Raw genomic sequence first — 72,089 nt, 5'->3', positions numbered from 1 at the left:
ATCAATGACCACCTTGTAACATTTTCCATTCAGCTTATATCTAGTCTTGAAAAGACTTCTTCTAAGGACACGTTCCTCATCACCTTCCTTATTACATAAGGTTCTTCTCACCATCAGATTTTCTCTAGCCTCAACTCCGCTTGGTGAACTCTCAATGTCTCCTTGAATCACAACATTTCTATTATTCTACACACTTTAGAAGATCTACATTCAAAATATCTATGCCCTTCTTTACCACATCTAAAAAAATTACCATAGAAACCAGCTCTAGGATAAGAATTACGTCTTCCTTTGTAAGATCCAGTACCTCCACGATATGAGCTACCACCTTTCCACTTGGTCTTGTCTTTGTCATCATTCTTCCATTTAGATTTTCCTTTATCCTACACAAAATTGTTAGATCTACCACCTTCACCATAAGATCTACCTCTGCCACTATGAAATCTACCACTTCTAACTCTTTGTCTTTGTTCATTCTTCTTTGTCAAGATCTCCTTAGCTTTCAAGGCATATTGATATGATTCTTCCACACTTTCCAATTTCAAAAATAATATTTCATATTGAATTCTAGATCTCAATCCATTTATGTACCTTGTAATTTTCTCAAAATCATCATCCACATGTCCAGATCTGATGTCCAATCTATAGAATTTCTCAATATACTCTTTCACAGTCATGTCCTTTTATTTCAAATTTTGTATCTTTCTCAAAAAGATAACTTGGTAATCAGCAGGAAGAAATTTGTTCTTTACCTTGTTCACCATCTTTGGCCAAGTTTTGATCTTCTCCTTTCCTCTCCTTTGTCTATCAGTTTGCAAATGCTCCCACCATAGCAAAGCATGACCTTTCAGCCCAGTAACTGCAATCTTCACCTTCTAATTATTAGGAGTGTTTTCATACTCAAAGAACTTCTCCATATCAGAGATCCAATGCAATACAACATTGGTATCCAATTTTCCATCATAAGGAACAACTTCTCAGCAGCCTTTGAATTTTCCCTAGACAACACTCTCAACAATCTTTCCTCATCTTGATCTTCTTCAGGTTATGGATTATGGTTTGGTGCTACTGCTTCATCATCACTTACATCATCAAGATGTGCTCCTCTCCTTTGGGTTGTCTCCACAACATCTAATTTGGCTGCAATTTGTCTCAACTAATCCAATATAGCATTATCAACGTTTTCTCTACCATGAACCATCTTTACAAATCAGGTTCCTGTAAAATCGTAACCCTTTGCAAGTTATAGGTCAAATCCGTAGATCTACTACCCTACAACCAAATTTAAATCAAGGTTCTACATAGTCCAATCTCCACAAGAATGAACCTCAAGCTCTAATACCAGCTAACACAAGGAAGGATAGGGAAAACTAGGGCCAATGACACACCCAACTCTTTGAACCACCCTGCAAGAGTTAACATAGTAGAAATCTAACACAAGAATCAACAAACAAAGGAGGAAGAGAAAACACTTTCATTGATTGTTCAAATATTCAACATACATGCCCAGTATAAGTCCTTCTAGGTTATAGAAAGATACAAAATACATGCAAATCCAAGATCCAACAGTAAATTTTCACTTTCCAGTTCTGCTCTCAAATCATCTCTTAAAACTATCCTATCTCTAAGCCTAAACACTCTATTTATACAAGCCAAAATGACTTAAAAATCATTCTAGAACATAGAGAATCCACAAGTTGACTCTCAAAAAATATAAAATGTAAATAAACCTAACATTAAATTCTTGAAGAGCCATAAGTTGGCCTACATCAGAAATTAAATTCTAGAAATTGATGTTCAAGCAAAATCATGATATCTCCTAGTTCTGATTGAGTTAGAACTTACGCTTCAAAGTGTGGGTATTATTGTAGGTCCTATACAATCCCTTAAGTTCACAAAGGCTGATTCACCAAGGAAAGGTGTGTATCCAACCTAAAATTCAAGCACAAAAAAATGTCACACAAAACTGCCAAAAATCAATGCTTTGAAAGAATTGCCATATCTCCCTACTTATAAGGAGTTAGAACGTGTGCCTCGAACCATAGATAGTAATCTAGGTGCTCTTCAATCCTTTATGTGTGAAGTCTCTCATTAATTATGTAAAATTAGTTACATAGTTTTCAATAGCAACCCATAAACTAGAAAACACAGTTTCAGCAGAACAAGGTTTCACTAGCAAGATAAAAAAATAAAAACATGCAAGATAGCAGTGCAACCCCTAATGCTCCTACATCAACATCAGATCCCCAAGAACACCTTAGACAATTTTATACTCTAAGTATGGAGTTTTTTCATGATACAACATGCCTCATGCCTCTGTTTCCTAGTAGCCTTGGAGGGCAAGCCATTGAGTGGTTCTACAAGCTACCCTCTAACATTAAGACCTTTGATCAATTGGATTTTGTATCCATTTCCCAATGCTAAAATAATATTGACAGGAAAGTTACAATAATTGATTTTTGTAACATGAAACAACTTCCTAAAGAATCATTTAAATTCTTCCTACAAAAGTGGAGACACATGTTTGCCAAATATCAAAGACATTCTGAACAAAGAGAAGACTAACATCTTCATCAATAGTTTCTCAAAACCCATGAACTACTGACTCCAACTCCAAGGGCCTAAAGAATTTAAGACTACCCTAGAGAATTCTTCCAAAGTAGAAGAAATCACAATAAACAATGATATCTTCAAGTTGTCAAATGATGGTAAGGGTTTCTTAAACAACTTTGCATAGACTCACCATTCCTCTGATGTGTCCACTAATAAATAGAAGTTGTGGTGGAGAAATAACAACAAAAACACTGTCAATGATGGGGTGGTTGAAGCTAACCATTTCAAACCTCAAACTTAACCTCATCCAAATTAGTAGTATCCTATCATCAACAACACCAATCCAAACACACCTTGAAAAGATAATGATCGTCCATTTTACTGACATAACACTGAAACTCCCTTGATGTCTGACCAAGAAGTTTCTTATAATCAAGCTCCTCCTCCAAGAATATATCAATCTTTTGACATACCCAAGGAGTATACACCTATTGGGGTGTCTTATGAGAATACTTTATAGACCCTCTTGGCTGATGAACTCATTGTACTACTTGAAGCCAAACCCTATGAACCTCAAGTTAAACCAAAGTGGTGGAATGACAAGCACATTTGTTCCTACCACCAAAACAAGGGGCACTTAACAACTAATAGTTTCTCCCTTAAGGGGACCATAAAAAAATTAATAAATGATGGAACTATCAAAGTGAATAATTTTAACAACAATGAAGACCATACGACCTTCAAGAACCCTTTCATAAGCCATGACAAGGGTGAATCCTCTAGAGCTAATTAGAGTGCACCTCCTCATGATAAGGTTAATTATGCTCATCACTATGATAACACCATCAACATGATCTCTAGATTTGATAATGTTGTAAAATTCATCATAATTAAGGATAAAACAAGAAATAATCATCTAATGTTGTTACCCAAGGCCAAGCCTCTAAAGTCATTATACCAAGGCCTGTGAAAATTTTTGATCATGCAACTACAAGTTCCTCCATATCCAAATATAACTTAGTCAACTAGTTAATCATGACTCCCACCCATATCTTTATTTTCGAGTTATTGCAAATTTCCCATAAGCATAAAGAAATCCTCACCAAAGCCTTAGTGCCAAACAACCTTGGCATTAGTAGATTTCAAAACATGGTCAGTAATCTTGTTGCCCCTCATTATGTATCCTTTTCCACTCAAGATGACATGTCAACCATTCATCCCAAAAACTCCCCATTTTACATTGAAGTTTTCATTCATAGAAACAAAGTTAAAAGAGCTTTGGTTGATGGTGGAGTAGGATTGAACATTTGCACTCTAAATTTGGTAAAGCCTTAGGGTATACAAAGGATGTTGTTGATCCAAATAAGAAAATCACCATTAACGCTTATGATGATGAGGAGAGATCCTCCAAGGGCATGGTCCTTTTTCCAATTAGGGTAGGTCCAGTGGTAAAAGAAACTATTGTCAAGTCTTAGACTTGAATTTAACTTACAATATATTGTTAGGAAGGTTGTGGATTCACGACATGCAAGTTGTTCCCTCCACTTATCATCAATGCCTCAAATTTTTATACATGGGTAAAGAGCTAACTACACCTAGAGATCAAAACCTTGCCCAATATTGTAACTTCCTTGTCCCTCATAATAGGAAAGAAGCTGACACCCTGACAGATGACATCAGTCGGTCCACATCAATGGACACTTCATGTTCTACTAGCTGAAATAACAACCACTCGTCTACATTGACTAAAGGAAATGAGAAAGTTGGTTGTTAAAATTCTTCCCTTCCTTCACCATCATCATCAAAGGACCCCAAATAGTCACACTATGATGAAATGGATAGATTAATGAAGGAATTTGATAGAAAGTGTAAAGTGCAATGCAAAGGGGTAGGTGAGTACTCCATCTCCTTATTTGATCCTGCACTTTCTCCAAGATCTGATGGAAAACCATCATCTACTAATAAAACTTACCATGCACTTTTTTTCAAAGCAAGTAGTGTACCTCCAAGCTCTATAGTAGAAATTAGTGAACAAAATTTTGACATCTCCCCTCATCTACATGGAAAAGGTTTTGATCTAATGAAAAAGATGGGATATATGGGAGATGGTCCCTTAGGGAAAGGGAAAGGCATCGTTGAACCCCTAGTAGAATATTTTAGGTCCAATAGATCCAAAATAGGGGTGGGGTATAGTGAACAAGACAATGCACACATCACTCTCAAGTCTCATCCCAAGCACAGTGATTCCTCCTCTTCCACCTTGGTGTGGGTGCCTAAAGAAAGGGATGGTAGTAACTAGCAAAAAACTAACATTATAAATGTAAATCTATCCCTCCCAGGTTCACATCACACAAGGGAAACACTTAGAAAAAACCCTAATAACAAAGATGATGATGATTCTAATATGTGGAAATTTGAATAATTATTCAAAGAGTCCCTTCATGAAAAAAGAATATGATGTTGTTCACATTCTCGTATCTGATGGTTTCACTACACAAGGATCAACCTCTCCTCCAAGTTTTACTTCACCAAGAGTCAAAGTATAATAGAAAAACTTAGAGGCTACTACAAAATATACATGTCAACCTGCATCATATGAGGATGATGAACCTATTGAAGGGTTTCAATTTCAAACCCTATTTTTTGACTTATTTCTAACATAAGCCAAAGATAACTACTACGAGCCACTCACAAGCTCTACTTTTCCTATTACTTTAGAGGAAGAACATGTCATAGACCTAACTAATACAATGTATGAGCCATCTAACAAGATCATGTCTTTAAACTTGACATAACCCTTTCCATATTATGAATTACTTTCCCTAGTCCATCCCAAGCTCATTAGTTGGGATAAAACTAAGCCTCACCATATTTCCCATTTTGATACTAACCATGATTTTTTCATCTAAGTTAATGTGGTTAAATCATCTCATCCATAAAGAATAGAGGAAATGCACATGGCTAGGTTTGATATCAATCATCTCAGTCATACTAGAATAGGTCAAGCATTTCATAGCCTTAATGACTACTACCATGTTGTAACTGATCTTGAGAAATATATAGAAATAAATAGAAGTGATGCATCCAAAGGTGAAAACCCAACTATGGCACCCATAGATGAGATGATTAATACATTACCTAAGTACTTTGAGGAAAGATAATCTATTTGAATTGAATCAACTAAAAAATTCAACATTAGTACAAAGCAAGAACCAAGGATAATCTATTTGGCACAATCTTTGAGCACAAAAGAAAGAAGCACATTCATTCGCTTCTTCAAAGAGAGGCAAATAAACTTTGCAAGGTCTTACACAGACATGCCAGGAATAGACCCAACTTTAATCCTCCACCACCTCAGCATTTCTCCAAAGGTCAGGTTGGTTAAGGAAAAGCTCAGGAAAATGCATCCCCACATAGCTCTACTAGTCAAAGAAGAATTAGAGAAATTGATCAGCAGCAACTTCATCTAGCCCTTAGTGTATGCATCATGGATATCAAACATTGTGCTTATATCAAAGAAAGATGGTAGCATACACATCTACATTGATTTTCAAGATGTAAACAAATAATTTCCTAAAGATGATTTCCCCCTTCCCAACATTGACACTACTGTAGATCTAACAATAGGCCATTCCATGTTTTCACTCATAGATGGATTTTTAGGGTATAATCAGATTTGGATAGCACCAAAGGACCAAGAGAAAACAAGCTTTACTTGTTCTTGGGGCATGTTTTTTTGGAATGTGATGCCCTTTGAGCTAAAGAACACAGGGCCCACCTATCAACATGCCATGACCACTATCTTTCATGACATGATGCACATATTTATGGAAGATTGTGTAGATGATATCCTTGCCAAATCTCATACTCAAGAAGAACATATCCCCATCTTTGACAAGATATTTACCCACCTAGAAGCATTCAAAGTTAGGCTAAATCCAAAGAAATGTGCTTTTGGCATCGAATCTGGCAAGATTCTAAGATACATTGTCTCAGCCAAAGGGATAGAAGTTGATCCTAAAAAGGTATAGGCCATAGTCAAGATGAAAACTCTAAAGAACCTGAGTTAGCTATGTTGGTATGAATTTTTGACTAATATTTTCTGTTGTCCAAGTGAAAAAAAATTTAGACTTAAATCCGTTAATGGTGAATAGGGTTCCTAGATAAATCTTATTGTTTTTAACTTTTGAAAATTTTGTTAAAACCCTATGTCCCATTCATCTTAAATTTTTCCCTAGCGCAAAATTTGTAAAAGTAGGAGGATATGCAATTTTTTTCCCGCCTATGTAAAGTCTATTGTGCAAACCCTGTGAAAGTAGTTGTACCCCACTATCAAATCCTTTTGAATCCACGATCATTGTTAACTCGCTATGGAAAAATGCTTGATGGTTACATATAGCGAGCTAGCGAGGCAATGACACATGTCTGGTTACTGAAAGGTGGAATCTGGCACCAAGAATCATGATGAAATGAGGTAAAACTTTGCACATGTTGTATCCCAGGTTTTTCATTTTTAAGCATAAACGCATGTGAAGAAAGTGGTGAATCTAGTCATCGGCATCCAATTTTCCCACCCATTCGCTAAGTCACTATCAGAGAAATCAATGCAACTTGTAGGTGGCGACATAACAAATGCCAAATTTTGTAGAAGGACAATGCTCTTTTAAAGGGTAGATATGACCATGGCGGTTCCCATGCAATGTTATAAATATGCATGGCCACCTTTTATGATGTCAGCATTAATTGATAGGATTTTCAATCAATGTGCATTTTGTTTTGTCACCGAAAATAAGAATCCATCAAAGGTCGCTATAATCACTAGCCAAAATAAAATACCACTTTCCCGGTAGCGATTTAGTGAGGACCTGATCTTTGGAAAACACGATGCTCTTTTATAACAAGAAGTGATTTTATGAATCTCGAAGAAAATCTTGTGCAGATTTTACTTCTATTGCTGCTCAAGTGGAGTTTTTTTTTCCAGCATCTGTCTACCAGGAGGTCGCTAGCCAGATATTTGGTGTTTTTTTTGGTAGTGATATGGCGACCCGCCTAAAGATCACAAACTTGACAAGGCCAAGAACCTGTGATGTCATTAATAGATAAAAAGGAGTACATGTGTGTGCCAGCCTATTCAGCCATCCCAGTGACAACAATATATGGACCCACTCCCTATGTATGAAGCACACAATGAATTTTGATTATCAGATCAAACCATGATCAAAGGCCATTATTGATTTGCTATAGGAAAACACATGAGAGATAGTCATAGCGAGTTAGCGAATGATGGCCCACCACTGTTGCAGTAAGTTGCTATCCACAAGATCAAGTGTTAATCGATGGTGCTCATTAACTAGCTATGAACAGATGTGCGAAAGATAAGTATAGCAAGTTAACAAGCAAGGTACCCACCATTATTTTCTTAAAAAGTCATTTCGAATATCTACCATACAATCAAAGCAAGATCAATGGTTATTGTTAGCTCGCTATGGAAAGGTGCTCAAAAGATAATTATAGCGAGTTAACAAATCGATGATACGTGTCCTTGGTCATCTATGGGCCCAGTTTCAAATGCCAGCTTTGAAGGAAAGATATAGATGGAGATAGTTTATTGGGTTGACTGCCAGCATGCTAAAAGGAACATTGAGTCAACCTAGTTTTCATTCTTGGATCGTAGGATTTTTCAAGAATCAATGGCACAAATTTAAAAAAAAAGGAACTGTGATGCTACTCTATTTTCCTATTATGTGCATTTATGATGAATAAAAGCTTCACGTGTGAAAAAATAGAGTATAATATAGATGATTTTTCATTCATTCCAGTCCCACTCCAATGAAGATTTCATGTTCTCTAAGCATAAGAACCTGTCGATCACATAGTGCTAAGTTTGGTAAAGACATGAAGCAATCCCACATCTATTCGAGAGGAACTATAGAAGTTCAAAGAAGGATAATTCTAGCAAATCAAGTAAGTACTCACACATAACTTCTATGACATTCTAGTTCCCATTATTACAATCAAGATGCCTCCTAAGAAAGCATTTTCTAGGCAAGTTAATTATATGGACAGGAATGTCCATGATGATTTGTTAGAATTACTCCCAGGATCCACTATAGAGCCTGTGCAGGTTAAAAGATTAATTTCATTAAACCCTAGGCTTAAAATTGCTAATGTCTTATATGACAAGGGGTACTAGGTTAGGGATGCAGTAACTACTCAAATTGGCCTTGTTTTGTTTAAGAAGTGGTTTTTAGAAAGAAAGTTGTTTTCCCCTCACGCTAATATTTGGAATTTTGATTTGGGAAAGCTAATAGTTCTGAGTGTTTTCATGGATTATGATTTGCAAGAAGATATTGCCAAAAATTATGATCAAGCCATTAGGATTGTGAGAAGAAATGATGGTGTGCCTCTGGTCTCAATTAGCGCTGAAGAAATTAGAGATGTTTTTCACTTAGAACCATTATCAGATTACCATGTGCCCATCAATTTTCTAGAATTAGAAAAAGAATACAAAGCAAAGAGAGATTTAATTAGGGGAGGTGCACTAAGGGCACACATTGGTACTATCAAAACTTTGCCAGTAATTACTGCAGCCTCTAGAGATCCTTTTAAGAAGAGTATTTTCACTTCCTAGGCTGTAGAAATATACAAGACCCTTTGTCGTGTTTTTGGTGAGGATGAGTAGGATTTCATGCCCATTGACCTTATGTATATGATGGTTCAAATTGCTTCTTTTGGTGTAGATGTTATCTTTGACTTTGCCTCCTTTTAAGCTGAAGAAATTTAGATTGGTTTGGTTGGAATTGCAAAAGGCAAAGTGGAAAAAACTTTTGGTCATTACTCTCTATTGATGCACATGTTCTTGTTTAAGGGGGTGACATTTTTCAATAATGAGATGGAATTGAACAGAGAAGAAAATGGGGAAACACTACCAGTCCAATTGTGGAGCACAGATATGACCTAGGATGCAAATAATGCTAGTTTTATTAGATTTGATAGATATTTTGCTTCTAAATTAAGATGTCTCATATTGAATGACAATCCCAGAATCCCTAAGGTAATAATGAGTCTCATCAGGCCTATGGATAGCCCCCATAATTTGAAAGTCTCACATAATTCAGGAGATGTTATTTCTTACCCTATTTCTACTATTTTTAGAATCTATGGTATTAAAGGGAGTCCTCATGTCTTTCCTTACCAAGTAACCCTAAAGGTAGGAATGGCAGAAGTTTTGTGGCAACTAGGAGGAGTAGAAGAAATGCTTTTGTCAAAAAGGAAACTAGGGTCAATTTTTCCTAGCTGCAAATGGCCCATCAACTTGTAATTACAAAAGGGGGTTGGCTCTTTCTGTATAAATTTTTTGATCAGTATATGATGGCTACCTCCCATCCCCATTTTTGTGATTCTGAAGGGATTTTCAATCAGACTTTGAGGCATAGAATTAAGCTGGGTCCGGTCAAACATGATTCATATTATCCAAAGTACATCATAAGAAATGAATTCTCATTACAAGAGCAAGAAACTAAAAAAGAAAAAAGGAGAGTTTACTCCCGGGTCCTAGAATTCATTCATTGTTTTGATTAAAATTATAGTCCGTTAGATAGTGCTAATACAGAGGCTGACAGAATGAATAAACTCATGAGTAACTTCCTTGCAATAATGGAAGTCATAAATGAGAAGAAAAAATTGTTACTTTATTCTCATCCTGATAAGGCCAGAGACTTCATGAGGAGGTTGGTTTTCACTCCTAATATAGGAGCTAGTCAAATAATTGTACAAAGGAAGCCTAGTTACACTATAATTTAAAACAAAAGGGCTCCTGTAGATAAGGGCAAACAAATAATGGGATCCACCAGTACAACCCTAGAGGAGAGACTTGATGAGCCTATTCCCAAGAGACAGAAGGTAATAAGAGAAGAGAGTCCTCAAGTTGAGGAACGTTCACCCACTCAATCTCCTTTGAGGATTGGAGAAGAACAGCTCATAGGTGAGCAAGTTGAGGAGATGGGATCACAAGGAGGTATTTTTATTACTCAAATAGAATTGGATGAAGGTAACCCTCTAGAGCCTCCTCTACTGAGTCTGGACCTAACAATAGCTGATTATAGAGGAAGGGAATTGGACCCTGTATTAGAATAGGCAAGTCATCAATTTTTGGCTGATGATAGTTTTGTGGAATCTAGGGCTTTTCAACAGTTTTCTTGGAGAGAAAACATGAATATGTTTGAGGAAAAGTGCAAAAATTTGAAAACAAAGAATTCAAAAATGGATGAAGCCTCCATCCAAGAACAAATAAAGGAACAAATGATGCAAGAGTTCCAGAACATTACCCCTGAAGAGGGAAGGAAAATGGTAAAGACTTCTAACATATTATTGTTGCCTAATTGGGATATTGTGGATGCATTAATTTTCTATTCTGTTTCAAATAGACAGGAGTTGCAAAACCCAAATAAAAAGGATTTTCAAGGCATCGCATTTATTGAAGATCAAGCTGCATTGGTCAGTTGGTCATTGAAGAGAGAATCTAGAACCACATCATCGCAACCAAATGAGTCTAGATTAATGGGGAATATACTTGTGAGAAGGGTTGGTGACACCTCCCATGTACAGGCAGCATACTGGAATGTGAATTCTTCCAAGTTTCTTTTAGCCACTGCTAAGAAGGAGGAACAAACCATGTTTGAATTGCAAAGCAAGTATGAGACAGTGGTGGATGCTTATAATAAAGAGGTATAAAGGAGAATTGAGCTTAAGAAAAAATTATTAGGAAAATCCATCAGGCCTAGAATAACATACCCTTGCCCCCCGGTTGAACCTTTCAAATCTACCCCTCTCATAGAATTCCCAGATACACCTAAAGGCCACAATACTACACTGCTGAGGATTTTGAAGAAGAAAAGAGTAAATTATGGGCCTTACATGTGGAGATGGAATCTAAATATGAAGATAAACTAAGAAAAGCTCTCACATATCTAGGGGATAGAGTTGAATGACCACTAATCTATGATCAATTGGCCAACAGGATTAATATTTGGGAGGAGTTAAAAGAAAATGATGAGGCTCTAAAGCCTATTGTAAATAAATGGGTAAGAAGGGAGAAAGCAATAACATTTTTGTGTTTCTCTGTTATAGATGATTCTTTCGATCAAATTGAAAAAACATTTGATATTGTTTTTGATCTTGCTGATTTTGACAATAAAAGAATTCATTTTTAAAAAGTAATAGTAGGCTACTTAAACAAGTACAAGAGCCAAAAATTTAGTTTGTTTCCTTGTGCCCTTGACAAAAGAAATAACTTGAAGAAAAGAGGAATGGGCAAAAGAACTTGATGATTTATTTTGTCTAAGGATGAATCAAGTCTTAAATGAAACAGGGCATGCATGGTGGGCTAGCACAACAGAAGAAATGGTGAAGGCCCAAATATTCTTTGATTCTTTAAAACAAGAATTTGTTGCCATTAATAATGAAGCTAAATATGTGCTGAAAAGATAGAGGGATATTTTGTAGTTCAATTGGCCAGATGACACATTATTTGACAAGTGGATGGCAAACATGGCTCCTGGTGAACAGTTTGATGAAGATGAAAATGATAGTGATGAGGTACAAGATGAGGAGGTCCAAATCATTGACCCCGTCACCACTTAGACCCAACTAAAAGAAAATGTCAAGGATAATCTGTTACCTTCAACTGCAAACCTGGGACCACAGGATGCCGATACAACTAAAAAATGGGAAAAGGCAAAAGTTACTCCCACAATACAAGATAAAGATGGTGAAAGTCTACAGGTGGAGGTTGATGTGCCATCATCAGAACAAACTTCATCATTGGTTGATTTGGCTATTGCATACAAGGAAGGATCAAAATAGCAGCCAGCTCAGTGACATTAGAGCATGTGACAAAGACTGACCCACCAAAAAGAATGTTTTGATTTGGACCTCTTCTGTTACCAACATTTTTGTCATTTTGTGATAGGTGTATGTAAATTTTCCTTGTAAAAGACACTTGTCAGTCACATTTTCCCTTGGCTTGTTGCAACTCATACCTATATAAGTGAGTTTTCAAGGCAATGTAAAGGTCCAAATTCTATTCTTTCTAAGTGATATACTTAGTCTATCTTCGGTCCATTATTTTTGAAGCAAGTTTGTGATGTATTTTCTCTATCATTTCTTTGAGAATACATGAATATAGAATGAGTTGTGTTTCTTTCTGAAGGTCATTCTGAGTCTATTTTAAATTGTATACAATTTTTAAGGAAAATGAATACGAATTATGAACTATCCCCATATCAGTTCTTTCTCAACTTTGTCTCCTTTTGATTACTTGGTTATCTTGATGTTGTATAAGTAAAGGCTTGTGCAATTGAATGCAATCCAGTTAGATTGTATATCTATTTATCACTGCTATTAGTTCAATGGATTGAGTAAAAGCTCTGATGAATTTTGATAAGGTTACTGTAGTAGTGAAAAGGATTTTGAATGATGAATTCTAAAAAGAATTGCTGATAATATTTGTTGTAAGGCAAAAAATTAGATCTAAGGATTTGTTGTAGACTCTGAACCCCAATGGATTAGTCACTGATCAAATTGATTCAGCTGAAGGAGAAATATGTCACAAATGGTTGTCAAAATGCAACATCAAATCAATTTTTACTTTTATTTCCTGTAGATCTTAAAAGTTGGCCTGTACTTGTTTGCATGGAATGTTTTAAGTTTAGTTAGTCACTATTGTTGAGAATGTCTTCAGATCTATAGAAGAAATTTTGGCCATATCTGTTGTATGGGATGTGTTTATCAAGTTATCAAGAATTGTGTATATATTTGAGGATTTGAGATGAGAATCATAATGAAACAAAAATAATCCTCATACAGTTTTCCCAGTCTTGATTCATCCCTGGGTATACCCACCCTGGTTTTGTAGAGCTAGAAGAGTAGAAAACCAGGCTTGGTTTTCTATTTTAAATATGAACATACGAAACTTTGTGTGGGTATGAAGATGTTGGGTTCAACAAAACTAGCCTTGGTTTTGTTGAAGTTGGGCCCAAATGCTTTGCACATGCAATTATTAACAAGAATTGGCTAGTCTTTAGATTGTATGAGTACTGTTATTTTTGTATTAAGCATTTTGTTGCTTAGTAGTTTTAGTTCATTTTAAAACACCAACAAGCTATATTCTCTCTAAGGAAGACTTCAATCAGTCTGTCATTTCATTTCCCAATTAGCAGAGGAGTGTGTGCCTTTCAACCACTTATTACACAAAGACATCATTTTTAAATGGGATGATCAGTGTCAAAAGGCTTTTGATTTACTCAAAAACTACTTGATGAATCTGCCTATATTGGTACCTCCAATATTACACAAACCATTGTTGCTATATATTTTTGTAATAGATAAATCAATCAGAGCCCTCTTAGCACAAGAAAATGACCAAGGAAAAGAAAGGGCCATTTATTACATTAGTCGTACCCTGGTCAACTATGAGCTTAATTATACCTTTATTGAAAAGGCTTGTTTAGCTATAATTTTTTCTTCCCAAAAGCTATGCCATTATATTTTGATACATAAAGTTAAGGTCATATCCAAGATTGATCCCCTCAAATATATTTTCAACAAAACAACATTAACAGGAAAATTGGCCACGTGGGTGATGATCCTAAGTGTGTTTGGTATTGAGTATGTCGATAGGAAAGCAATAAAAGGACAAGTCATTGCCAATCAATTGGTAGATGTGCCTATAGAGAGCTCAAATACTATCTTAGCTGATTTTCTAGATATACAGATTCTTCAAATAGAGCTAGTAAATTAGAATTTCTATTTTAATGGTTCTTATACACACCATGATTTAGGCACTGATATTTTTTTCATCATGCCGCTAGGTGTTACCGTTCGTAAATCCTACAAACTATTTTTCTCCTACACCAACAACATGATAGAATATGAAGCCTTGGTCTTAGGCCTCAAACTAGTTTTAGAATGGAAACTAAGAACAATAGAAGTCTATGGAGATTCCCAGCTGATCATCAATCAAGTCACTGCCACATATCAGACTAAGGATGAAAAGTTATTTCCTTACACACATATGGTCGACACACTTAAGGCATGTTTTGTTCATATTACTTTTGAAAAAAATCCCAGAGATAAGAATAGAGCAGTAGATGCCATGGCCACCTTAGCCTCCTTGCTTCAATTACTAGAGAAGCACACACGGTATGAGTTCTTAGTAGAAGAGGTGGTTCGACTCATGTTTACTCAACTCGATTCCCTTATTTTTTTTCATTTAGACACTCTTGATTCCCTCTAGTATAACTCCATCATCCCCTACCTCTATGATAACACCATCCCCTCTAATCTCTCATGCAACCAAAGACGTAATTTCATTCGATAGACCTCTCACTCCACTTTGGTGGCTGATACATTGTATAGGAAGGGTCTTGACAGTACTTTATTTAGATATCTTGAAAAGGATGACTCGAGAGTCACTCTATAAGAAGTCCATGTAGGGATTTTTGGGTCACATTCTAGTGGGTTTACACTAGCAAAGAAGATTCTTACAATGGGTTATTTTTGGCCAACCATGGAAAAGTATTCTATCAACTATGTTAAGACTTGCAAAAAATGTCAAATCCATGGTAACCATGTTCATGTGTCAACCCAAGAGCTCAACCCTTTGGCCATGCCATGGCCTTTTTATTAGTGGGGTTTTGATTTAATTGGAGCCATCCACCCATCTTCCTCCAGTGGACATAAATGGATTATCACCACAAAAAAATACTTCACCAAGTGGGTTGAAATGACACCACTTGCCAACTCTACAAGAAAACAAATCTCTTCCTTCATTCTAAACCATATCATTTGTCAATTTGGCATACCTCATGCCATTTTCATGGATAATGCCTTGTACTTTAAAAATCAAATAATTGATGAATTATGTGATAAATTTCACATTATACACCGCTTCTCGTCAATTTATTATCCCCAAGGTAATGGCCAAGTAGAAGCCACCAACAAGACCATTATCGACATTCTCAAAAGAACTATAAATGATATCAGTAGAGATTGGAATTTATAGCTAAACCCCACCCTTTGGGCCAATAGGATGAGTGTTAGGACACCTACAGGTGCAACACCCTTCTTCTTGATTTATGGTTGTAAAGCCATTCTTCCTCTAGGAGGTTGAAATCCTATCCTTGAGAGTTACTCTTTGTGACATCCTATCAGATGAGGGATATAGAGTAGCCCATCTAGAACAACTAAAATTATTAGAAGAACATCAGCATGTAGTGCATGCACACCTCAAATTGTATAAGAATAGGTTGTCAAGACATTACAACAAAAAGGAAAAACCCTATCTTTTTTAGATTGGTGACCTAGTCCTTGAGGGAACCCCAAGAATTAAGTTGCTAGGAAAAAGAAAGGAAAATGGGAGACCATTTGGATCAGTCCTTACATTATCATAGAGTCTTTTGGGACTGGTACTTATAAACTTTCCAATTGTGATGGCGAAGACCTAGCAAAAGCCATCAACAACATCCATCTCAAAAGATATCATGTCTAGAGCTCCAAGAAACCACCTCATCATTGAAAATACCAAAAAAAATGATACGAAAGAGATGAGAAATGCTACCTTTGGTTTAAAAAAGGAGTGAGAGATAGAACCTTTGGACTTCCCTAAATAACACAAATCCTTCAATGCAAAAACACAATCAAGACAAAACTCAAGCAACTTCCTTAGAGACAAATTTTGCTTGTTTGTGGCTTACCTAGCATAGTTGAGTTAATTTCACACATACCCAATTGAGAAACACTTATGGGTTATAGTTTAGTGGTTTCTTGGCATCAGACACAATTGATAGTAGTAGAGACAGTTATTATAATAGAAACAATGGGAAAAACAACATATCAAAAGAAACATGGAGTCAAATTATGTATTGAGATATCACAGAGATGAATTGTAGGAAAATCAGAGCACATCTTAGCCATCCATCATGACCAATGATTCCCATTGTCCATTTTAGCCCTCATTCAAATCCATTTGACATCCCACATTTCCTCTTTTTCCTCCATCGTCTCAAATGTAGCTATCCAATCCCACCTTTTGCCTTTGGACCCACTTTTGGTCTCCTTGACTTTTTAGGTGCCTCTTAAAGTCTTGGTTATCTCCATATTCCAAAAAATTTCACTCACATCTTCGTTTCATTCCCACTAGTTTGAAATTTGTCAAAAATTTTCAAAAACACTCAAAAATTGTCAAAAATTATCAAAACCATTCAAAAATTGTCAAAAATTATCAAAAACATTCAAAAATTATCAACAATTATCAAAACATTCAAAAAATTGTCAAAAGTCATCAAAAACATCCAAATTTTGTCCAAAATTACCAAAAGATTAACAACACCCCAAAGTTCTAGTCAAATATGGCTCATTTCAACTCAAATAAGCTATTTAACTTTGCATAAATTATTGATGTATTTTTTGAACCGATGATCCATTGATTTCATGTCAAACTAGTGTCTGTCTATAATTACTGCTCCTTTACGACAAGTTTGCATACCTTGAGTAGTTTTATTTAAAATTAATGGTGAGGCGCACTATATTGAAAAATATTTAAATATTTTAGGGCATGTTTTATAGCTCCATTACCTCTGGCAAAAAAGTCAAGAGCACCCCAACAACATTAAGAAGTAGTGTAGTTATGTCTTGAAACATCTGGCTAGGATTTGAAAATTTTGGCACAATGCAAATAGTGTAAGAAGCTCTAGTAGAGTCCCCTCTTCCTTCCTCTTGTCAAGCACAATGATTCCTAATGGATCATTCATCTTATTTATGTTGTAGTGGCCATGATTGATCTAGATCCCTTCAACAAATATATCACTATTATCGCAAAAAGCCTAGATATCTGTTAGACTCTTTCATCATCACCTAATAGGGGCATAGAATAAGTAAGTGTAAGTTTGAGAGATTGTTGTGGTTTTCTTTCCTTTTAAGCCCTCCAAGTGCCTTTTTAGGCCATCAAATGCCTTTTTTAGGCCCAAATGCCTTTTTCAAGGCCTTGTTTTGCCTGTTCCAAGGCCCAAGTGTCCTTTTTGGGGCCCCCAAATGCCTTTTAGGCTAAAGTGACCTTTTCAAGGCCCTGTTTCACCATTTTCAAGGTCCACATGTCCTTTTTGGGGCCGCAAACACCTTTTTAGGCCAAAGCACCTTTTCCAAGGCTATATTTCACCTTTTTCAAGGCCCAAGTGTCCTTTTTGGACCCCCAAATGCCTTTTTAGGCCAAAATTCCTTTTTCAAGGACTTATAGCACCTTTTTAGGCCCCCAAACATCTTTTAGGCCAAAATTCCTTTTTTAAGGCCCTATAACACCTTTTTATGCCCCCAAACACCTTTTAGGCCAAAATGCCTTTTTCAAGGCCTTGTAACACCTTTTTAGGTCCCCAAATGCCTTTTTAGGCCAAAACATCTTTTTCAAGGCCCTATTTCACCCCTCATAAGCCCTAACACCTTTTCATAGGCCTTGTGAGTGTCCCTCTTGACATATACCTAGATATGAATCCCAACTTTGGTCTTGAGCATGTCTGTAAAGGCTATCAACATATACAAAATTGTGCCTCACAATTCATGGTTTAGCACTTCCTACTTTTTCCACCTTAAACGCCATGGATCTCCAAATGTTACACAAGTTTGTACCCATCTTTCATTAAGAGCCCACACTAACATTCAGTACCCCACATATACATAATAGTCTTTCTTCCTCTATAGATCATATTGTTCCCACTTTTATGGAGATTGACACATTTTCCAAATATTTTCCAAAATCCCAAAAACATTCAAATAAATGTCAAAAATCTCAAACCCATTCAAATATCTATCAAAAATTCCAAAAACATCCACATATTCCTCAAAATGATAAAAACATCCAAATACATTCTAGAAATATCAAAAACAAACATGACAATGTTTATCCAACACATTAACATCAACACCAATTGTCCTTTTTCTTGCCATGAAAATGAACACAACTTTTATTCTATTACAATAGCAACAACAACATTACATTCAAATAGCATCTGGTGGATTATTTATTCTGGCCTCCCTAGGGGAGGTGGTAGGATAGGATGTCCAATCAATGGCATTTGTTTAGACCTAGCTCTAGAAGATGAAGCCCCTGTTGTCAATCCTCTATGTACCCACACCGCATCTATGAGAATCAGAAACCTACCACCATGTAATTGTGCATTCAATAGTTGTGTAAATTCCCTATCTACAAACTGTGTCTCCCGCCTGTTCTCATGAGGGAATGCGTGATCATAAAGTCCCATATAATAAGTCGCTTCTCAGTGTATCTTCGTTGTCCGCTACATGTCCATGAACACATTCTCCACCAGCTTGTTTATTCCTAGTATAGTGATCGCTCATTGGGCCACATGTTGCTCTTGTTACATTTGATCAGTCACCATTTGCTAATGCTCCATGTCCATTTTTGTCTTGCCCAATTGCTACTACAATTCTCTCACCTTTGACTCACTCAATGCTAACCACTCCTACAACTTCAATGACTGGGTGTTTAATTTTGTAATCACCTCCATAAATGATTTAGACTATGACTATAGTAACACAAGCTCATTTTGTGTGCTCTCCAAACCCACTTGCACCATCTTTAGAGATTCCTACAACCTCTAAGCTCGTGACAACTCTACTCACATCTGTACATCATTTCCCTCTGCTCGTGATTGCTCCACCTACAATTTTTCTTCTAATGATTACATGCACACCCACTCTATATTCATTATTGCTTAGAGCCATCTTACCTCCATTTGTGCTCTATCTTCCCACACCTTCTCCATCAACCCAAGCAAAAATGTTACTTCATGTTCTGCATTTTTTGCTCAGACTCTCTCTATGGCCAACATTCTCTATAACTCTTCCACATCACTTGATGATTGATGTACACCCCTCACCTCTAGTTGTGGCTCCTCTACATTCACACTACTTCCTTCTCCTTCCATTGACCCTTGGCCTGGAATCCCAAGATTGATCAACCAATGTGCTCCACTCATCACCTCACCCACATTAACATCTTTCACCTCCCTCAATGCTTTTCCCATAGAATTTTTAGGAGATTTTATCTCCCCCACCTCCTTCACTACTATTGACATGCTCTTCATCATCCTGAGTAGACTATTCTCTGCCTACATCATTAGCTCATCATCCAATACCACTTGCAATGCCTATTGCACTACAACCCCTAAAAACATCATTAACACTAACAAGGGTGTTTCTTCGGCCCTGACTCCCACATCTGTAGGTTGTGTTGACCCCCATTCTACATGACTTGATTCACCCTACTCCTAAACTAATGCTTGAAGTTTAGACTGATACACTAGTTCCCTTGAGGTATGTTGACTGCACTTTACCCTTTGCCCTTGCCTAATTAACCTTCCTTGGCTAGCATCATCCTCCTATTGTGAGTGATCTAGTGAGCCTGACATGCTTTCACTTAAACACTTTGTTAGACTTCTCAATCGTTTCATCTCCATGCTATTCACCTATTTATTTCCATGACTTTCCTGGACTCATTCTTACTAGCCTCACCATGCATCCCCTCTTTGCATCCTGCCACACTAGTACCAAGTGCACTTGACACTCAGACACCCTAATTCACACTGATGCATATCACCAAATAGAATCCACTATTAAATTTCCACTAAAACATCTCATGCTTTATTATCAAACTTGTACAATAGTTTCTTCTAGGAAGAATTGAACAAACTTGACACTATTGCACACCACTGTCAGCACTCCTAGTCCACAAATAATGGGTTTTTCTACTATTATGAAATTCTAGTGCCTCAATGATGTACTTGACTAGAGGTATTGAGATGGAGTCATGTACTTGACTATTCAACTCCAGTGATCCTCTGATTTCATGCATTATTGGTGTCCACTTGTAAGCATCTCCTGTCATTTGGAAGGCCATGTGTACCTCGACCAATTTTGTATGATATCTTAGGTGAGGTTTTTTATTTGATATGTGATTATTGGCATGCCTAATTTTATTTACTATGGCTATAATATTTATTTTTCAATAGTTGTCATATGATATTTTCATGTACATTGTCTATTTTTGGTGGTACTTTCCAGCATGACACAATATTCATATCACCATAGTTGAGCTAGTGGTGGTTGTACTTGGTCATTTTTTATTAAACACTCTATGATGATAGTTAATTTGCATCTCTTTACAAAAAAGTGATCGATAACTGCATTCATTTAGTTTTCATTTTCACCTTGGGTCCCTTAAAAACACACGGTTGGCACATAAATTGGGATAGCACATGCACAAGTCTCATCAACAGTGATCAACAAAAAGGCTAAATAATTTGAGTAAGGCTATCCAACAACAAATCACAAACCAACATACTCGTGCATGGTTAACACTCTACTATTGTTGACTCAGTCTCATCACAACACTACTACCTTGCATCACACATCATTCTTGCCTATCATTTATTCCACCTATGGAATTATGTGGCTTTTGAATCTCAAACAATTATGCTCACTAATTGATCATCCCATTCATCATATTTTATGGATTCATCTCTTCATTTATTCTTGCTAAGGTCTCAAATTTCATTCTATCACTTTTGAATCTCAAAGGTTGAGTCTCATCCCATGTCTTTTTATCTCTAGCACATTCATTTCCTTCCATTTTTCACTTTCATTTTCCCCACTTTCCTTCTCCTATTTTTATCTCATTATGACATTGTCATTCATTTACAAATTTCATTTCATTCCATTCCATTTTATCACATTTCATTTCATTACCATTCATTTACTAATTCCATTCCATTTTATTTATTACATTCTATTTTATCATATCTCATTCCATTACATTCTATCACAAATTTCATTGCATACCCACTTCATTTATTACATCTCATTCCATTACATTTTGTCATATTTCCATTCATCTATAAATTTCATTACAGTTCATTTCATTATATTCCATTTTCTCACATTCCATTCCATTCCATTACATGACATTTCCATTCCTTAACACATTTCCCTTCATTACATCCCATTTTATTTATCACATTTCTTGCATTACATTTCTTTTATCACAATTCATTACATCAACTTTCATTTCATTACATTTCATATTATTGCATCACATTGCATTGCATCAAATCTCATTTCACCACATTTCATATTATTATGTCACATTGCATTACATCAAATTTCATTTCATTTCATTACATAATATTACATCAGATTGCATTTCATCAAATTTTATTTCACCACATTTCATTTACACCTATTTCATTACATTCATACTATTACATTAAATTTTGTTTATTACATGTTAATTAATGCATCTCATTACTTAACATTTCCTTTTTCCATTTCGTTAACACATTTCACTCATACATGCCATTTAAATACTTCATTCACTACCCACATATCATGCTATTGATACACTACACTAATCATTCACACATATCTTGATATCTACTACTATCATATACATCAATTCATACCATTGCATGCATACATGAGTACATGATATAACAAGTGCACATGTTTGAACATCAACATGCTCAAATATCTCATAAATAAAAAGATCAAACAAAATACCAAAATGATTGCATCAACATGAATATAAGATGGACTGCATCAACATAAACATCCCAATGATCACATCACATGAACATAACAAGATTGGAAAGTATATCCACATGAACATCAAAAGGTCACCAAGTACATCTACACGAATATCCAACAGACCTCATCAATCATGAAACATATGATAAGTAGTGAATGAAAAATGATATGCAATCATCCATGTGCCTCATCTCCTACATCATCTATATGTGGTTGATCTAAAGGTCCTTGCTTGCTAGGGGCACTCCTATCCTCTTGTGGAGCCTGTTTAGTTGCATCTTTCATCATTGTACTATTTATGGTTGTGGTCATCTAACTAGTCATTGTCCCATCTATCCTCAGCAGTAATGGTGGCATTGGTGGCCTCGATTTCATTGATTCTATAAATCCTACAAAATACTGATCAAATCACCCATCCAAGCCTCCATAGCACTCATCTAAGCCTCTATATATGTGGATCCCCCTGGCCTCTATGGTAGTGGTTGCAAATCCATTGGTACCTGTAGTTGTGAGCCCTATGAACCTCTAATAGGAACTTGTACCCATAGCCTCTATCACAAAATAAACTATACATCATCAGGTAACCTAGCCCTAACATGCTCTGTCCTACCCTATCCAACACCACTATCTTGCTAACTAGATCCTACACCACTACCCATACCTCCTCTCACCCTTGCACCTCTATAGCCATGGATCCCTCCAAACCTCCTTGCACTTGCATCTACTAGCCTCTACACTAGACCTCATGCAATAACCCTCTATGGTAGTACCACTGCTACTCAGCCTTAGCCTCCATATCTCCCTCATGCTCTAACAACACTTCTAGCTCTCCCTCTAGTCTAACACATCCCTCTACCTCTCCCCCAACTACCATCCCCATCCCCATCCTCTCCTCCACCTAACTAGTCATCAATACCAAGAATAGGCTCTGCTGGATCCATGTATCTTGGGAATGGATGCTCACAGAACCATCATGCATAGTCTCCCTCTATTTCCATATCTGCCTGTCCATCTCTCAATGCCCATGGTTGTGGAGTATCTATCATTTGGAAAAATTCCTCAAGGCAAGCCTCATACTCCAAGGTCGACCCCCATACTGCCCTCTTTGCCTAAACCTAGACATAATGCGTTGATCCCTGTAGCATGCCCTGCCACCACCCAAATTATCTCATAACCAACCTGAAGCAAAATCTCTCTATCATTGTGGGAACCCAGCCAAGAAAATATCTTGGGGAAAATAATATACCACCTCATCATCATCCTCAGCCCATGGATCAATAAACTTGTATGGTCTCCATATGACCTCATCAATGTCATCCAATATCTATCACCAATACTCCATCTTGCCTAGATGGGGTTGCCTAAACATGCCTATATACATGTATATGTATGGAATCTCCTATGGACATTGTTGCACACAATCTGAGTGACTAATGGGTAGATGCTCCCATGTCCATAGCTATAACAATATTACCCTTGCTAATAGTGATGAGGCCCTAGAATATATAACCTGATGCAAATCATGATATAAGTGGGCCAATATGTAGCTACCCCATGAAAATCTTCATGGCTGATCAATCATATCCTGTATCAAATGACCCCATCCAACCGAACATCCCCACCCTAATCTATCTAGCAAAAAAACTCCTCCTATCAACCCAACCAACATTGTGGGCAATGAATCACACTACAACATCTAGAACCATGATACACTATCATCACCAATGTTGTCATCTCCAAATAAATCTCTAAATGTAGTGCCATCTGTAGTCTGATCATAGTACACCAGGTCTCCTACTCTCAGGATCTATAATAGTTGATACACATCCTTAGGAGTTACAATCATCTCACCCATGGGAAGGTGAAAGGTGTTGTGGTCTAAGTTCCATCGTTTGACCACAACTATCAATAGCCCTCTGTTCACTCAGAATTGGGGCATCTATAACAAATATATCAAACCACATCTATCAAAAACTTGTAGCTCCCTAACCAAAAATCTTCCTATAGACTCTAAGGGCCATGGGTACAAACCTTGCACCATGAGCTTTCACCCACATACCTATTCATCAAACAATCAAACAATAACATTCGTTTTCATCCCAAGTGATCATCATATATCAACCTACTATCAATATCTAGCCAAGTCAACTAACAGTCTTGCCTTGGACCTATTATTTATCCTACTCTGCATCTTGAGCTAGACATGTTTGTTCCCTACTCTATATCTTGAGCGGGAGCATCAGTCTTTATCTATCTATTGTCAAATTGATCCTAAGACAACACTTTATGACCACCTGATTGTTATTGTTTACTTGTTCTGACAAACCACTACTTGACAAACCTAGAATGTCACCTTTTGCATTATCTTAAGTTACATCAAGGTTTCACAATATAAATTTTCTCTTTTAGTCCCCATTAGCACCATTTTCATAGGTACATGCACTTCAAAATTAATTTGTGCTACTTCTTGGAACGTATGTGCTACTAGTTGAAGTGGATGTGCTAAAATAGATATATGCACTATTCAAACACTTAAAAGTGTTATTCCATATATCAAATGCATTATGGGATGACCAAGCACTATCACAATGATCATATGTGCTATTTCAAAATGAGTAAGCACTACCAAAATTGGAAATGTTAAAATATAATTCATATGCGCTACCAGATCAATCAAATGCATCTAAACATTAGGATGTGCTATTTAAAGGTGTATATGCACTATTATTCTAATGCATGTGGATTTTTTCTCCTAAGGTAGGGTTTCATATGCACTAAATCATCCTACGTATGCACTAAACTATTGTTCAAAAGCACTATAACATTTAAAATACACTAAAAGAATAGGAAAATGTGCTAAAACATCTAAACTACTATATTTACAAAAAAAAATTGCGTAAAAGTCAAAAAATTCGCTTATAAATTCAAAAATCTTTAAAATAGAAGATCTTGATGACCTACCAAGGCACCGTAGTCAGATGGACACTCATACTTGTGACCCTCTCAAATTTGTGCTCTCATAAAGGGACCATCATCCTCACTAGCTCCAAGCTCCAAATCGCCAAATGTAAAAGGGGAATGTGAAAATGACAAGGGTAAAAGGTCTTTTGACCTATTTAACCCTCCTTAGGGAAATTTATATCACATTTTTCCTCTATTTTCCCAACATTGAAACCTTTTTCTCACTTTCACAAATTGGGTATTGTCTTAAACCAACTTGATCATCTTCATCTATGAATTATCAATCATTTCAAAAATAAAACTGGAACCTCCATATATTGTGCTCATTCATTTTTTTTCCAATTTCATTTTTGAGGGGGCATTATATCCATATCAAACTGGGGCATCCAAATTTTCTAAAAAATCAAAAACATTCTACCCTAGGCAAAATTTTAAACATTGAATCAAACAAAACTGGGGCATCCAAGCAAGACATCACAATATCAAAACATTGAATCAACAAAATCAATGATGATCAAACATTAAGTTATTAACAATCAAACATCATATCAACCTCAAAACATCATCAATCAAAAATTCAATCGTTAGAATTTGACCTAAAATCAAAGAATCAAGACAGTCTTTAAACTAATATGCTTTGCATATTAGCTCAAAGAGGTACATTTGTAGACACCCAGAAGTTGGCAAAGACCTAAACTACACAATTTCAATCAATCAATGCAAATTAAGGATTAAATTAGAGGAACAAAATAGAGTTTCAAATCAATGATCACATTAGATCATTAATCATCTATCAAATCAGTAAGACCTAAATCAACTTCAAAAAGCAAAGAAAAAAATTCAAAATCATAAAATGAAATTCAAAAAGGAAGAAGAAAAAAGACAAACTTTTGAAAATAAATAGAATATTTATCAAATCAATAAAGTCATTTATCCTAACAAAATTGAAAATCCCCCTTTTACATTTAAAAGAATTGGAAAAATCTCCATTTATCCTCAAAACTAAGTCTATTGGACTCTTCCTCGTGGTCCCTTATGAGATATTTTCAATTTCACCCCCATCCTTTAGTCAAAGGTAAAATCTTGATTCTTACCACAACCCCTTCCAAAATCCGATAAAGAGGAAGGAAATTGAAGAGCTAAGGGACCCAAGTTTTAGGTATCTACACTATATGTACATTTAGAGTTATTATGCTAGCATGTTTATCTTAGCAATTTCATATCATTTTGATAGAATTTTAGATTTCTTTTCATGTCATCTAGTATCATCTTAGCACATATTTAGCTCATTGCATATCTACTTAATAGCACTCTAGAGTTGTTACCTACATATAATCTACATTTTAAGCGCACTTCCATTCTACAACTATCACTAAGATGCTAGTTTGAGAACTTTCTTAGCGGTTGTAGTTAGGAAAACATGGGACATTCATAGAGTTTACATTTTGACAATGATTTCTTGGGTTTAGTTTAGTTTGTTGTCATTTTATCTACACTCTACATTAAAGTCTCATGAATATGTGAATATACCATGTATAGTAACTTTAGTAATGATGGGACCCTTTGGTGTTGGAAGAAAATCTCATGATTGTAAGTTAATGTCATTAAAAGTAATGGAATATATTTGTGATTGATTGGGTTTCTTACTATTAGAATTGGGATTGGGTTGAAAAAGAATTTGGGTTTTCTTTACCTGAATTGTATTGGTTATGGGACGAAGAGGCAATATATCCTTTTGCTGAGGTGGTGGAAATATTGCTTATTGGTTAGGTTGGTTTCTTCCCCACTGAGGTGATTGTGTCTAGTTACCTTATGGAGGCTATCATTGATTAGATTGTTGCCAAGATTTTTGAGGTTATTACCATTGGTTACCTTTTCAATTTTGGTAAGGTTGCTTCCATTGTTGGTTAGATTGAGATTTTTACCACTAGGTATTCCTCTGAGGTTGGGACAGAGTAAACAAACTATTACCAATCAGGACCTTAATGGTTTAGGATTAGGCAAATATTAGTTTTTTCCACTAACTATTACTATAGCCAAAATTATGCAAAGGGTCTTGAGGCATACCTTGTCTTTGGTCTCAAGGACTACATTGAGCAACATAGATAACATCCCCCTTCTCATCTATGCCTTTGAATTAATTAGTTGGCAATGGGTGAGCTTCCAAATTGGCCATCATCTTGCACTTACAATTCCTCTTCTTTTCTCTATAGTGCGAAAATAATTCAGCAAGCATTGATTCAGCTTCATCATGCTTCCCTTTTTACTGAATGGTATCTAGTTGTGTAGCAATATTATTTATAATGTCCTACTTGAAATTTGATTAAAAATTAGAAGATCAACCTTGGACACTCTAGAACCATTAATTCTATTAGACATGGTTTTGACTACTCTTCCTATCTTCACAATTTCCCTTGAGTAGTTAAGACATATTGTCTTGATATCTTACTAACTTCTTTGAGTGATAGCACCTCCTGCCATAAGGTCCAATGCTTCAATTCTTTCATCATGAACACCTTTAAGAAAAAGATCTTTTTTTGATTCTTCATTCAACTCATGTTAAGTACTCCTTTGAAAATTGAACATGAATCTATAGACATAATCTTCTAATGTCTCATCCTATTTTAGTTAAATCTAAAAAATGTCATCCCCTTTCATATCAAAACCTCTACAATACTCCTTTTATTTTTCAAGAAACAATTTCTTCATTGTATTCCAGTTAGCTATAACATTTGCACCCAACCCCATAAATTGTCTTAAAACTACCTCTTTTAGAGTGTATGGAAATAACTTCATCTCGTGGGCAGCATTTATTTAGTCATAACTCTAAGAAGGTCTTAGGGTCTTTAGTAATAAGGCCATAGAATTTTGGCAATGCATAAGAATGAATTTTCTTCAAGTTATTATTATCATGTAGATCGGGTATAGGAAAGGGAAAAGTTGGTTGAGCCATCCTTGGTGGTGGAGGTGGTACTACTTGTCCTAGTTGTTGGATTACAAGAACTACATAATTTTCCTAATACTCAAGTTCAATAAAAAGGTTATTCAAGCCTAATGATACTTCAGATGATAGAAGTGAAGGTAAGTCTTCTTCGTCATCCTCAGCAAATGGATTTTCAAATAGCAGTTCTTCTAAAGGTTGGTCTTCTTCTTGGTTTTCAAATTGGGGATCTTTGTACTTAGGGTATATAATTTCTTCTATTTCCAAAGAGTCATTCTAAGGAGAGAATCTTCCAATACAGTCTCTTCTTCTATACATACAAAGAAAATAAAAACATAACTTCTACCCTATGAAAATTGGGAAAATGAACCTTGAGAAAGGTTTTGATTGACAGCATCCCTAGCAAAAATGCCAAACAATGCTTGGTCAAATGATTAGTCTAGAAACTATATCTTTGCACTCATGGATTGTACATCTTAAGTAGCATCCAAATAACTCATTGAACTCATTTAATTGATCAACTTGGGATGTAGACTTGAAATGGTATTTCCAAAGCATATGTTCTAAATCCTCCTAGTTTCCATTACTAATCTATGAGAATGAAAATGGAAATATTGAATTTAAGTGCATAATCAAGTAAACCAATCTATAGTGAAAGAATTAAATTAAAAACATGATTCTACATTGTTTTCCTTTACTACAAGAACAACCAATAGTTTTGCTACCAATGGTTGTAGGAGAAATATAGTTCTATCTATTCTAAAAGGAAACAAAAAGAAGACTACTAACTAGATTCACTCACCAAGTAGGACCCCTTGGATGAGAGATTGATTTTGAACTCAAGATAAACTGTTAAAAGGTAACACAATAATTTTATTGATATTTAAAAACCATCAACAATACAAACTAAAAATAAAAGACTTTATGTATTGAATTTTGTTATGAATTATAATCACTTTTTAACTAACTTAGAGGCTCAAATAAATTAATTATTTATGACATCAAAGGAAAACCAACATCCCTAAACCTAGGATCCTTTAAAAAATAAGGTTTTAGAAACATCATTAATGAAATACATCAATGTAGAACACATCCTTATTAATTGAACAAATGTTCATCGAATGTCGTGTGCCATAACTCTAGATTTTCATTGCAAGTGGTTGATAGATTCATTGACCCAATATCCAACTAAATTGTTGGAATAGGGTGGATGCATCAATCTATCATTACTTCCTTTGATCATGTTCCTTCTATTCCTCTTTGATTTGTTCCTCCAATAAATTAGTACACACACAAGTTATCAAAACATATATTCATCTCAATAAATCATAGAAAGCATTAAATTCATAGATAAACTAATCATTTCTCATGGCATATGGCTATAGGAACCTATGCTATAAGAGTTTGAATGAAGAAAGTGTTATATCTAAATTATACGCACATGATCCCATTTATCACATATAAGCTACAACTATAACATTTTATTTATGGAACCATATGTTGTTTTCAAATTCATAGTAAAGCCTAGTAATTATAGGTTTATATAGAGTTTATAATAAAAAGTCTTTGAGCTTAAAATGGAAAAAAAACCTTAAAATAACCATAAAACCCATAAAAATATACTATTTCATAGCCCCATTAGCCATAGCCACTGCAATCAGAGTTGGATCTTCATGGAATGGTGCCTTCTCAAAAGGAAGAGTCTCTATAACAAAATGTAAGGGTGAATCCACAAACTCATCTAAGGTTAGCAAAAAATTAGGAAGGGTGGTTGCAACCAATATTTTTAGAGGAGGTGTCCTTGGAGAGAAATTTCTTAGTGTAAGAGGAAGCTCATCATTGATAAGAACAATGTGAAGCTTCAAAGGTTCAGTAGATTTTATATCAAGAAAATGTCCTTTGCCTTTTTCACCCTTGATGGTAAGCTTTGGAATTGTTATTGTTCAAGTGTCGGTGTTATCCTTCTATTTACCTCTCATTTTAACCCTTAGACTAGATGTACCACCAAGATCAAAATATTTTCCACACTTCACCTTTATGTTCTTCAACCCTCTTTTATTTGGTCAAATATTTTTGTTGGAAAGAATAGGCTGAAAATGGTCCTAAATCAAAACACTTTCCTTGGATGAATAAGATGGAGATGGGATAAGAATCCTATAGAGGTGATGCTCAATGCTCTTTGGATCCAGTACTTAATCATCATCTTCAACCCCAATAGGGATCACTTCAATATTGAAGTCTTAATCCATGTAGTAGATATCAATCATTATGTAGAAATCAACCCAAAGGTCTTTAAGGTGATGAACTTGAATGTGAGGTTTTCTAAGTTTATCATTCATTCCTCATAAGTCAAAGAAATCACGCACCATGAACTTCTTCAAAGTGATTCTTTGTAGTTCAAACTCTATATTCTAATTCTTTGGAATTGTGTCCAATTAATAAGAACCAATATTTAAAGGATTCTTTGCTGAAATACCAATGTCTAGCCTATTGGGACTCAAAATTGCCTTCCTAATTTGAGTTCCATTCCAAGCTTTTGAGCCCCTTAAAGCACATGTAATGCATGTGCACCTGGCTATCTATTTGAGGCTTAAGAGTTTTCTAATGTTTATAATACCTTGAATTCAATATACCCACTTTTCCCATGAAGATAAATTTCCATTCTGAGTCATTCTGTAAAGTTCCATTTTGAGCAATGTCCAAATCTATATTTTTGCCAAAGTGTCAAACAATGATAGGAGGCCTAGTTTGCAATTGAATATCTTGCACCCAATTATGTTTCATGAATCTCTACTTTGGGAATGCTTAGTATGCATATCAGATAACCTTTGTTTTATATTTCAAGTCATTTCAACATGGTTTGACTAGGTTTTGAATGCCTCAAAGTCGGTTGTTTATTGTTGTCATGCTGATGTAAACTATTCAAAATTCTGGGAAGCCCTATTTGACTAATTATAACTTTAACCTAGTTGACCAAAATGAGATAATTCCTTTTTCATTGCATTTTAAAGGTTAAAAACTTGTTATCTTTCAATTTTGAGCTTATGATAGATCTGTTTGATCAATTTTTGAATGTGATTCCATTTGCAATTTGTAAAGATTTACTGGTGTCATAAAATGTAGATTGATCAGTGCCCCTATTCATAATGTCATAACTTTGAATCTATGATAGGTGAGATTGAATGGATTGTACCACTACATTTTACTCTTAAAATTCTTTAAGTTTTCCAGTTTGCAAGTCTTGATGAATCTATCTATACACTTTCCCAAGTCCATTCCGTTTATGAAAATCACTTTTCTACTAGTGTTTCTAGTTCTACAAATCCAAATAGCTCACTTTGACCGCTCGCCAAATTTTCCCTATTATTCATCATGAGCCCAAATCATAGATTCATATTCTCCTTGTGATAGTGAACCAATGCCCCAGTTCTTGTGCCCCCAAGTGTCAAAGCCAAATTTGAATGCATTTTATGGTTTTTTGACATGTTTTCTTGCAGGCAGTTCTGAGAAGGCAACTTTGACGGTTGATATCTTTTCACTGAGTTATCATTAGGACACAAGATTTGGTAGAGTTAAATAATTTGGAATAGAGACTCAATATATCTATTTTTAGAGCTCGATCAAGTGTTTTTGTTAGTTTTCAAAGCCATTCGAAGGACCCCTTAGCATGAAGTTGACAATTTGCAAAAAGAGGTGGAAATGAGTTTTAAAGTATGTTTTTATTCTTGCATACCAAATGTGAATATGGAACCACAACACCCTCCATGAAAGGAGATGAGGAATCTTAAAGGATTAGTGTGATGGATAGGTGGTAAGGTGACATGTTTAGTGTAAGCTTGCATCACAAGTTTTTGATTCACATGTTGACCATTTTTATCCATCAGATAACTAATCCTACCATTCACAAACCAAGGCATGACCCAAGGCATCCATGAAAATAATAGATTGGGACCTAAACTCTAGCAAAAGGGAGGCAGAACTTTTCTCACCCAATGTCATGGATTGGTCTTTTCACCCAAAGGAAGTAAAAGTGTATAAGCATTGTTTGAGAATGGATTGAAAATCATCAAAGGGGAGAGAGAGAACATAGTCAAGCTACAATCACACTTTTGGAGATCTACATTTGAAGGATGGCTAAAAATTTCCCCTCCCTCTAAATGAGCCCCACCTCTTGAGACTTTCATTTCTCAATGCCACTTCTACTTGATCTTGTGGCTAGAGTTATTTTACTTGCACAGAATGATGTTTCCCACATATTTTTATACTTCCCAATCAATAAAGCTGGAGAAATTATTTTGAGTGTGGATAGTGCATTCCATATCTACCACTATGAACATTGCCATCGACGTGATGAAAGGAGAAGAATCAAATGCAGAGTTTAATTATTCATGATGGTAATGAGAAATAGAGGTGAGTCATTGCAAGATGGAAGAAAATTCAATATGCTTCACACACTATAGACTTGGGCAATATAGAGATCCCTCTTAGACTCTAGTCAAGATTGCACAATCTTTTCATAGCAGCAAGCATGTTTCCTAGAACACTTGTGATCTTTCTATTATGAGTAGGTGATGATTTTTAGAGATAAACAAGAAGGTAAAGACCTTGTGAAAATGAATTTTCATCATAATCTTCATACTCACTTTGAATTCTTGATCCAACCTACCCTTTTGGAGGTAAATTTGGAGGAAAGGAGCAGAATTTAGTTATGAAGCTAAGTAGGGGAGTAGTGGGTTGTTTGCCAATGAGAATGTTTTCAATGTTGAAGAACATAAAGGGAGCCACATAGAAGAGTAGAAATTCTTAGTAAAGGGATTTTAGTTCCATATTCATTGTGTTGAGCCTTTTTAGACTATTTATATACCGTTAAGCACTATGATATAATGTCTTAAAGACATCAAGGGTTTTGGAAGCCTAACCATGCATGGTGGGCCCAGTCAGTTTGGCGACCATAAAGAAATTTTGAACAAACATTTGGCCTAAGATTGATGATGTTAGCTAATGACATAGATCTTCTCAACAAATTGAAATGTGACACATGGTGCTAGTTGGATAAACCACAAGGTGATATGTGGCAAAGGACTTCTAGACATGGCATAGAAACTAAGGTGTTGACGTGGAAAAAAGTGACACATTTCATGATGTTGATATGTCATGATGACATGGCACTGTGATGAGGTGTCATGCAACATAGCAACTGATGGCTTGGTAGGATGCCAAGGTAGAAACATGGCATTGTTGACTAGGTGATGATGTGGACTGAGGTACCATGTGTCACAACACTGCTATGTCATGATGATGTGGCACCATGATCAGTAGGATGGCAACATAGTCACCAGTGATGTGGCTAACACATGGTAGAATAGGACTAATGGGATAGTGACATGTGGAACCTAGGTGCAAGGTGTTAAATGACTAAGTAGGAAATGGGTAAATCAAAACATGACATGTGTTGAAGATGGTCAAACCGAGTTGACTCAAATGGAAATTCTGGAGAGAAAATCAAAAGTCATAAAATAATATTTTTAAAATTATTTTACTATTTATGAATGTGCAAATCTTTTTTGAATTTTAAAAATGGATATAATCTAAAGTTTTGACTTTAGAACATTTTAAATTTTTGCATAAGATTTAAAATGCAACATGTAGACCTGAGACCCTTACTAGGGAGCCTATTTTTCAAAATGAGATTCTAGGCATTTCTGATGTGCCAACATAGCACTATTATATATCACCAGAATTGGGAGAGAATTTTTTTTCATTTTTGGAGTTTATTTTTGCACATGAAAAAAATGGTTCATGTTATTTAAAGATTTTTCTCAGGTATTGATTTTTCAGTTTTATTTAGTTGGGGTAGTTTGGATTTGATTGCTAGTAAAATGGTGAACTGGATGAACATAAGAGGTAGTATGAATGCAGTTAGGGGAAAATTTTGTCACCTCCAATTTAGTTAAATGAATATTTTATCATTATTTAAGATGCACTTCAAATATTTTGACAACACAAAGGTTTTCATCATTGAAGAAGATATATTTCAAGTTTGTTACAAAACAATGATGAAAACCATATCAGATTTCAGTTTTAGAAAGATGAGAGATGTTTTACAACAACAGTGAATGAAGATTCAAGTGGACACATGTCACTTCTAGATTAGATATGGGATTTTATTCCTTTCCTATATCTTTATCTTTCTAATTCATTGTAAGGGTTGGAAGTTTTCACTGGGAGACCAAGGTTCCAATTTTGATGTGTTTTCATGACTGTGATAACATTCTACAACATATTTTTCTTGTATGAAAAATAGTAGTTAAGCTAATATAGATAATTCTTACCTATTTAGTGATTTCATGAGTTGTTCACATGCATCTTAAATTTTTAGTTTCAAATAAATGAGAACAAATGAGTGAGAATCTTCTTAGTTTCATTCTGATTCTCATCTTCTATCTTTGTTATCTGCAATGTTATGTGGTTTTGGGACAAAGAACTGAGAGCCATTTGTATCCCCTTCACGTTATAATTTTGATATATTTTTCTATTGGAACAAAGGGCCAAGTAAATTCTTGATGTATTTGATAGGGTTGCTAGTTATTTGAGAAGGATACTTCATGAGAATCAGGTCTTTATGAACACCGATGTCTAATTCACAAAGTGATAAGAGAGATTTGATATCTTGATGTATGGAATATTTTACTAGTATAATAGATGTAAGTGTGTAATTCATGGAATTTCCCAATAGATAAGGAAATGATCAGCTACTGGATCAACTTGTTCTTACTGCTGCATATTTTGGGGATTTGTTGAAATCAACATTATAATCATCCATTTCCCTTTCCATTTAAGTGCTGAAATGTGATGCCCTCACTTAGATTATCAATTTCTTATATAATTTAATTAGCTATTTCATGTCTATGATCTTTGCATAAATATAAAAGATTAAGGGTTTTATATGCTTTGTTAGATTCAAGTGTATGTTTTAGCACTGGTACCATATAAATGAATATGAGGTACACTTGCCTAGGTTTTGTAGAGCCTGAAGTAGAAGAAGGGTCTAGCCTTATAGTTGGCCTAGTGTTTGAAAATATATGTTGAGGATGGGAAGTAACTACCTCTAGATTTATTTTTTTCTCATCCCTGTAATTTAAAACCATGACATTTCAAAACACCAACATAGCCTATGCAAAGAGGATTGGTGTGATTATACTGTTGTCAAATGTTGTCATCACTCCATAAGGATTATATTATTAGTAGGATACCATAGAAGAGTATATGGATCATCTTTGAAAAGGTAAAGTTGGGAAATTGGAGAAAAAATAACCATATTCATATAGTTTTCCCATGCTTCATGAGACACACTTCTTTAAAAGCTCCTTGTTGAATAAGAACATATAATGCCCAAGGAAGGTATCATGTACTCTTCTATAGTGCATGTAATTGGATCTCATAGTGAGGTGATAAAAATACTCCCATGTTGGCACCATCATGCGGTCACCCCTAGTAGGTAAGCTTGAGAATGAACCCTGGGAAACAACAATGTATGCTAGATAAGAGTTCATAAAGAAACTCTGAGTTGAAGAGAGTTGGAACAATTGCTCCAATAAAAAATCATCAATCATCTCTCCTAATATATATATATATATATATATATATATATATATGATAAGAGAGATGTGCATCCAATGCTCAAAGATGTAGGATTCTTGAAGTATGGTGATGTGACTAAGAAAAATGATTAAATCATTGATTTCATCTTTGAAATTAGAATAATCCACACCCTTTAGTCATATTAAAAGATTTTGTTGTTTCAATGTTCAATATTTCCAAGCCTTTTGTTGTTTCAATGTTCAATATTTCCAAGCCTTTTGTTCAATGATGTTAGTCACTACTGAAGTAGGTGGAACTCAAAAGATTTGGTCAAAAATTTTTAGATCCAAACTGATGATGGTCTTGCCATATTGATCTCTAATTTTTCTTGATGGAACATCTAGATTATTTGCATAGGAAAATATGAACTCAAGATCATGAGCACTAAAGAGTAAATTGGAAACTAGATGATTACCACTTTTTTTGATATACAACATATCACTTGTGGATTCATGGGCATATGCACCGAGTTGTGGTGCCAAAAAGGTGACAAGGAATTTTTTTTTCCTATTTTACAAAGCGCATAAATGCTATAGCACGTACGCAATATAGCGCGCACGCGCTATGGCTTGGGCAACCCGAGCCATAGTGCATACGCGCTATAGTGTGTATGTGCTATAGCACGTACACGCTTTTAAAAAAAAAAGTATATATGATGGGTTGCAGACCCGCAGCCCATCAATTTCATCAGTATTTTCTTCTACTCCTACAGCGAGCAGCGCGTACGCGAGTTGAAGACTTAACATTTTCACCACCATTTGCCAAAATTTCTCCTCGTCGATGAAATCCAAGACCACAAGGGCACCCACGGCGACGTTGTAAGTGATATAAACCTAACTTTGCATTGTTTGATATATTTTTCATATTGTTTTGTAAGTTTTTTATATTCTTTTGTAGGGTTTTTACAAATTTCATTTAGATTTGTTTATTTATTTGGATTTCAATTGATTTTTTATCAGGAAATGTTCATAATCAACCAAAAAATCCACAAGAACATCAAAACCCTCAAGAACCCCAAAACCAAAACCCTCCTCAAGAAGAACAATAAATTCCACAACCCCAACCAATTGCAAGACCTCAACCAGGCACACAAGAAAATATAATGAATGAAATAGTGAGAGGCAAAATTGAATTAGAAAGACTCATTTCTGGGTTGAAAGAATCCAGACAAACCAATCCAATGAGGGCTCAATTGGCATCATCCCTCGAATCCATTAACACCCAGATAGCCTCAATTAGTGGTCAGTTAGATATTTGGCGACTTAAGAGGGATGAACAAAAAAGATTTTATGCAAATAAATTGTCATATGAAGATGTTAAAAAAAAAGAAATACCAAAAGGTAGTATATGTGCATTATTTAAAAAACCTGATGAGCAAAATACTATGAGAGAGGGTACTAAATGATTCCCCATCCATTGGTGCATACACGATTGTATTAGAAATAATTTTTGGGATAGATGGTGGATGGTTTTTGATGCCCCTCCTTGCAACAATCACGAGGTCCCCATGTATTTTTTGAAGAAATTATATTGTGAGTTTGTCCTTGGGGAGATCCCCAATTATTTTGATATATTAGACTCCTAGGGTAGAGGTGGGGGGTCATCATTTGAGAGGTCGGGAGCACATCATGACCCTAATGTAGTTAGGGCACCTGTGGTCAAGCCACAGTGCGAGCATGTGACTATTCCTTCAGTTGTGAAGGAAAATGTAGAGGCCAGCACTCTAGGACCATTAATGCTTTGATGCAAACTCTCAACCATTCCACTATCCCATTAGTTGAGGGGGAGCCTTCTGTGCGTCGTGGTCACATGTGCACTTCATGTGGATCCCTATGCGCATTTGGCACTCATGCTGGAGATGGTGCAGATGATGGGCTTGTCACCGATCAGTTCCTAAACGAGACATTTGGCATTGACACACAGGTAAATTACAATTATAATTTACTAATTTGATCACATTTCATATGTATAGTGAATGATTAATTAATTAGCATCTATTGACATTGTTCAAAATTTAGGGTTAAAGTGTTGCTGGGCCTAGCAGCAATCCTCCAAGCCCATTTTTTGTCCCTTCCATGAGTTCTGAGGTATGTATCAATTTAATCATTTTTATTAATACAAGCATTTATTATGTAATAATATTAAGGATTGACAAAAAAAAATTATGCATGTGCATCAGTTCTCCACAAGAGCCTCAACCTTTACCACAAACTTGGAGCATAGACATCATACGAGCTTCACACAGGTACAGTTGTTTCATGTTCATTTAACTCATTTGATTATATTTATTTTATGTTTCATGTTAGATGTAATGTGTATTGTATGACATGCAGCTCATGATGTTAGACACACCTCCTCATCTGCGATAGTTTGTTGATAGTGGAGTGGCCACAGTCATGGCTAGCTCACAGCCACTGATGGAGGTATGAAAGAATTTTCTTCATTTTAGTTGTTGTTTATAATAGTTAATCTCAAAATTTCTAATGTTAACCTTTGTTTATATATTACTATAGCTTTTATGGTTTTTACACAAGTAGTATGTATGCTAGGCCTACTGATACTCTTTTAATTATGGATCAAAACCTTGTTTTTGTTTTACTAAGTGGTAAGGGGTAGTTTTTTTTAATGGTTATCTGCTAATAGTAGGTTAGTTTGTTGTTAAAGGGTCAGCCCCCTAGTTTTGGCTACTTTTAATTCAAAAACTAGGAGTGAAGGTAGAAGTGGCAATGAAAGAATTAGATAAAGAAGAACTACGAGCACATATTGAAGTTAGAAGTAGAGAAGAAGTAGGAAATCAAATAAAGGTATGAGGACTAAGAGTAGGAGATAATGAAATTAAAAGTAAAGATAGGAATAGAAGATTAGTTGTATTCCAAGTTGATTTCAACTAGGAGTAGGACCTACAAGATGGAAGTTATATGTTTTCTATAAATAATAGTCAAGTTTAAAGATATAATTGGTGATTAGATATACTCACCTTGGTCTAGTAGAGTCATAAGTGCAGGAGAATTTGTATTCTAAATTAATATTATTCATAGGCCAAAGTCAAATGTTGAACTTGATAATAGAACTATGCATATCCTTATGATTCAAAGAAACTATAGTTTTTGGAATCAACACCATCAACTCTCCTTCACTATTTCTTTGGGATGAATGGAACTAGCATAACAAAATTCTACATTCTTTAATTCTCATCTTCCTCCTCCTCTCATACAAAATAAACTTGGATAAGATAACTTACTAGACTTTTGGATTCATGGCCCTTCTCTCTTCTTTTCATACTCTTATAGCTATGCTAGTGGGATAAATCATTGAGTATTTTCTTATCTTTTATTTTTTCTCTTTCTTTTCTCAAGTGACCACTTGAGCTTTTGCTATAGCTTTTACAACATGATGCTTGAGATTGAGACATTTTTTTGAGTGAGGTCTCTTCAACTAGTTGACTTGGAATCTTAGTAAGCTTTAGGATTTTGTTGTTCTTTTATGTATCCTTGCAAATGAATGTAATAGTTAATATTCTTGGTTTGGGATCTTTTGTCATTCAGCTTGGTGATATTTAATCTCCTTGTAGTTTTCCCAAAATCTTTACCTCTTTCTCTTTTTTTCTTCTACTTTATTGTGTGCATGAGGTTGGCACATGCTTCCAATAAAGTGGGGACTACATGTATCATTTGAAAAAGTAAGAACACTTATTTGGTATTATTTTTAGCCCCATTTTAATATACATTATGGGTTTCTACATTGATTTCACACTCTCCTTTAAACACTCATTGGACCTTCAAATTATTATTTAAGTCCTATATTGATTCATTTTCTTTAAAAACTCAAGGCTACCCTTATCTATCAGTGTGCTTCTCTATTTCAACTTCAATCAAATAATTCCTTTCATTTATTGGACCTTATCTTACCATTTATGACATGTATTTTCTCTCTAAACCCAAAAATAAGTTGTTAGATCAAATTTCACACGTTCTAAATATCTTGGACCCACAATCAAAACTTGGGTTGGAATTGGTGGGTATAAGATGACTTTGGTGATATTTACTTGGGTACAATATTTTTGTTGGTGATATGTGTATTTATAAGTGATTATATTTATTGAATTGTTGTAGGGTCTCATCACGCCTGACCGTCCACGAGCATTTGAGGTGAACTTACAGAGTGACTATTTGTTAGCGGTAAGAAAATAATTGATTTTGTGTGTACATATATTTGATTTCAACGTATAATAAATATTGATTCATATCTACTTTCTTTGTATCAGTTGGAGTTGGAGAAGAGCCTCAAAGAGAGGTCAAGTGAGTGTGTCAAGAGGGCCCCTTCATCTCTACTATCTCCCTCCACACGACGGCAAAGGACATTGAGAGACTTGTTTCCTTCCCCTCGTGGGAAGGAAAAGATGTAGTTGATCTAGACATATATATATATATATATATATATATATATATATATATATATATATATATATATATATAGGCATCAATGGACATATTCGATACACATTTGATGTATATGACATTTATTTGATGTATGACATTATTCAATTGATGACATTATTGGTTAATATATGATATGTTTTTTCATATACAACATATGATATGATATGTTTGTTCATGCTTGTTCATGTACGACATTAAATTAGATATGTTCATGTATGACATTAAATTAGATATGTGCATACATATGAAATTAAATTCAATACCTAATCTATTCAAAAATTTGATAGAATATTGATTAACAATAAACTTTATCATTGTTTAAGCATAAGTTAAGCATTTGCAATATGTCATCATCATATGATTTATGATCTTGTTCATGTTTAAAGTTTTCCTTCTCTATCATTTTTTAATCAAGTTTAATTCAATACCTAATTAGTTTGAATTTTTGATACAATATTGATTGGCAATAGACTTTATTAGGCAATATTCGTGGACCTCCTAGCAATTGGTCACCTAAATGAGAACCTTGAGATTTATTAGGAACTCCATTAAAGAAATTAGTAGTTTGAAATTACTCTATCCAACAAAATAGTGGTATACAAATATTAGAGAGATAGACTTAATATTTACCAAGTGGTCATCCAATGCCAAGTGTTGTGGATGTATCTCCATTCAAAGTTCAATCACATGTTAAATAATAGACATTTTAGGAGTAAGAATAAGTTATCTAACCTTACTAACATTCTTTTGTATGAGTTCCAAGTAACTTATCAAGAGTGCTTGAAATTCAAGACTTTGTCTTCTCATCTTGTCCATATCTTTACTTAAATCAACCTGGATTAACTAAGGTACCTCAATTAACTTAAAAAAACTATTCTTTAAATCCTCATCAATATTTTTCAACTTTCTTTAAAATATATTGTCAAATGTAGTACATCACATAACTATTGGAGTAGGTGGATTATCTCGTTAAGAATATTTTCTAGCTCGGTTGTAATGCCACCAAGTTCAACTTTTTGAGTAGTAATGGACTCATTTAGTTTCTCCATAATCTTCTCTATTCTTTTCTCTTCTAATTGTATCAAATTTTCATTAACATCAACATCAGGTGCATTTACCTATTTTACAAGTAAACTTAATTGATCAATCATTGGAGGTTTGTCATTGGCTGGTGCATCTAGAACAATTTGTAATAAGATGTCCTTCACATCTTATAATACTTGTTTGTACTTCACTTCCTATCTTTCTCTTTTGCATCTTTCCCCTTCACAATTCTCCATAATTTATCATAGCATTAGAATCCAATTTTGTATGATCATAGATTGAAAGTATGATAGCTTCATCTAATATTACCTTATCTTTTCTACTCTTTTTCATCTTTTTGTTGTCTTGTAATGTGATTGATCTTGTACTTGGTGATATGTCATTCACAGTGCTCAATATATATGGCCCTACTTCTACATGTGACAATAAGACAAAACTTTTGGATTCCTATTCTTAGGCTATTTCCAACATTCAAGATGATAAATTTATTGTGCCTGGGGATTTCAATGGCATTCTATCTTGGGATGAGAAAATTGAAGGTATATTCCCCCTCTTCATAAAATGATAATTTTTTTGATTTTGTGAATAATAACACCCTCATTGATATCCCTCCTTCTAAAGGGGCATTTACATGGACCAATAAGGGACAAGAATCTCACCAAATTACTAGAGACTTGATAGGTTTCTTATTTCTCATGATTGATTCCTTTCAAATATTAATATTAATTCAGAAATCCTCACTTTGGTTGCTTCAAATCATTTTTCCATTTCTCTATGTATTGAATCTAAGGGGAGTCCCAGTGGTAGTAAAACATTTTTTAAGTTTAAGCATATGTGGTTTAGGCACTTGGATTTCTTGTCACTACTCAACCAATGTTGTTTGCTCCTCTTGTCAAGGAATCTAGAATGTATCAGCTTCACATGAAGCTTAGATAGGGTTTACCCAGCTACCTGGAGCTAACAGAGTAGATAGTTCGATCCCACAACGAAAGGTGAGAGAGATTTGGCAGTTGGCAACTTTGTACTAGCCAACACTGCAAGTTTTAACATCGCCTAAGATGGCATTGTTAAATGAAAATGGAATGTGATCTCAAAAAAGTGAGAGAGGTTATTGTAGGTCTCTATAACACAGTCCTGTAGGAACTAGAATTGCATCCATACCTCGCACGACCTCTGAGATATGCCCTGTCAAAGATCACAGCCCTATGGGATTTAGTGACCCTTGGGGACATTTTGGTTCAGCGTACTCGAGAATGTTCGAGCGCTGAAGGGGATAGGATGAGGTTGAGAATAGGGTTTACCTAGCAACCCAAAGCTAACAGAGCAGACAGTTCGATCCCACGACGAAAGGTGAGAGAGATTCGGTAGTTGGCAACTTTGTACTAGCCAACACTGCAAGTTTCAGCATCACCCGAGATGGCGTTGTAAAATGAAAATGGAATGTGATATCCAAAAAGTGAGAGAGGTTATTGTAGGTCTCTACAATACGGTCCTGTAGGAACTAGAATCGCATCCATACCTCGCACGAGCTCCAAGATATACCCCGTCAAAGATCATAGCCCTATGGGATTTAGTGACCCTTGGGGACATTTTGGTTCGGCGTGCCCGAGAATGTTCGATCACTAAAGGGGTAGTACAAGGTTGAGGATAGGGTTTACTCAGCCACCCAAAGCTAACGGAGCTGACAGTTCAATCCCACGACGAAAGGTGAGAGAGATTTGGCAGTTGGCAACTTTGTACTAGCCAACATTGCAAGTTTCAGCATCACTCGAGATGGCATTGTAAAATGAAAATGGAATGTGATCTCCAAAAAGTGAGAGAGGTTATTGTAGGTATCTACAACATGGTCCTGTAGGAACTAGAATTGCATCCATACCTCCCATGAGCTCTGAGATATGCCACGTCAAAGATCGCAGCCCTATGGGATTTAGTGACCCTTGGGGACATTTTGGTTCAGCATGCCCGAGAATGTTTGAGCGCTGAAGGGGGTAGGGCAAGGTTGAGGATAGGGTTTACCCAACCACCCAAAGCTAATGGAGCTGACAGTTCGATCCCACGACGAAAGGTGAGAGAGATTTGGTAGTTGGCAACTTTGTACTAGCCAACACTGCAAGTTTCAGCATCACCCGAGATGGCGTTGTAAAATGAAAATGGAATGTGATCTCCAAAAAGTGAGAGAGGTTATTGTAGGTCTCTACAACATGGTCCTATAGTAACTAGAATCGCATCCATACCTCACACAAGCTTCGAGATATGCCCCGTAAAAGAACACAGCCCTATGGGATTTAGTGACCCTTGGGGACATTTTGGTTCAGCATGCCCGAGAATGTTCAAGCACTAAAGGGGGTAGGAAAAGGTTGAGGATAGGGTTTACTCGGCCACCCAGAGCTAACAGAGCTGACAGTTTGATCCCACGACGAAAGGTGTGAGAGATTTGGCAGTTGGCAACTTTGTACTAGCCAACACTGCAAGTTTTAGCATCACCCGAGATGGCATTGTAAAATGAAAATGGAATGTGATCTCTAAAAAGAAAGAGAGGTTATTTTAGGTCTCTACAACACGGTCCTGTAGGAACTAGAATCACATCCATACCTTGCACGAGCTTCGAGATATGCCCCATCAAAGATCACAACCCTATGGGATTTAGTAACCCTTGGGGACATTTTGGTTTGGCGTGCTCGAGAATGTTCAAGCGCTAAAGGGGGTAGGACAAGGTTGAGGATAGGGTTTACCTGGCCACTTAGAGCTAACAGAGCTGACAGTTTGATCCCACGAAGAAAGGTGAGAGAGATTTGGCAGTTGGCAACTTTGTACTAGCCAACACTGCAAGTTTCAGCATCACCCGAGATGGTGTTGTAAAATGAAAATGGAATGTGATCTCCAAAAAGCGAGAGAGGTTATTGTAGGTATCTACAACACAGTCCTGTAGGAACTAGAATCACACCTATACCTCACACAAGCTCTGAGATATGCCCTGTCAAAGATCGCAGCCCTATGGGATTTAGTGACCCTTGGGGACATTTTGGTTCGGCATGCCCGAGAAAGTTTGAGCGCTGAAGGGGGTAGGAAAAGGTTGAGGATAGGGTTTACTCAGCCACTCAGAGCTAACAGAGCTAACAGTTCAATCCCACGACGAAAGGTGAGAGAGATTTGGCAGTTGGCAACTTTGTACTAGCCAACATTGCAAGTTTCAGCATCACCTGAGATGGCATTGTAAAATGAAAACAGAATGTGATCTCCAAAAAGTAACAGAGGTTATTGTAGGTCTTTGCAACATGGTACTGTAGGAACTAGAATTACATCCATACCTCGCATGAGCTCCGAGATATGCCCCATCAAATATCGCAGCCCTATGGGATTTAGTGACCCTTGGGGATATTTTGGTTCGACGTGCCCGAGAATGTTCGAGCATTGAAGAGGGAAGGACAAGGTTGAGGATAGGGTTTACCCAGCTACATGGAGCTAACAAAGCTAACAGTTTGATCCCACGACGAAAGGTGAGAGAGATTTGGCAGTTGGCATCTTTGTACTAGCCAACACTGCAAGTTTCAGCATCACCCGAGATGGCATTGTAAAATGAAAACGGAATGTGATCTCCAAAAAGTGAGAGAGGTTATTGTAGGTCTCTGCAACATGGTCTTGTAGGAACTAGAATCTTATCCATACCTTGCACGAGATCCAAGATATGCCCCGTCAAAGATCGCAGCCCTCTAGCATTTAGTGACCCTTGGGGACATTTCGGTTCGGCGTGCTTGAGAACGTTCGAGCACTGAGGCAGATTGGACAAGGTTGAGGATAGGGTTTGCCTCACCAGCTAAAGCTAATGGAGTAGACAGTTCAATCCCGCGACCTTTTGTCCACTAAGTTGCAAATTTGAGCAACTTTTACAACTTTCAACAATGCAACTTTGCACAAAAAGTGCAATTTTTACATTTTTCACTTGATTCCAATTTTATGACTTAGAAAAGGTTTGGAAATAGTAAAACCTCAGATAAATATAGGAATATAGATAGTTTTATGGTTATTTCCTAAAATTTTCTAAATTGTTGCAAAAGTTGCTAATGCAACTTTGCAATTTTTGTGTTGACAACATTTGGGTGAATTATGCATTTTGGCTTGGAGGGTATGGAAACTGAAAGGTGTTGATGTGAACATGCTAGATAGGGTATAAAAAACCTATTAAAGCCTAAAAACATCTTAGAGTTGACTATTTGTAGGATTTTCCCATCAGGAACTAGAAGGGTCACTCGGCACATTGTTACAAATTTTCTCATTTTGGGTTGTTACTTGGGTCCATCACCCTATCCTCTACATCAAGATTGATACTAGGTTAGGGGTGGATAGAAAAGACCTATAAAGGTATTAAATAATGTAATAAGTCTATCGAAGCCTCTAAAAGATGTAAAAGGCACTAAAAGTGCAATATTTTGTAAAATTGCCAACATTGGCAATATAAGCCAAAATGGGCTTAATCAAGTTATGTAAAGGATCCAAAGGGAGGTTTCATTTGGTTTTGAGAGTCTAAATGAGTTTACAACCTCATTCCCACATGTGGGAGTTAATCTTGGGTAGTCAAAATTGATTGCTCCAAAGGTGGATTTAGTGTTTTCTCTAAACAAGAGTTTCATTTTACATTGGAAGTCATCTAATATAACCAAAGTGAAGGTGTTTGAACCATTTTGGGATTCTAGAGACGTTGCAAAGTAAGATTTCTAGAAATCCCTAAGGTAAAGGGGCTAGAAAGGAGGGTATGCAAACTTACCTAGGGCTAGATTTCTATGCTCCTTTCAAACACTTATTTGCTGATTTCATTGCCTAGCTAGGTATGCAAACTCGCCTAGGGCTTCTTGGGAAAAAAAAAAAAACCTCTACAAAACAAGACCAAAATACATATTTACATTTTTTATACAATCTATTACTTGATTCCAAAAGGCCATCATTGTTCCACCATTGGAATTCAAGTTATAGAGGTTTCTTTGCTGATTGCTTTGTACAGACCAGCGAACGGGCAACTTTAAAAAGATTTTTCAAACTAGTAAAGAAACTGATCAAAAAAACTCCTAATCTTTACCAAAGCATCTACATTCCATACACTATCAAACCACATGAAAACAACAACCCTATCAATCCATTAAAGGTGTGGATGAAGGGTGAAATCATAAAATTGTCATCAAAATGCTTAGTTTGCTCTTCATTCCAATGCAAAAATTCGTACAAAAGCATTTGCCAACCCTCAAACTGACTTGGACTTGGATGTGCTTATTTAGTTTAATGGTTTGAATCTATTCTTGAAACAATTCATTTGCTGAATGTTTATTACTTCTTGGGGATCTAGTTTGACTCCTCAAATCATTGGTATCAAATCTAGTAGATCTATTGAGGAGTGCAAAATTAGTTACTTGTCTTGTACATTGTTATATTGAGAAGATGCCTCCAAAAAAAATATATAGAAGGAGATACAAGAGCTGATATAAGCTACTAAAATAATGGATAGAGAGTTGAGGAAACAAAGAGACTAAGATGCAATAAGGTAAAGAGAAGTGAGACAAGTAAGCAAGTAAAATGCAACCATCTCGAAAATCTTGGAAGCTTTGGAAAGGATTCCTACGAGGGATGTGCATGAAGAACAAGAAAGTGATGCTTAATCACTTGATAATCCTCATGGAGAGGATGGAGGGGACTTAGATCTTGAAGAAAGAAGGATGATAAGGTTGTTGAAGATATTTCAATGTCATAGAAGAAAGACAATAACTGATTTCCATATCTATCATGGTAAGATAGATAGTGAAGAGGTTTTGAGGTTGATAGATTCCCAAGAGAAATATTATAATTATGGAGATATAAGTGAAGTAAAATAAGGTAAAGCTATAAAAAACATAGCTAAGAGGGACAACATTGAAATGGTGGAGTAGTGTAATGGAAAAGAGGTTTTGTAAGGGTGGAACAAACATGACCAAATGGTGAAGGATGTGCCTCTTCCATCAAATAATACATTCCAAAAATAGAGGATAAGGAATAACTTGACAGAAAAGGAGATGGGTTTGATGACCTACATAGAGGAATTTCACAAGTTGAGCATAAGAGGTGGATTAGAGCATAAAGATGAAAATGTTGCAAGGTATCTTAATGGGCTCATATAAAACTTGCAAAATGGGATTACCTTGATTTTTCCTAAGACGCTTAGAGATAGTTTCCAATTGGCTATAAGTGCATAAGATATGGTCAATAGGAAGAAAGAGAGACAAGAAGGTGGTAGAGGAAATGCAAACAGAGGAAGGGGAAGAAAAACCAATAATATGGGAAGAAATGATAGTTTAGTTTCATATGAAATGGTGAACAATTTATATTTGGAATGGTCACCACACAATAGGCCGTATAGAGCATCACATGTAAGTAGTGATGATTTTCTTAAAAGATAGATGACTATGAGCATCACATGTATAGAGCATCTCCATTAAAATATGTTTTCTAGTGTAAACATGTGAGGAACAGTTGGTCCCAATTCAGTTGTCTGTCAATATTAGGAATGTGACCAATTAATGCGACAACCTCATCATATGTCACCATAGTCAAAGTTCTTCTTGATGGTAGTATAATGAGTTCATTGTTAGATGGATATGCCAAATGTGGAAGAATTAAAAGGAATATATGTTGATTGATTGAATATAAAACAAAACATGTGGAATATGATTATACAAATTACAAATTATAAGACTATGCCTTTCATGATAGTCACATTTTCATATTGGAAAATGAAGAATGACTTTTGGAACAAACATAATAAATACTTCCAAATACAAATGAAGCCAATGTATTGTATTATAAGCTTGAATGGTAAAGACCAAGCCCAAACATTTATTAAGGTGTAGCATTTATAATTGTCAGGTTCATGTGAAGAAGTCATCGTTCATATTCTAATTGTTGTGTAATTTGATGATAAGAAGAATACAATGATATAGAGGTTGATAGTGACTTAAAACTTTACATAATGTAATCAATGAGAATTTTACATTGAGGGGGGAGTAACAATCAATGTTTCATTCTCATTTTTTGACAAACTCTTGTATAAAGAGGGAGTAGATAGATGATATGGTTTAGTCTTCTTTCGAGAATCTTAGTCTACAATTCTTGGCATAAGATGATTAGCATACAATGGTACTTGAACAAAGAACACTAATAACTATTGAGGATGTGAATTGATAATACCATTTCGTAGATGATTTTGGCATCTCACCCTTTATCACTTGTGTGTCAACTTTATTAGCCTTCTTCTTTGGTGACCTACAAATGAAGAATTAGCACAATAAAAAATCTAAGTTAAGATTTAAAAAATGGGTCCTATTAAAGAAACTAATATAAATTCAAATAATGTATCTAGATTCTAAAAAAATCAAAACTAAATCTCTTCACTTACACATAATAACAATACGGTCCACCTTAGTCATGTGATAGTCTTGGGGAAGAGGTTGTAACATTGTATTTGGATCCAATTGATCACTTTTTCTCTCTCTCCCAATTCAATCTAATGAGCCAACTGGATCTACTCGACATTTTAATGTCTCAATTATTGCCTCATGGTCTGACTCGTGAACTTTCCAAAGAATCTTATTATGTGGTTTTCCACCATATTTTATCAAGTGGACATTTGATGTGACAACAAGGTTTGAATAATGAAGAATCTTCCTCTCTGTTTGCCAATCCTAGAATAACCACAAGTTAGAATTCTTCATAGGGTATCGTCTAAGCCATGTGCCTATTACAACCACCATACCAACATGGTACTCTAAACCTTCACCATCTAAAACTGAGTGATCCAATTTTTGTTTGGCTTCAACACAATGACACAAATAATAATCTGTCCCTTCTTCATTGTCTTTAGGTGCAATAACAACAAAAACATGGCCTACAGTGACAAATGTACAAAATGCGGTCATTAATTCAGAAAATACTTGGGCAAAAGTTATAAAGTTACATATTGAAATTACAAAGATATATATATATATATATATATATATATATATATATATATATTACTAGGTTGCACTAGATCTGAAAAGCGGTCAAAGTCAATAGATGAATCCATCTCTACCATTTTTAGTGCTTGTGGGGGACGATAGGCATCAATTGGGTCCAAAACCCATATATCCCATTTGTCCACCCATTCAATTAACTCACAGTCATCCCAATTTTCCTCTGCACATGATGGACAATAGCATGGCATTTTTCATGTGTGGATACTCCATGAACATGCATCAGAGCTTCTAAAAGAGTGTAACTCACTAGATCTTGTTAGTGTGCAACAATCTTGATATGGTGCAATTTTAGTATTATCTATCAACCAAAAAAATCTACGAACTATAGACTCACCTTCCTTACCTGGACCCATTGTAGCTTTACACCATTGGATGATGAATTTTGCATCTATCAATATTGCTCCATCTTTGTACTTTAGTTCTTCACGAGCCAATGCTCTTTTAATGCATGCACCTGCACCATTGTGCTCTCCCTTACCATGACCAGCCTCTGTGAAATTCCACATATATTGAATTCTTCACAACCTGTGCATCCTGCTCAACCAATAGAACATCCATGCATTCTTGAATTGAGATGCACAATTGTCTGACCAAATAATGTGTTGACGATATGATATGCCCCTGTTAGCAAAATCTCCATAAAATAGTTGAAAACAACCATGTACATACTTCGTAGAATGTGATCAATCATCGTTGATGTAAAAATGGTACTCCCTCAAAATCTTCCTGTCATCCTCTATACTTGTAGGTGAATGCATGAATGTTATGTGAACAAATATGGAAACCTGTTGAGATGTATAATACTTTGCTTGCACCTCATTTTGTGGTTGTAGTGTGTAGTTATCTACAAAATCTACAACTAAAACAATGGTATCCAATGAAAATGTATCCTTGCACAACTTGAATTGCAAATCCAACCATCGAGCTCTATGGGTATGCCTTGCATACTCGTAAATAATCTTTTCACGAAAAATTTTCATGAACTCATACACTAGAATCTTTTCAATAACTAGATCACATCTTTTACCATGTTTCCCATCTTTTAGATCATATGTCATTGTCTTGAATTTTTCATAATCTACTATTTCATTTTCAATTGCATGTGTACTATCCATATGTTGACAAGTTGATAAAAGTTGCAAAGAACCACAAAATAAGCACGTACCATCTAAGCATGATGTCTTGTAAAATTGTTGGCCATCCCCTATTTCACATAAAATGTTGGATATGAATTCCCTTGAAGATTTTGGTGGCTCTTTTATGTCACAATCCTGCAAAACAAACTGAGAATGCAAAACTATGCATATGTGCCTAAAAACATCAAAATGGTTAGAAAATTCAATATGTATCCTACAACAATAAGTTGTGCGTGTGTGATTTATTTTCACATTAAAAGGTTTACCCATCTCAAAAAATCTTTGACTTATTTGAATTTGAGGATACATACCAATAAATTTTGCAAAAAATTGTGTGTGAGTTGAGTCCAAAAAATCCTTTGCATGTGGCTCGCAATTTCGGCTACCAATCCTCCTTCTTACAACATCTCTTTGATTAGGAGAAACACGTGTGTTATTTTTTCAAAAATCTTCTATCAATGATTTCAATGCTTCACTAATTTCTTTATCCTTTCACGGTAGTCTACCGCTAAATGTTCATAACTCATTTTTTGTTGGATCTTCTAATCTCTCACGCCTTAGCATGACTCCCCTTAAGGTACCTCTACCAATTTTTAATGTTTTTCTTGTCTTTCTCATGAGTCAAGCTTTCTTCATTTGGCTACTTACTATTTTCAATGTGAGTACTTATCTTGTGATATTACTATCTTTGGTGCGTGATTTAGAACCCACTTTGTCATAAGCACTCATTAGATTCTTTACAATATTTCTTTCATTTGAATCATCCATTGTTCTTAGCCCAAGAATCTTCATGATAGGCCTAAATTTAAAATTCCTCATCATTTCAACAAATAATTGGCATTGATCTGTAATATTTAATTCTTCAAAAAATAATCTCCGCATATGATTAACTTTTCATTGACAAGTACGCTTGCTAATCTTGTCAGGCATTGATTTCAAAATGTTTGTATCAATATCAATCAAATATTTTAGTTTTCTAAAATGAATTCTAGAAGGTGTTCTAATCTCTTCAATTCTCTCAACATTTGGAACATCAATATAAGGTTGAGTGTATTGCGTACCTTGAACCGAAGATGATGTGCCTTGGCAATAAGATGTAAAAGATGGAATATCACCTACTTGATGTGTTGATGTTGTGCTTTCAACATGACATGATGGAGTGTGTATATCATCGGATCTATAAATTAGTGTCTCTTCAACATGAGAGGATGATATGACTTCAACATTGGAAGATGGTGTAGCAGATGATATGACTCCAACATTCAAAGATGGTGTAGCGGACGATATGACTCCAACATTGGAGGATGGTGTAGCTTCACAATTCAATTGTCTTCTTGAGCGTAACAATCTCATTCATTCTCTTTGTCTTTCTAATTCTTCCTCCTTGTTTCTTTGTACTGGTGGTTCTTGATCCTCTTCAAAAGTCAATTCTTCATCATTTCTTTGTAATTTTCTTTGTTCACATAGTAGTTTCATTTTATCTCTTTTAATTGTCAAATCTCTCTCCCTATCTGCATTTGTTTGAATCTTTGATTTCTTCCTTGGCATGATGATTATTTCTACATGTCAAATTATTCAAACATCTGAGTTACTTAAAATGTGTAAATTACAAATTATTCAATTACATATAAAAATTATAATTATTTGAAAGAATACACAATATATATCAAACGACTTGTCAAATTTCTAACCATTTCGAAATAACATTTCATTGAAACATACAATTTTCAATGAATTCACTATATATTACATAACATATCAAATTATAATCAAATTTGTATCTATATATCGACAAACAATATTTAAAATGGATTGCACTAACCTTTTCTATTAAAGGAATATTCAAAAATTCTTCAAATCACATATCCAATGATTGAATTTGGTGTTTGCTTGCTTCCAAAAGTGTTGAAATAGTGTTTGCTATGTTGAAACTCATGTTTTCTGTCAGAATAATAGAGAGCATAACATACCAAAAGTTAAAAATGGATGAAATGGGCCCCAAGGTTGGGTTTTGACCATTTTTTGGTGATTTGAGATAGTGCGTATGCACTATAAAGCGCATACGCACTATCTCAAAACACATCACTCCCCATCCTCCCTACTCTCTATCCTTCCTACTCTCTCCCATCTCCTCCCTCTCTCTCTCTTCCTACTCTCTCCCATCCTTTACTCTCTCTCACTCTCCCTCTCCCACCACCTACTCTCTCTACCTCTCTCACCCCCTCTTCTCTCCCATCCTCAGCTCTTTAGATCTCTCACACACACTCTTATCCCCCTATCTCTCTCCCTCTCCCTCTCCTACCACTTAACTTCTCTCCCCCATCCCCTACTCTCTCTCTTCTCTCCCATCCCCTACTTTGTCTCTCTTACACACATTCCCATTCCCCCTCTCTCTCTCCCTCTCCCACCACCTACTTTCTCTCCCCCATCATTGTACTCTCTCTACCACCCCCTACTCTCTCTCACACTCACACTACTACTACCTACTATCTCTCGCTCTCAAGTTCTCTCTCCCCCTCTCTACTCTCTCTCTCTCCCATCTTGTACAAGCTCTCTGCCTCTCCCACTCTCTCTCCCACTGCCTACTTTCTCTCCCCCATTCCTACTCTCTCTCTTGTCTCCCATCCCCTACTCTCTCATACTCTCACACTCTCCCCCATCCCCTACTCTCTCTCTCCTCTCCCATCCCCTACTCTCTCACACTCTCACTCTCTCCCATCCCCTACTCTATCTCTCTTACACGTACACCTCCATCCCCCCTCTCTCTTTCCCTCTCCCACCGCCTACTTTCTCTCCCCCATCATCGTACTCTCTCTCTGCCATCCCCTACTCTCACACTCTCACACTCTCTCCCATCCCCTGCTCTGTCTCTCTTACACACACACTCCCATCCCCCCTCTCTCTTTTCCTCTCCCACAGCCTACTTTCTCTTCCCCATCATCATACTCTCTCTCTCTACCACCCCCTACTCTCACACTCTCACACTCTCTCCCATCCCCTGCTCTGTCTCTCTTACACACACACTCCCATCCCCCCTCGCTCTTTTCCTCTCCCACCATCTACTTTCTCTCCCCCATCATTGTACTCTCTCTCTGCCACCCCCTACTTTCACATTTTCACACTCTCTCCCATCCCCTACTCTCTCACTTTCATAGATACACACATTCTTATCCCCCCACTCTTCTTCTTCTCTCCCATCCCCTACTCTCTACATCTATCACACACACTCCCATCCTTGCTATTTCTCTCCCTCTCCCTCTCCCTCTCCCACTCCCTCTCCTACTGCCTACTATCTACCTCTCTCAAGTTCTCTTTCTTCCTCTCTACTCTCTCTCTCTCTCTCTCTCTCTCTCTCTCTCTCTCTCTCTCTCCCATCCCTTACTCTCACTCTCTCTCCCATCTCCTACTACTTTCTCTCAAACTCTCACACTCTCTCCCATCCTTTACTCTATCTCTCTTATAAATAAATACACATTCCAATTCCCCCCCTCACTCTCTCTCAAAATCCTTGTCCCATTTCCTACTCTCTCCCATCCCCTACTCTATCTCTCTTAAATGCTTCCATTCCACCTCTCTCTCCCTCCCACTCCCTCTCTCACCACCTACTATCTCTCTCTCTCTCTCTCTCTCTCTCTCTCTCTCTCTCTCTCTCTCTCTCTCTCTCTCCATCCCTCTACCATTTCCTACTCTCTCTATCTCTCTCTCCCCTCTCTCATTCTTGACTCTCTCTTTCACACACACACACACCCATCCCCCCTCTATCCTCTTCCATCCCTTACTTTTCTCTCTCACTTTCTCTCCCTCTCCCACTACCTACTCTATCTCTCAATCTCACTCTCTCCCTCTCCACTCTCTCTCTCTCTCTCTGCTACCCTCTAGTCTCTCTTAAATTTTCACACTCTCTCCTATCCCCTTCTCTCTCTCTCTCTCTCTCTCTCTCTCTCTCTCTCTCTCTCTCTCTCTCTCTCTCTCTCTCTCTCTCACACACACACACACACACACACACACACACACACACACACACATTTCTATTGCCCCCTCTCTCCCCTTCTCCCACTCCCTCTCCCACTCCCTCTCCCATTACCTACTCTCTCTTCCATCCCCTACTCTCTCTTGAGCTACTTTGTCTTCCCCCTCTCCCATTCCATACTCTCTATCTTTCACACACATGAACTCCCATCCTCCTCTCTCTCAAGTTCTTCCTCTCCCACTCCATCTCCCATCGCCTACTCTCTCTCTCCCCCATCCCCTACTCTTAATCTCTCTCTCCCAACCTGTACTCTATCTCACACTTCCTTTCAAAAAACATCACTCCCGATCCTCCCTACTATCTATCCCCCCTACTCTCTCTCCCATCCCATCACTCTCTCTCTTCCTACTCTCTCCCATCCTTTACTCTCTCTCACTCTCCCTCTCCCACCACCTACTCTCTCTACCTCTCTCACCCCCTCTTCTTTCCCATTCTCAGCTCTTTAGATCTCTCACACACACTCTTATCCCCCTATCTCTCTCCCTCTCCCTCTCCTACCACCTAATTTCTCTCCCCTATCCCCTACTCTCTCTCTTCTCTCTCATCCCCTACTTTGTCTCTCTTACACACATTCCCATTCCCCCTCTCTCTCCCTCTTCGATCACCTACTTTCTCTCCCCCATCGTCGTACTCTCTCTACCACCCCCTACTCTCTCTCACACTCACACTACTACTACCTACTATCTCTCTCTCCCTCTCTAATCTCTCTCTCCCATCTTGTACAAGCTCTCTCTGCCTCTCCCACTCTCTTCCACCACCTACTTTCTCTCCCCTATCCCCTGCTCTCTCTCTCATCTCCCATCCCCTACTCTCTCACACTCTCACACTCTCCCCCATCCCCTACTCTCTCTCACCTCCCCCGTCCCCTACTCTTTCACACTCTCACTCTCTCCCATCCCCTACTCTATCTCTCTTACACATACACCCCCATCCCCCCTCTCTCTTTCCCTCTCCCACCGCCTACTTTATCTCCCCCGTCATTGTACTCTCTCTCTCTCTACCACCCCCTACTCTCACACTCTTACACTCTCTCCCATCCCCTGCTCTATCTCTCTTACACACACACTCCCATCCCCCCTCTCTCTTTTCCTCTCCCACCGCCTACTTTCTCTCCCCCATCATTGTACTCTTTGCCACCCCCTACTTTCACACTTTCACACTCTCTCCCATCCCCTACTCTCTCACTTTCATAGATACACACACTCTTATCCCCCCACTCTTCTTCTTCTCTCCCATCCCCTACTCTCTACATCTGTCACACACACTCCCATCCCCCCTATTTCTCTCCCTCTCCCTCTCCCTCTCCCACTCCCTCTCCTACCGCCTACTATCTATCTCTCTCAAGTTCTCTTTCTTCCTCTCTACTCTCTCTCTCTCTCTCTCTCTCTCTCTCTCTCTCTCTCTCTCTCTCTCTCTCTCTCTCTCTCCCCCATCCCTTACTCTCACTCTCTCTCCCATCCCCTACTACTTTCTCTCAAACTCTCACACTCTCTCCCATCCTTTACTCTATCTCTCTTATAAATAAATACACATTCTCATTCCCCCCCACCCTCTCTCTCTCTCTCGTAGTCCTTGTCCCACTACCTACTCTCTCCCATCCCCTACTCTATCTCTCTTAAATGCTTCCATTCCACCTCTCTCTCCCTCCCACTCCCTCTCCCACCACCTACTATCTCTCTCTCTCTCTCACTCTCTCCCTCTCTCTCCCATCCCTCTACCATTGCCTACTCTCTCTATCTCTCTCTCCCCTCTCTCATTCTTGACTCTCTCTCTCTTTCACACACAAACACCCATCCCCCCTCTCTCCTCTTCCATCCCCTACTTTTTCTCTCACTTTCTCTCCCTCTCCCACTGCCTACTCTCTCTCTCTCACTTTGCTACCCTCTAGTCTCTCTTAAATTTTCACACTCTCTCCTATCCCCTACTCTCTCACTCTCACTCTCTCTCTCTCTCTCTCTCTCTCTCTCTCTCTCTCACACACACACACACACACACACACACACACACACACACATTTCTATTCCCCCCTCTCTCCCCCTCTCCCACTCCCTCTCCCATCTCCTACTCTCTCTTCCATCCCCTACTCTCTCTTGAGCTACGTTGTCTTCCCCCTCTCCCATTCCATACTCTCTCTCTTTCACACACATGTACTCCCATCCTCCTCTCTCTCAAGTTCTTCCTCTCCCACTCTGTCTCCCATCGCCTACTCTCTCTCTCCCCCATCCCCTACTCTTAATCTCTCTCTCCCAACCTGTACTCTCTCTCACACTTCCTCTCTCTCCCATCCCCTACTTTAAATCTCTTTCGCCCATCCCACACTCTCTTTTTCACCCCTGCTCTCTCTCACACTTCCTCTCTTTTCCACCCCTACTCTCTCTCTCTCATCCTATACTCTTTTTGCCACCCCTACTCTTTCTCACTTTCTCTCTCCAATCCTGTACTCTCTCTCCTCTCCTATCCCCTACTTTCTCTCTATCTCTTTCATGCACACACATAGCCATTCCCCTATCCCCCCCATGTAGTTCTCTTTTGCAACTTAGAACTTAATAGTGCATGCACACTATAGTGTGCATGCGCTATTTAGAACTAAAGTTTAAATAGCGCGTGTGCGCTATAGGGTGTACGCACTATTTAAACCTTAATTAAACCAAAGCCTAAGGCTTGGTTTTGCCTTGGAGATCCAACCCAAAGGTTTGGATTTGATGAATGGGCCTGAGACGTGTTTTCCAGCAAACATATAAAAAATGATTGTTTTTTCTTCTATGCTCCCCTTCAAGATTTCTCATGGTTGGGTATCGATAAGATCAAGTTACATAGCATTATAGATCTCTGTGTTAGCTATCTAACCATATAATTTATTTTTAATTTGAACTATTTCGAGCCTTTCATATATAATTTCTTTTAAATGTATGTTCATTTTTTGTCAAAAACCACCACGTACTAATTGGGCTATAGATTTTAGCTCATTCATCAAATTTTGTAATAACTTAATTTTTTAGAAACTAGACTCCATTCTACACACTTTGAAAAAAAAAGTTTTGATTTTAGATTAGTTTTCAATTATTTCTAGGGGGAGCACACTGATATTTCACGTTTTTGGGATGTATCTGGTTAAAAAATTCATAAAAAAAAAAGTACACATTATAAAATTGCCCAAAAATTTTGGGATAAACTACATAGCATTAAGTAACTTTTGACTGGAGTGATTAAAGAATTTCAAAAAAAAAGTTAAAATTTTAGGGGGGCCACACTTTGTACTGTGTTATGTTTTTTTGGAATAAACAGTACCACTTTTTGTGGCCCCCTTTTTTGAGGACCTAAAACTAAACCATTTTGAAAAAAAATTAGTAGTTTAGAAACTAGATTCAAAGGACTACGACTTTTATTTTCGTCATATCTGAAAATTTTGAGCATAACTATCTTCAAATTCTTGTTGAAGTTCAAAATTTGCAGATTTCAGGAAAAAGGTGTCCTCTTATACCCCCCTTTTGGCATGACAACTTTGTGCACTTACCCTCATCATCTACCCTCTTCAATAGATCCTTGATATCCAAGTATGAGATATTGGTGTCCTTGATTCCCTCATAATAAGAAGTGACTTATGAAGAAACATTGAATTATGGTAGTGATCATACTAATAATTCATTTTCTATCTCTCTTTACTTTTACCTAGAGTGATGTCATATGTCATGACAAGTATGCATGCACAAGAAAGTGGCATGGAAATTCCATAATATAAGTACATCTTCAGAGGGGGATCTATTGTGTATTATTGAGTGTTCAAAGATGGAATATGGGACTTCTACCTAGAAGGTATAGATGGAAGTTATTGGGACAATGAATGCATGCCAAAATGTAAGCTTTAAAACATGCATTTTTATGATGGAATGCCCAAAAAAAGGTATATAGAATGTGAAAGCATGTGCAAACAACAATAGTGTTGTATGGAAAATACATGAAAATGAATGGAAATAATTCTTACTTATAATGAGAATTGATATTTTTTTATCATAAGAAAATATGTAAAAACATGCAACCAACCACCATCATGAATTTTTTAGTCATGTTCCAACAACATGTAAAATGTGGATTGAGTATATGTGAGCATGAAAGTGGTATTTTCTTATGCAAAAGAATGTGGTAAATGAACTCAATTTATGAGATTGTGTTTCAAGAATGGAGTTTTTAATCCCAACTACATGTACAAGAAGGATGAAGTACTTGTGCATGCAACTTAGAGAATTTAGACAAAAAATAGAAGGAATACATCATACATTATGAAAAACTCAAAATTGAAATGAAAAGACTTACATAAACAAGAAAATAACTATATACAACAAAGCCCTATGAAAATGGAAAAAAATCATACCTTTTTCCTCAAGAAGCAAGGGAAGAAGTCTTTAAATATCTTTAAAAATATGAAAATAAATCAAAAGATATTTCTTGGATTTAGAATGATTTCAAGATGGAGAGTTAAATGTCCTTCGAATCTTGACTCAATCTTTGCAAACTTTGAGTCAAAGTTAACAGTTTTCCAAGTGTAAAAAGATAGAGATTAAAATTACATCATTTTAGCAACCATTTTGACCAAGTAATGTGCAATATGAAACGCATATTAAAAATTTCATCCAAAGAATTTTATGCAACTTAAAATGGATTATATGCAAGATGGAAATGATAAAAATTACTTTGGATCCTACCTTGAGCCAAACAATTGAAAATTTGACGAAGGAAAATGCTCAAATATAAGGATTTTTGGGAAAAATCATGCCCTATATTGGTATAGAATGAGAAACAAATTCTTTAATTTTCAATTTTAAGCAGCTAAGAATGATTCATCGATGATTTCATGCAAGAAAGACCCTATGGATAGAAAAATCCATCAAGTACTGACCAATCTACAAATTATATTCGCTACAAATCCTTTTCTTCTAAAAAATGCCCAAATTTGGTGGGTTTTTACAAGTCAAAAATATGTGTTTTTGGTAAAATAGCCACCCATGCTTGGACAAACAAAAATCCTTTCAAATTTGATTAAAGAAACACTTTTGAGTTCTTAAAACATGTATTTTCAAGCCCAAAATGTCCACTTCTAAAAAAACACATGTATAATGGAGTAATGACATACTTTTCAAAGTGAAAAGCCTACGATTTTAACCTAAAATCACCACATGTATGTGAAATGATTATAAAATATCTAAGAACACACTTTTTAGTGATCAAAGAACATTCTTTTGAGTATAAAAGTCCCACCCATATTCTTTTTAAATTAAAATGCTCATAAGATGAATAATGAAGTGCTTTTAGGATGCAAAAGCATGTGTTTTTTACTTTAAAATTGCCACCTCTAAGACTTTAAGAGGAAACATAAGTAATGATGTGATTTTGGGGTGAAAAATATGTGTTTTAGAGACTTGAAATCTCACCATATTAATTAACATATCAAAAACCTATTTTTAAAGAAGTAATAACACGTTTTTTGGGAGTAACACTTAATTTCTATCATGCAAGTACTTTTGGGTTCAAATTCCCCACCTATATGCATTTTAAAACCAAATCAAGTTATTAAACATATTAATAAACTTTAAAAGTGCAATAAAATGTTCTGTTAGGTTCATATTCTCTTTTTAAAAGCACTTTACTGATACAATAACTTGTTATTTCCTATTAAAAAAAATCCACTTTTATGCATCTAGGACTTCTTATTATTGGCAGTGGCTTTTTAATAGATGTTTTGCCTGTTGATATATACTTTGAGTGATAAAACCCCACCTTCATAAATTTTAAATGGATCATGTAATTAAATTTAATAAATAACGATAGTTTCCAATAAAGTAACATGAAAATAGACCTCAAAAGGTTAATTTTTATTAAACATTAAAGACTATGGTACAATCAAATCAAAATCAGCTAAAATTTTTAATGGGGTGTCAAAACCCATTTTAAATATGAAATATAATTTTATTTCATGCAATTGATGATAAAAATATTACTTTTGGAGGTTTTTAAATCACAACGTATTGTCGTCATGAAAACCCCAATCTTTTCCATCATAACTTGCGCTAGGAACCTCTATTTGAGGCCTAAGTTAGCACGAAACAACTGGGATTACAAGGATTATTATAAAAAGGCAAAAAAAAGACTCAAAACTATTTACAACAAGAAAAAAAAATATAAAATATTTGAAATTTTACTAAAGATCAAGCATCTACAGTCAAAGAGGAAAAACTCTTTCTTACAAACATTTACTAATTAAACTTGATGAAAACCATAAAAACAAATGCATGAATAAATTCACAAAGAGTAAAATTTAGGGATAATGAATATCCTTAATAATTATTTATCAATACATTAAAAACAAAAAGGATATACTTATGAATTCATGAGAAAATTGTGTCGGGTTGCCTCAATTTTGTGACATCAAATTGAGGAAAACAACTACTAAACATGACTTCAATGGTATCAAAAGTGTGTGTGGCATTCTATTCAACCCATTAAAGATGAATTGAATGGTCTAGAATGTTTGTGTGACATTTTATTCAATTAATTGAAAGATATTTATTATCAAGAGAACTTCCATGTCCCAAAAAGAAGAATAAAAAATAACCCAAGCATAGAAACAAGATTAGGCTTCCTAGAATATCAATTGTCTAAAGAGGGGTCAAAACAATGATCAAGGTTCCTAGACTATTAATAATAAAAAGAAAAGATTGGGCTTCCCAATTTTTTAGTAATCCAAAGAGAGATCTAAAAAGTACCACAAGGATCAAGCCCCGAAGAAGTGTCAATAGTTCAACAGGGAAATCTAACTATCAAAGTGAATGTGTGCATAAGTGAGAATATTGTATGCCCCCACATTAAATTGATTATAAATTCCTCAATGGGAAAAATAGATTTAACAAAAGTATGCATGCATCTACTATAAATATTCCCATTATGAAATTACCCCAAGAGAGAACACTTCAAAGGATATATATATATATATATATATATATATATATATAACTAAAAGAGAGAGCACAGAAGGGGTCTACTAACTTTAGGGTTAGTATGATCATATGAAAATATTCAATATTATATAAAGTATGAAATTTTACCATTCCCCAAAGTAATTATAACTAATTTACACAATGTAGAACAAGTGCATAAGAGATACAAAGAAGAATCTTTTTGGGTCAGCAATACAAAGACCAAAAAGACTCAATGCTATCATGTCAAGTAGACAACACAAGAGAACACGTACAAATGAAAATGCATATAAAACATATAGAAGAAGAGAGATACACATAGAAGAATGTGTATGATGTGTTTGATTACTTTATTGTCTTGCACCAATGAAATGACAAGAATCATATAAAGAAATCTAGAAAAAATATTAAAAAATAGCACAACATGGGGGAAACACAAAAAAAATACACAAAGACTATCATACTCAAGAATTCTACTTCAAGAATGTCACTTTCCCCTCCCCATCCACTCCCTCCCCCATATTTATTTTTATAATTAGGTAAAGGTGGTCAACTTGCAAGAGGAGAAACATCTAACAAAATAGGGACTGCAACCAGATCTGAGCAAAGACTCTGATGATAGTATAAAAGAAAGAGAACATTCACTAGCTTTATCTTGATGACTCTTGTGATGATTATGAGCATTTTGATTAAAAATGTGATCACATGATGAAGGATTAGGATCAACTAAAATAGGTTATAAAGAGGGAACACCTACTAGTTGAGGAATGTTAGGTAAAGGAATAAGTGGAATAGGAAAGAAAACTATATGAGGATCAACCTTAGGAAGACTGAGCTCAAGATTCTTATCTACCATGTATCGTTGAAAGGATTGATAAAGGTGACCAAGATGAGAAAGTGGCATTTGAGGAAGAGATGGACAATAGAAGTATGTGTTAGTACAATCTATAGGATTTTATGGTTTATAAAGAGAATGATTAATAATGATAATATCTCCATTATGGAGAAATTTAATGCACTTATAAAATAGTAGAAGATATAACTTGCATGGAAGATAGCTATAAAATACCAAGCTTAACTTGAAATTGATTAGAAGTAGGAATGACAAAAAAGTTAGTATGTATAAACTTACTAGAAAGGGTCATAGGAAGGTTGATAGAACCTTGAGGATGATAAAGAAAAACATTAAAATTTTAAGTCCAAAAATCATAGGTCTCATAGGTATCTATATGAAATAATTTATTAAAAACATTTTCTTATGCGATGACATTCATGGAAGGAGATGTATCAATCAAAACACAAAGTTAAGGGATATGGCTAACCCTAATAGTATTATAGAGAGGACCATTAGGTGCCTTAAACATATTAGAATGATAAAAGGTCATAAGAACTTACATTTTTAGGTCAATTGAAGGTAAAACTAAAGGTTGAGGTTGAGACTCAACATGATTAACCACGTGATTAGCTTCTTCTACCTCATCATCATAACTATTTTAGTTTCACAATGCATACCTCATTTCTCCTAAAATTGGGACCCGCTAGTATTTTTCTTTTCTTTTCTAGACCCCTAGTCTAGGGTTTGAGTCATTGTTGGGGCTCTACCTAGAGTCTGGGTCCTACCTAGTCCTCTACATGAAATGCCCATGTGCCAGAACTAAGGTATTTTGAGATAAAGGTGATTTATGTGTGAAGGAGCACACTAGTGCACCTAGTACACATGCACACCTCTCCTAGGTGTGCTAGTGCGCTAGATGCACTAGTGTACATGCACTTTCCTTTGGAGGTGTGGACCTACATAGGTGCACAAGTGTATACATCTAAAGGGTGCACATGAATCTAAGTCTATAAATACCTAGGGCCATCACCCTTCCCTTCACTCATTATCTCCTTCAAAACATTGATGAGAACAACTCTACACCTTCAGAGGTGAGCCAAATATCTCCAACCTACACACAACACTAAAACAAAAAAATAAAGCATGTGTGCACCTTTATTCAAAAACCTAAAACAAGAATTAAAACAATACCCATAAGTAAAGGTGCACACATGCACACCTATCCAAGGTGTGTATGTGTGCACCTTTTGAGAACAAAAAACCCAAAAACATAGGAAATGGTGCATAGATGCAAGGTGCACATCTACACACTATTGCCATCTCCTTAATACTAGACAATATAAGTGTGTACACATGAACACCCTATCAAGGTGCACATGTGTGCAGCCTTAACCTAGAAAAGTTGAATAAGCCCCCCTTAATAAAAAGCACAGATGTAATGTGTGCAATAGCACACATGCATGTGTGCACTCCACAAGGGTGCACACTTGTGTAGGTGCATGATTGCACACTCAATAACCTTTTAAAGGTTATTTAACACACATAGCACACCTATCAAGGTGCACTAAACTACATATCAGAGCTAAAAAGAGGGTTTTTGGGTGGTTTTGCTAGGGTTTTGGGTCTAGTTTTTTGGCAATTAGGGTTTTGATAGGGTTTAATTTTCACCCCTCTAGACTAATGTGTTTATATTTTGTGTAGATAAAATAGCTTCCTCATCATCATCACTCACAAAGAAGATTTCTCCAAAACCAGTTGTCTTCAAGTTTCAAGGTGCACCGAAGAAATCATGCTTCCAAGATGGACATTCAGAAATCAAAGATATGAAATTGGGACATATAGACTAGAATGCATTCCTAGTACTTTGCAACAAGCTTAAGGAGAGGTCCTCGATGGTCTCAACACTTATCAGATCAGGCTTGGTTCACTAGTAGAATTTTGGCAAATAAATGACCATGTGACCAAAACTTTTAGTCACAAGACTAAAAGTTTTGATCACAGGACTAAAACTGATCAAATTCTAGTAATGTTTTGCAATTTATGAGTATAAGTGACTAAACAAATGACTAATTTGGTCTTGAGGTAAAATAAAAAGGTTGAACAAAGATAAGTATGTAAATAAATGACTAATCAATTTCTCACTACTAATGAGTCACCTAAAGAAATGACTAAATGAAGGATCAATGATATTTTTTTATCATTTTAATACATTCTTTACAACTTTTTAAAGTTTTATTGCTTATTGTTGATGGATTTTTTGTTCTATCAATACATCATTATCAATTAGCTTTCTTGAATTCCTTTAAAATGTTATTGAACTTGAAACAAACTCAAAATCACCCCAATCTACACTCAAACTCCTCAAAATATATAGAAAAAATAAATAACATCATAAAAAATTCAAAATATCAAATTAATATGTAATAAAATGTAACTAAGTATATATATCATAAATATTAATTATGTAATATTTTTAACACTATTTAATTAATAAATTTTTGAATAATATTTATAATAATAATTCTATAATTAAATAATAATTAATATATTTAGTTACTAATTAACATTTACTATTTATCTTACTTTGCATCAAAACATAACATTTTTAAAAATGTATTCCATGTTGTTATAGATATTTGGGAACGAATCCACTTCAAATAATAAATTTGTTTTTTTTTGGAATATTGGAGTCATTAATTGCACATCACAATATATAGGCAATATACAACAAATCACTTGTCATTATATATTAGAGTTGTGAACATGGAATATGGTGAAATATAATTCATTATCAGTACTTATACAACTTTCATCAAATGATTAGATTTTTCCTTATAGATCATTAGGCAAAATGAACTCCAAATTAAATTGACACATTATAATAAAAAATCTTATATTCTTAAAATTTATAACCATGCCTCAAAATCAAATGTAGCTCACAATTGATATAGAAAATTACCACACATTCCTAATCAATAAGTTGTACTAATATTTCTTATTAACAAATTTTAAAAATATATTTCCATCCATATATCACGTACATTAATGAAGACAAGGGGAGATCACAAATTTTCTTACTTTTCATAAGAATTTTAACTTAGTCATTAGACAAAGGATATTTATGAGCTATAAGAACACACTTTCATTCTCTTCAATAATATAGTACTATAATGATTTATTACACAAAATTTTATAAAGATATAAATTAAATATGGAAAGCAAAGCTAATAAAAAGTGATGATATATGACAAGGCTAAGAATAAGTATGAGTAACAATAAACACAAAAAGAAAAAACATTTAATGAAATGAGTAACAATAAATGCAAATTAGCAAAAAATACATACTAAATACTACTATATAAATATATTAAGATAAAAATATGGTAGAATAAATCTAAAACCACCTAAGAACCGACACACTCTCTCTCCATTTGAAAAATAATATGAGCTAATCACTTATCTATTAAGAAATTTGTTACAAAGCACAACATCAATTTCTAACTAGATAATAAAACAAGCCAATCACTTCTCAATTAAACAATTCGTTACAAAACACGACATTGATTTCTAACTCTAATTGGACAATAAATAAAACTCATGAACAAAATAGATGTATGCAAAATATGCCAAATTTTTTCCCTAATTTACTGTAAGGCCCACACTAGCACCCTATTCTAGATCCTGATGAAATAAATATGGTTAGGAGTTAATTGAGTTATGATTTACATTTTGTTTTCTTACTAATAATGATTTAAGGGATTCTATAGGAGACTAATGAAGATTTTGATACTCTATCCCATAACATTAGGCCGATAAGATAAGACCACATGGAAATAAGATTTGTAATGTTCAAGACAAGAACCTGACTCTGAGACACTACAGATGATCTACTAGGCTGTTAGGAAGGATAAAATAACATTCAACCTACTAAGAACAACTATGAGCATAGGTTATGATGATAATCAAGTATATGGATATGTTTAAAATTGGTTCTCAATTATTACGACATAATGATTGAAACATGCTGACAGTTTGTGGGGTTAAACCTGGAAAATCACACAAACCCCTCATAATGTGATAAAGAGATATTGTTAGGAACATCACAATGTTTAAATCGACCTAAAGTTACTAGTTAATCGGTCTACACATTAGTGATTTTCACTTAGGACATATATGTTAAGATCCATTTTATATTGTTGTTATAATTCACTAAAGATGACTTAGAGTTTCATTGTTATGTGAGAAAGAGTTGTGATGATACTTTGATTAAAAATGATTTATAGTAAGAAGGAATACTATTGATACACATATTCGATATTTCAATGTTTTAAATATTTTATGAGAAGTGATAATGCAATGTTTTGAATATGCACTTAGATGAAAGTTAAATGGAATATGATATTGCAATGTTTTCCTGATAGTACTTAGAACAGAAATGATTAGATAATAATTAATTGTTTATGTTAATGAGAAGTATGAAGTATTGGATCAATGTTGTACGTGTTTGTATGTATCCTATATTATTTTATTGGATTACTGATGTTTAAGTTGAGTGTGCAAGAAAGTTGAACCATGGAAACTTAACGGGGAAACAAGGTATAGACACATGGTTAATGACTCTGCCAAGGTGAATCTTTGTAAGATTCATAAACCCCATTGTGATGTGCTTAATTCGTGAATGTGTGATGCATGTGTGTGGTATGTTTCTCATGTGTAGATTTTGAATGTGTTATGGGTGGCATTTTAGTGTATTTTGTGTGTGTCGCTTGACACTTGTGCTTGTTATGGAAAATGGCATTTATTCGTCAATGGATCATGTGGCCACCTTGCTCTATTTTATACACCTCCATTGAGAAAGTTGATTACCACCTTAGTTAGAAGGGGACAAGGTTATCACCTTTGGAAAAGAAATTTGAAATTTGAATTACCTAGCTTTATGAGGGTCATAAAGTAACTTTAAGGCCAAGTGTGATTAAAATTAACCTTACCCATGTTAGTACTATAGGTTAGGGGGTTATTAATGACCTCCATTGTGTCTAGTGGACTTAAGAGACCCCATGAAAGTGACATTCTTCATTGAATCCGAAAATAAGGTTATAAATAGAGGCATGGCTAAACATTAAAACTTACTTGGCAACTCTCTACCTTTAGAGACAAATAGGGTTTGAAGAAGAGGGAGGGAGCTCTACTGCAAGTATTCATTACCTTTCTTGGAGGAAGGTTGGTATCATGATCCATGAAGTCTCTTCATTTTGCATGTAGGTTAGAAATGGTGTTTTACTTCATGATGGGATTGTGGTGTCTTTTGGTGTCTTTGTGAATGGATCTTGTTGTATGTTGCATGTTGGTGGTGTTGTGTGAGTCTCTCTTGAATTTGTTGTTCATGTTATATGTCTTGTGAATTGGGTGTGAGGCATCACTCACCCTTGGGAGGGAAGAGATGCCTAGGGTGAAGGGGTTAGTTGGGCTCACACATGGAGTTGAGGAGTTCTCCCTTGTGTGGAGATGGTTGAATATGTTTATGGCATGCAAATTATCTAGCTTACTTGCATCTTGGGAGGTATAAGGTGGTATGAGGAAGGGAAGATGTTGATTGCCCTGAAAGGGCATTGTGAGGTATTGATTGCCCCAAAAGGGCATTGTGAGCATGTTGATTGCCCCAAAAGAGCATTTTGATATTGAAAAGATGTGAAATTTGAAGGCTATGCAATCCTCCTCATGATGAGAGCCCACCTTCACCCATTTCTTGATTCATTTGTTGAATCTTTATGCAAAGCCTTGGGATGGGGTGTGTTAAGAGTATATTGTGTAATCCTATCAATTTTATTGTGCATATGCATGGCATGTGAATGTGCAGCATGAAACTGTTTATATCTTATTTCCCCGAGCTCAGTGGGTGGCTTCCTTGAGGCCTAGGTTGGGAGGTGAGCCTCCATGGTTCCCATTTTGTCTTTCTTTTTCAGGTTTTCACTTGAGGAGTTGGAAATTTGATGGTCAAGAAGTTCATTATTTGCTTAGTGTTGACATGAAGGGATGAACTCTTTCCAATGAGGAGCATTCTTGTGTAGCAATATGTTGTTAGTGGACTCTTGTAGAGAGATTTTGAGGTATCTTGTTGTATAACTCTCCTTTGTATATTGTGAGTAAGGTCTCCATCACCTTGTGATTATTTGGAGTTGTGTTGATGTTGGTTATCATTGATTAAGTTGGTATGTGTTGAGGAAGGAATTTTGAATCCTAATATATCTTGAATGATGCACTGCACTCTATCTCCTTGATATCCCCATCTTTTCCAATTTTTTCTAAGGAGAACATTGCATGAGGTGTTTAGATTAGAATCTTTGAATATGAGCATATTAAGAAGAAGAAGCAAGTTTCATTTTAGATATTAACATGATGCAATATATAATCCATCATTGTGATGATCTCTATGTCATTAGATTGATTAGAGACCTTGTGATCAATTATAATTCTTATATAGAGTGGAACAAATGCACGGATAGATAGAAACATTGTTTAAGCTTTTCTCCATACCATGGAAAGGATTCATTTTGTCCTTGAATACTAGATGTTTAAAAGATGCCTACAGAAGTTATATCTCTTTGTAATGTTCATGAGAATTATTAACCAGGAATTCATAAGAGATTCATTTGGATTTTGATGGAATTGCAATAGTTGATCATGTTGAGCATGATGCATAATAGAATGATAAGTTAATATCATTAAGAATTTACCTTAAACTAACAAGTAAGTTCCAAAATATATATATATATATATATATATATATATATATATATATATATATAGGAAAGCCTGTAGAAGCACATATAACATTTTAGAAATTGTACGGCAAACAAAAAAAAATAGCCCATACTATTACAGACTAATAAAATAATGAATCTTCAATAAAATAACAATATATGGTCAGTCAAGTAAAATTTTCCAAAAACTCCTAGTTAATAAGATTCTAACTTAGTCTTTATAAGATGTGACTTTATATTTCGTATAAATAAAATAACAAAAAAATATTAATTGTTATAAGCAACTCAAGGCCTTGACACAATAAATGTGAAAGGAAAATATATGCATTGTTTATAGGTTACCCCAAACTAAACTTGAGATAATATAATTTAACACAAAACAAAAGAAGGACATTAAGATGACCCAAGTGGGGGTGGTCACATCCCCTCTCCTCTCCCTAGGTCGAATGGAGGCAAAATGCAAATCATATTTATGACATAAGTCAACTAAATCAAACGTACCTCAAGTCTTGGTGCAGATTCCATCATATCTTGGGCGCCTTCCTATTCACCAAATACATTAATGGTGGTGGGTGATCTAACAATTTCAAAATCCTCCTTACCCAAACAAAGCACGTGGCAGCAAAATTCTAAGGGGAGGCAACCATCAAAAAGGTAAGTAAGGATTTTAAAATGTAAAAAAACACAAGGTCTTCTCTTAATCATGCTTTGTCCTTTTCTCCCCATAGGCGCCTAGCCCTAGGCATGGGGTGTGAAAATTAATGAAGCCTCTTTCCCCACTCACACCTAAGAATAAGAACAAAGGTCTTGCACATGCTGCAAGAAAACCATGCAGATTTGAAAAGTTTAAGTGGGTAAACAAACAAAAAATACTTCCAAGCTATGTCCTAGGGGGTAGGCAATAACATAGAGCCTATGATTATAAATAGATGATTAAAATAAGAAGGCTGAAGTCCTTAATATCAAGTCACAAGTGGGGTAAGTGGTTATGCTAAATTATGTGGATTGTTAGTTTAGAATAAATAGGAATAAAGTGTTGTCTTGAGACATAAAGAAATATAAGAAGGAATGTTTACTTAAAGGAGATAATATTGTTAGGATATCAATATGTAGTAAACTTACATAATGTCATTCTATTTAATTTTATGTGACTTGTACCTAGGGAAGATACTAAACAAGACTAAAGGGGAAAACATATAGTGGTATTAAGGGTACTATAATTATCTAAATATAGCAGTCAATATATTTATAATCTAATTATATGTTGTTATTTGCATAACATTAATTTAACTATATGTTGTTATTATTTACTTAACATCAACATAAGATTTCTAGAGGAAGTAATTATTATATTAGTGGTAGAAATATAATATTGTAAGCAATGATATAAAAGATGTGTAGGAGGTCAAATAAAATATTTAAAGTAATGAACAAATTATAATAACAACTAGCAAATGAAATAATGCTAGAAATGGCAATGTCAATGGATAATTTAGTCTTGAAAACCAAAGATTCCATGTTGATCATATTCTCAAATTTTCCTTCAACCCTACCATTATAATGCCACTACGCTAAGCTCCACTGGAACATCCCATAGCTTATGTCTAGTCTAGGAGATGGAAAGTTCACTACCATTGCACCTTGTACAGTGTGGCATTAAACACCCACCTTGTGAAAATTATGGCATGACATTTACCTTACACATATTTTCCTCCTACCTATTATAGACCTAGATGCAATTGCTAGTGATTAATTATTTTAGTAATAAAATTAAAGTCATTTTAATTTTCTTAAAAATATATAAGTTTCTAAAATTATTAATAATAAAATTAATTAATTTAGAATTAAAGTAAAAAGATATAAGATCAACTTTGGTATCTATCAAACAAATAAATAAAATTATATTATTAGTAGATTAAAAAATTAATAATTAATAATCAAAATAAAAAATTAGAAGACATGTTTGGTGTTATAAACAAACGAATAAACAAATTGATAAAAATAAATAAAATAATCATAATCTAAAAAAGCTTTTGTGAAATGTCGGGTGTACGCTAAAGTGGGCTAGTAAAAAATAAAATTAATTGAAGAGTTGTGAAGAAATAACAAAATAAATTAAAAATGAATAATTATTGTCCCAACCCATCCCATATATATGAAAGGGCACAAATTTTACATTCTCTCTCATTCACGAATTGGCATTATGTGAAAAACATTTGAGGCAGGAGATTGGCAAGATTCCTCTATTGTTTCACATGACCTTCATTTTTAAAGAGGACATAGCAAAACAAAGTTTGGCAATTCATTTGACCTTCAGCCTCATTCGTCACAAGGTGAGTTACCACTTCTTTGCTTAATATATCCAAATAGTGATAAAGTTGTAGGGTTTTAGTTAAGTGTCGCGCTTGAACTATATGTAGTGTGAGTAGTACGGGACAATGTTCTTTTGGACATGATTATAGCATTCAAAATCCAAGAAAATGAGCTACAAAAGCTCTCCTTCAAAATGATTTCCTCTTATTGTGAAACCTGCTCCTCCCACTCACAAGCTTTCATAAAGACCTGCAAATCTTCAACAATAGCTTCTTGAAACCATTTGCTACTGCAAATCCCATCACAACCCATCAAACAAAGAGGTTTGTAGTCTTTCACACCCAGAACCTAAAAAAGCTCCCTATCTTAGAGAAAAATAGTGATTTTATGGGTCAAGTCAACTCCATTATCCACTATCAGCTATCCACTGATTCAGAGCCCAATCCCTACAAGCAGGCAGGAATACCACTGTAAATACCCTAACCAAATTATAACTCAACAAGTCCAACTTTAAAATTAAAATTAGTTGCTTGACATTTTGCCAAACACTTAGCAAGCAAAATCTATTTAACTAAAAATATTGTTGCAATGCATGTTCTTTTTTGTGTTTCAGGCATGTATGATTTTGCAAATTAAATATATTCAAATGTAAATATTGGACCTAAATGTTGGACCACAAATGCTACCAATATGCTCACTCACAAGTTAAGTTTGATTTACAAATTCTGATATACTAAATTCGATGAAAGAGACAATGTAGATTTCATTCATTAACAAACTA

Source organism: Cupressus sempervirens, chromosome 2, assembly GCF_028749045.1.
Source record: "Cupressus sempervirens isolate cs-2001-9-10 chromosome 2, ASM2874904v1, whole genome shotgun sequence".
Lineage (NCBI taxonomy): Eukaryota > Viridiplantae > Streptophyta > Pinopsida > Cupressales > Cupressaceae > Cupressus > Cupressus sempervirens.
The sequence above is the reverse complement of the archived record's forward strand: the minus strand, read 5'-3'. Positions refer to the sequence as shown.